Below are 70,854 nucleotides of genomic sequence, written 5' to 3'. Positions count from 1 at the left end.
CAGACCAGACAGATAGATGGAGCAGAGAGAGGAGCTGACGGGGGGCCAACAGGGAGGAGAGACACACAGGGAGACAGTGCGACAAGAGAGAGAGAGAGGGATGAAGAGAGTGACAAAGATGTTTCATCATGGTCGTTTCCACTGGTGTAAGGTGGAAGCTTCAGCTGGGCAGGACAGGGAGCGGTGGTGGGGGAGAGGGGGTGGCATGCACCACCTTCAAACAAAGCCATGTACCTCACACACACACACACGCGCACACACACAAGTCCAGGCTTCCGCAGCCCTCATTTTAAACACTCCTTTAGCCATAATCATTTTCATATAATTCACTTTCATACAATTCCTTCTCCTAATCATTATCAGGCCCACTAACGTCTTAATGACTTCATAAATTTAAGCTATAAAAAGTAATGGAGAAAGACAAATGAGATAATTAGGAATAAATCTTAGTGGAAAGCCATTTATCAAAACATGGAGAGGCCCTGAATATTCCCCACCATTAGGCTCTACTGTAATTAACACGGGCTCTCAGTTATGAAGGAAACCTGGTAGCAGAGATATTAAGATCCAAAAGCCTCACTGTTATTAAATTGACCGATGAATCTGCGACGTATAATATGATGTGGATTATTAGGATCCTTTTTAATTAAAAAGAGCGTTAAGATTTTTTTTTATATATTTAAATTTTTAACGCTTTAATGGTGGCTTGAACTCATCTCTCTGTGGTTATGGGGCAATGAGACGAAGAGAGCGAGAGTAAAAGAGAATGAAGCAGAGGGAGAAAGAAAGTGAGTGAATAAGTGTGTGTGTGTGTGTGTGTGTGTGCGCGCGCATGTGTCTGTGTGTGTGAAAGAGAGAGCAGCAGAGAGAAAAGCAATCTCTCACACTCGTACTTTCATACTCTCCTTTGGTGAAGACTGTGTAAGTACATGAGAGAAAATGGTATTCTAATTTAACAAACTCCTAACTAATGCATATGCGGACTAATGCGTATACAGACAAGACACTATTAATTCTTATTATCTTTAAAAGTGTAAAATGTAATGTAATGGTTTGCTCTGATTAGTGAGAGTAAGAATCACATTCAGCGTTTTTTTTAAATTAAAAACTATATTTCTACACTCTCCTCACTCACTCACGGTCCCTCTTTCTCTCACACACACACACACACACATACACATAGCATACAGTATCTTCTCCTTTGTCCTCTAAGAACAGTCAGCCTCCGCACTTTCAAAAGGACGTCATGAAAAAGTCGGGGATTTTCCATTTTATTCCTTGACCTTCAATCTGGTTCTGGTTCTTGAACAATGGCCCCCTTTAAGATTCATCAGATCTCCATTGATTTTCATTTCCTTCCATTCAAAATGTACTTATTCTTTCTGTGGCTTATTTTAAATGGTAATATGAATGTATTGTATTTGACAGAGGAGCTATGCATATTCAAATTTGTCCAAATTCAAAGGATTATAATGCCTCTTAAAATTGCAGATGTTTTCATTTGGATAAAAATATTTTTTGACTCTAACTTTATTACATTGGATTGCTGTCAGGTATATGGCCTTGAAGCCTTAAATGAATGAATGATAAATTGACTGAATTTATTACATTTTTAATAGTGGATGAAAAAGAATGCACATTCTCAAAGGAGGCTCTGTCTTGCTGCACTGAAACATAAAGCTGCAGCTACTCAGAAGCAGACTGTCTCACTTGGAGACGATGAAGAAGGGGAAGAAGCCCTAGTTAGTGTAGGCTTCACCATATAGAATCTGTAAAATGCTTTTGAGGGGAAAGTACTCTGCTGCCTTATGCAAATTATCTTCATATAAATGACATGCCAACCTCCAATCACTGACCAATTAATGACCTTCGGGGGCATCTTGTGACACATCAACGGCGCTAATTTATACTCGACAGGTCCCCTGGTGCGTGCCGGCAAAGTTCGTGTGTGTGTGTGTGTGTGTGTGTGTGTGTGTGTGTGTGTGTGTGTGTGTGAGGTCCCCTTCTGCACCAGTTGAGCTCATTACCATGGAAACCCAGTTTGCAGATGTGTGGGTTGGTGTTGCCAAAGCAAGTATTCTCATCAAAACATACTGCGTGTGTGTTTTTAAATTAACACCCCCCCCCCCCAACACACACACACACACACACACACACACATACATCTTGCATTTGGGTGTGTGTTTGTGTCCATCTCAGTCCACTTTTTTTCAAGTTGATCTGTGCTCCATCTACACTGTATCAACTCCATCTGCTTCTGTTATGTCACATCAATCATTGTAGTTAGTACATCTCTCTCTGTCTGTCTCTACTGTGTGTGTGTGTGTGTGTGTGTGTGTGTGTGTGTGTGTGTGTGTCTGTGTCTGTGTATCTGTCTGTGTGTGTGTGTGTGTCTCTCTCATTCACTCCCTAACTGCCTTATCAGACTTCTGCACCACCAGCTCTCATTAGAACATTAATTGAAAAAGTGTAATTAATCCTGAGAGGTGGCGAGACTGGACTGTGGCCAGAGAGAGAGAGTGAGAGAGAGAGAAAGAGAGAGAGAGAGAGAGAGAGAGAGAGAGGGAGGTGGACAGAGAGCTGGGTGTTTAAAATGACCCAACACTGCCCCCTGTTGTTGCTGCGCTGTGTCTGTGCACCTCTCTGCCGGCTGGACGATGCTGCTGCTGCCGCTTCCCCTCCTCATCCAACTACATCTACAGTACAGTTTGTCTGAACTGACAGTCTTAAATTGTTTTTTTTAACATTTTCAGTAATTTTATGTTTAAAAATTATATCACAATGAAGGAGATACTTTATTTCAAAGATTTTACCTGTTTTAATTTTGAATTTTTATTATAAAACACACAAAAATGCATTTTTTTTTGGCCTTTAGGATGATGTGTATGTATTTTAGAATGACTTTATGCAACATGATAACAATGGAGATAGAAAAAAACCCAATCTGCATAGCCAGAGCTCTTCCAAATTTATATGATATGGAAGGTTAAAATTAGAATAAAATCAGAATGACAAGAAATAATAAAAACATTTTGGAAATTAAAAAAACATTACAAATTCCATTCTTAAAAAAAAAAATTATATACTTCGGAGAGGTTCTATCCTAAGAAATTGTTATTTGTGACCACTGCCTTTAATAGTCTGTCTTTAACCCTAACCCTGATGTTGACAGTCAGTTACAAACAGACACACAGAAGCTCACAAAGACTATATTGTAAAGTGAGGATGAGGAAACTGAATAAAACCAGAAATAAATAAAGAGAAGTCGCCTCGTTCGGTTTCCTCTGTGCCCCCTGTGGAGAGGAGGAGGAGGATGGAGAACCGAGGGAGAAGGAGAAGGAGGAGCAGAAGGCCTGCTCTATTATTCTAATCCTTGGTTGTGTCTGGGTGACCTTTGGAGGGATGATTGTTTCTCATTTAGGAGTGTGAGGTGTGATCTTCCCACCCGTTTGATCCCACTCACCTGACCTTTGTAAATTGGCTGTTAAGCATATCGCAACTCGACCCTCATGCCTCACACATGGCCTGTTAATACACACAAGCTGAGCAAACTGTGCCCTCCTGAGTATTTAGGCACTAAGACACACACATATACAGTAGATACACATACACATGTTTTTAGATAGGTGCCTATGGACCCTTTGTTGTTCTTTATTCCATTTAATTCTCATAAAAGCATTGATGTGCAAATTTCTTGGCATGAAAATAGGGAGAAAATGCAAGTCTGATTTCTACATATGTGATATTTTTTCTTGCCTTTTTCTTTTTTACGGCACACATACAGTATGCACACATTTTGGTTACAGAATGATTTATATGCATATGCTTGCCATCAAAAAAAAAAAAAAAAGACAAGAAAAAAACATAATAAAATTGTCCATTGTGCCGATCACCTTTTCTTGGCATGGTTAATGAGTGGCAGAGCTGAATGGCGGTGAGGTGATTTTTCCATCAGACTGATGAGAGGAGAATTAAAGCCCACAGCTTGGGGTCTGCAGCACCATTACAGAAGGAAGAAGGTCTGAATTCATTTGGCCTGGCCACGATTCTAATTAACAACTCAATCCCACACAGCCACAGAGAGAGAGAGTCAGACAGACAGACAGAAAGACAGAAGAGAGAGGGAGGGAGAGAGAGCTCCTGTATTGTGAGGAACCATCTCTCTTTTCTTGAGAAATGTTAAAAAGATAGGTTCATCTTTAATCAAACACTGTAGATACTCTATAATTTTGCAACCTCCGGCTCTGTGCCTTCTTTTCAGACACTCCATTCTTCTGCTTTATGTTTGTCTCTGATTTTTTTTTTTTAAATATATCCAAACATCTTTCATATAGAGGTCTGTGTTTCTCCTTCCAGTGCCTCTGCCTGAACTTATCCTGGGCTGTGTTGTCCGCTGTGCAGAGCGCCGTGCGTCCCGTGGTTCTCTAAAGCTGTAGGCTTATGGGGGACATTTCCCTGGATTAAAAGGATGATTTCATTAGCCTCCACGGGTGTCAGGTTTCATTCTAGGGATTAAATCCTGCAGATTAGAGGCCAAGGCTATTCTCCAGCATCTCATTAATATCTAATAGCACAGGAAATGTAATTTGGAAAGCCTGTCTTTCTGATTACTAAGCAAATGTATGCTTTGCTCTTTAAGACCATAAATTGGGCTTTGAACACTGTCTCTGTCCGGGGTTTAGCCCTCATCCCCAGGCAGGGTCACACAGGCAGTCTCCCTCACAGCCAGCCGCATGACGCACAACTCAGGAAGGTCAAAGTATGTGCAGCAACTTTTGTCTTGCTGCAAGCAATGTTGACTGATTTTCACTACTTAAATGTTTTGAAATTCTGTAATCACAAAGCTTCACTGAAGCCTAAAAGCAGCCGCACGAGGTCACAGCCTGTCTCAGTCTCTCCAGGTCTCGAGGGAGAACAGCAAGGATGCCTTCTTCTTCTTCTTCTTCTTCTTCTTCTTCTTCTTCTTCTTCTTCTTCTTCTTCTTCTTCTTCTTCTTCTTCTTCTTTTTTTCCCCTCACAGAACATGAGAGCGCCATCCCGTCAGCCTGTACTGGCCTGGCCTGGTCCCCACAGAGGCCTGCTCCAAGTGCTGTGTGCCTCCTGTCAGTCAGAATGCCCCTCAGCAGCCTCCCTCACTGATGAAGTATGGACAATGGAGAACAAGGTGGGCGCAAGGGGAGCCAGCCGACTTAATGAGTCAATTTCTCAGATAATAAGATTGGTGGATATGCTAATATTTCTACCTTAAGGAGATAATTATGATGTAGAAGATAGAATATTTTATCTTAAAGCGACAGTGCACTGGTCCCAAACCTATCTGTGATTTTTTTTTTTTCTTATGGAGGGTATGGGGAGGAGAGGGGAGGAGAGGAGGGGTTGGTGTTGGTGGTGGTGGGGGGTGATGTTCAGTTTTCTGTGTTTGAGCTGTGGGACAGTGGAAAAACAATGCCAACAGAGCCTTGATGCTTTCACTGTGTCGTGTGTTTTTGGGCTGAGCCTTTGATCATGCTGAGCATTTGACACAAGGAGGAGAGGCAGGGGACTTTCAGCCTTCATAAATATTTATCTCATTACTCCGGGCTAAAAATCACAGAAGAAAGGATAAGGAGATATCAATTGATCTTTATTGTTAATTGACCCAAAAGTATACTCTTAAAAACTGAACAACAAAAACATTGTTCACCGCCTTCTCTCGCTGTCCCCTCCTCCCCTCCCTCTTGTGTCTTAGTTTCTGATACAAACTTAGTCAACTTTTTTTTTTTTCCATCCTCAGGCTCTTGTAATAACATGCTGGTATAATTTTGTTTTTGTGTTTAACTTTCTTATCGACATAAATCCCACCCCCCACAACCCCCCTCAATTCCCTAAATGGAACATGCGCTGCCACCTTGATGGGAATAACTAGAGGTTAAATGATAAAATGTGTTATTGAAATGTAGGCCTGGTGATTATGGCTGCAGTTCGTGGCCCATTCCAAATAGCCGGGGGCAGACACGGGGAGAGATAGGGACCCTCTGGGTTAACAGTTTAATAAGGGGGAGGGAGAGAGAGGGATTGAGTGTTGCTGCTCGAACTCTCTCTCCCTCACTTTCTTCTATCCCTGCTCTTTCACTCATTCACTCCCTCTCTCTCTCTCTTTGCCCTGTGTTTTACCATTTTAATTAGGCCATAACAAGCTCAATCATGTAATTAAGAGCTCAGCTGGACCAGAAAACAAGTCAGCCATTAGCCCCGACCAGCCCAGATTACCCACAGCAGCTGCTTAACTGAAGTAGATGTAACACACAGATGCCCACATATGGAACTGTCACAGATTGGAGAAATCACTCCTGTTCTACTTCTTCTGAAAACTTCAACTTTTTTGAAAATCTTAAGACTCCACTGGTGCTGTAGCAGCCTGCACAAATATTGTGACATAAAAGTTTTCATATCAACCAAGGTTTCAACCAGCCCTAGGTTAAACCTACATACACACACACACACACACTTGACAGCATGCATGTACACACGCACACATCTGTTTTTGTACTAAGAAGAATCTCTGCAGTGACAGGTATCCCCCAGGTGTTTTGTTTCACAGAAACACTTTATTTTCTTTGTTCCCAGAAAAGTGCAAAGTGAGAGTGACAGCACGATGGCCTTTTTTTTTTTTTACAGAACACACACACACACACACACACACACACACACACACAAACACACACACAGAGACTCACGCATACAAATCTCTTTATCAGACTGATAGATGTGAGCAGCTCCCTCACCTCCTCTCAGTGAGCGCTGCTGCCTTTTGTGCCTCCCTCCAGTGCCAGTGATGCCTAATAGAATTCATGTATATGTAAAGATTCTTGCATCCTATTATGTACAATAAACTGTGTGCTTTATCCGTGGCAGCCCCTGGTGAGTGGCACAATCTGCCAAACACACCCTTTCCAAATCAAATTTATTTAGTTAGACCACCATTCAAACCCACTCATGTAAGCTATCATGTTACACTCTGATCTGAATAACTACAGGCAGGAATCTAATTCATTTCATATTCACAGCACCGCCGCACCCAGCCCTCTTACAGGCCTGTATCAGTAAATTGTCAATTGTAGATGCTCTGCCACGCGGCATTACAATGCAAACAAGGTTAGTTTTCAAACACCTGATTTGAATAAGCTCAACAAGGAAACATATCAGGCGGCGCTGCTTCAATGGGCTTTGTATTGCTTCCAGGAAAGGTGAGGGAGGGGAGTAACGGAAAGGAGCAAGCGGAGGAGGTGCAGGGACACTTTTGCAGGCAGGGTGATGCTGGGCCGATAGCACCGGAGGAATGGCAGTTAATTTGAATATGGCACCTCAAGCCACAATGATTATTATCATCACCAAATCAAGGAAATAAATGAGAAGAGGGGCTCCAAAAATAGCGTTCAGAGCCTTTTGTGCATAGCAGGTAGGCCCAGTGGGGGGGAAGGGAGAGTGTTCACTAGCTCATTATCCAGGGCTGGGCTGAGGGAACGGAGGGATCGAGAGAGAAATTGCATTAATGTGACCACGGACACTCTTTTCATAAGCATCCCCTCTCACTCTCTCTCTCTCTCTCTCTCTCTCTGTCTCTCTCTCTCTCTGTCTCTCTCTCTCTCTGTCTCTGTCCATTTCTTTCTCTTTCTGTCTCTCACTCTCGCTATATGCCCTGTTTAATTTGAGTGCCAGCGGGAGGTAATTTAGCCATGCTGCTGTCACCTGCAATGAGGCCAGAGATAGGGGTGGGAATGGTGAGAACAGATTGAAACTAGTGATGCTTGAGACCTTTCCTTCCACCATCCTCACCCACCCCCTCCCTCCATCCCCATCATCTTGTCACTTCTATCTCTCTATATTTCTTCATAAGCGCTAATAGCTCTCTTTCAATCTCCCTTTCTTTTTCAGACAGCACATATCCTGCATCTCTCTGTCATCCGTTTCTCGTCCTGTATCCCTGCAAGATCTCTTTTACGCGTCCCCATCATCTGTCGCCTCTCAGCCAACCGTCCATTCTTTTCTCCAGGCCTCCCTCTGTCCATCCCTCGTCTCCGTCTGAGGCTAGAGGAGAAGATGGTGTTGGTGAGTCATCCTGGCAGTCGTTTGATTCATGCTGCTCCAGGCTCTCATCTCCCCCGAGAAATTACCAGTCATTTTAATCGGACCCACGTCTCTAATTCATTACACAACCCCATCCTGACACATGCACGCACACGCACACACACGCTGAAAAACCTCTCAGTCAGATAGCTACCTTCACATAGTCACCTCCGCCTTGGTGTCAAACGGCACTTAACATCCCTGTCAGTCACACATATTCAGAGGAGAGCTGAAGGAGAGAATAAGAGAGGGAAATGGGGTGGGGGGGGCGGAGGGGGTATTTAGCCTGCAACTCATTCCTCATCACTTTCCCACACCATCTATTAGTTCTCCACTTAGTCCTCTCTTCCATACCATCTGTTCTTATCTGTCTGCCTTCCTAAATGGGTTCCCCACTTCTTCCTCTCAAGCCCCATCATGCCATTTCCTCTTTCTTTACTTCCAAGGTTCACTGTGAACTAGATGTAGTCCTGTCGGCACCTGAAAGTTGAAGGTGAGAGGTTTTGCATTCAAAAATCAATAGTGTAATAATTTGGAGGCAGGTACACTAGCAGCACACTAGCGCAATGGACCTCATGGTGGACATTTTGACCTGTTAAGCACAGGTGTAATTAATAACCTTAATAACCTGCATTCCACTAGTAGTCCCAGTTTCAAGGCCTTTGTACTTGGCTTACTGGCATGACTTAACAGGACTCTATCTGCAGCAAGAAATAATCATAATAAAAATAATAATAAATCTTTTTTCCCCTTTTATCAGTTGGAATGTTATGTGAGGAGATGTAGATTTTTAAAGCCTAAAGAAATTCTCCACTGTAAGAAAAATGAGGTGAATTTGCCGAAGTTCAGAGTTATTTTAAAGTAGCATATAATATAGTACATTTTCATAAACTCATGTTGAAGATGGACAACTTTTCCTTTTAGTTGTGGCATGCAGATATTGTACACATTTTATAGAGCTCTCTTGCTAATCTCTCCCAAAATGTAGAGATATTTCTCACCTCGTGTGTGTCGATGGATTTCTGGGCATACTGTATGATGCTGGTTTAGTGTTGCTCTCTCTGTTGTACTGTAGGTTAGTATAATCAGCGCTTTCTGTAAGGATGTGAAGTCTGTCTCAACGGGGTGCAGATTACCTTCAGAGCCTGTCTTCTGTTGGTTTCCAGGTTTGCCTTTGTCCATATGTTACAATGGCCCGGCTGTGATCAGTGTTTGCATTGCCAAGGTTTTCTTAAGCCTATTGTCTACTAGCGGTGAGATATGGTGCTATTGTGTCAGTTAGATTTTGGACCAAATAACAATTAAAATAGATTGTGCTGCAGCGATTTCTGCCTAATAAGGTGTATAACTTTTTTGTTGCGTAAAATTTTCTTCTGTTGGGTTTCTTTTTTCCTTCTTTTGCGCTAATTCAATGCTGCCCCGATGATACTGTTGTTTATAATGGAGGGTGCTAAGTCACTGACTGAGAAGACTCCTTTCTGTGTGTCAAAATCCATGTTGTTTGAATAGTTTCAGGATGATTTCAACTGAAATCTGCAGTTGTAATGATCTTTTTAGAAAGTAAAACAAAAACTTTCATTGCCAAATTAGATGATTCTGATTTCCCAGATATGTGTTGTTGTTGTCTGTTTGCCCAGTAACTGAAAATGTATATATATTTCTCTGGTATTGGGCCTTTTATGGAAGGCAATCACTTTGGCTTTATTGATATTTACAGTACAGATATTTACAGTACAGTCGATATTGTTATTACATGTTATTGGCAATAGATTTGGGTTTTAAAGTGATTAAAATTGAGCATTTAGGTGGTAATTTAGTGAAAATAATTTAATTTTCACTAACCTAACCTAATGATGTAACAATAAGATGTAACAATAATTTAAACAAGAAAATGCACTTTAGTTTAATACTCTTCCCCCCCTCACCCTTCCCATGGAGATTATAGCTCCATGCTATTTCCCTAAAAATAAAACACACATTACTTTCTCAGTGTGGTGAAGCAAGGAAGCCTATACTGTACTAAGGGCAGAGAGATCTGCATGAAGAGACAGTGACAAGATCACACTGCAGCTTCACCGACATAAACCAATTAAAACACACACACACGTACACATTCTCTTGGAGCTGAACAGCAGGGTTAAATCCAGGGTGAAAATACTCAGCTTTGTGCTTGACACTGTTTCACTAATTACAGGGTCTTGGTGAATAAAAAGTAAACTTTAGCAGCCACTTGCAGGTCACCATCACTCCTACACACACACACACAAACACATCAGTTTGTGTATGTTATGTAATGCTTGTTTACTGGGGGCCAGAGGTAAGCAGCCATGACAGCATGAAGAGCAGACAGTCAGTTTGCTGATGGGAGGTGAGTGAAGGGGAGGGTGAAGGGAGAAGGGGCCACCTTGTTGGAGCTGGCTGGGACAACAGGAGAGGCTTTCTCCTGGCTTTAATTGGCCCTTTACATGGAGGAGAGGTTCACGGTGTGTCAGCCGTCCTCTCCTCTCCTCTCCTCTCTCCTCACCTCTTCCTTTTTCTCTTCCTCCTTTCCCTTTCAGAGGGAGAGCTGTGATGGGTCACTGATCAGGATTAATAGCTATGTCTTTTTGATTCTTTCTCTCATCCAACCTTTATAGTATTACCTTTTCCTCTCATCCTTACTCTGGAAGAAAATGAAAGATGCTGTGGTGTTAATTGCAGAATTGATCTATCATTTTAATCATTGCATTTGAACACACAGATAATTAGAACAAATGAAACAAACGCCTCTTTTAAGTTCCATGCAGGATGCAGCACCCTCCTATCCAAAAATCCCCCCTCTGTTCCTCCTCCTGCACCACTAACTCCTCCAAACCCCCCACCCCCCACCCCCCCGTCAACCTCCCTTTTTAAAGATTCCTGAAAGCAAGCCAAGGTGTACAGTTGACAGCAGGCTCTAGTGATTAAGTCTTTTCATTGGTTAATTAGCCCCTACAGCAGTTGCACACAGGCGAGGCAAACAAGGACCGACTCACCAAACGATCAAAGACACAGCCTGTCAGGAGGCTCAAACACTCTCTGCACCTGTGGGACAGTCACACAGAGACACACACACACAGTCGTACCTGTGGGACGGTCTCTCTCTCTGTGTCTCACGCACACACAAGCACACACACTCTCATCACGTATCGTACCTGTGGGAGATTCCCCTGTGCCTCTTATTCCTGAGTTGAAGTGCTGCACATACACACACGGGGACACATTTTTAGATGAAGAAGCACTCTAAGATATTGGCATGTATGGGTGCACACACACACATACACACAAACACACTTTTACTAAACACTTAATCAGCACTGAAAAGAGGGCAACAGAAACAGAATAAGGAGGAAGACCTATTTGTTATCCTCGTTTCTCCCCAAGAGAATATAGATTTTTTTTTAAAGTATATAAAACTGCTGTGGCTACAGAGGTGATTTCAATCAGATTGGGTTCAAAAGGCAGACTTATGCTCTGATTTTGATCAGAGAAATGACCAACTGGCCGCTCAACTGGAATTGATGCACAGTCACGACAAATGCTGTACACACACTTGGCATGAGAAGCGACATGTAAAGCGAGTTGTTTTACTTGTAGGGAAATAACTATGGGTAAAGGTCAGTCAGGAAAGACTAAACCAAAATTATGTACATTTAGGGTGATAAGATTTTGTTATATTCTTTAAAATTTATCAAAGGTCCTTATGGGTCCAGTTGAGATCTCATATTTTACCAAACAATGTTGAAGTAATGTGGATTTTGTTAGACAGTGAGTTCATACTTGGAACCACAAAATACTTTAAGTAGGATAAAAGCAGAAATAGATTTAAACATGGAAGATCCACAAAGACTACTGAGGCTACTCACATGCAAAACATTTAAAGGAATAGTTAGAGAAAAACACTTGTTTATTTTCTTGCTGAGAGTTAGCTGAGAGGATCAATATCGTTCTCATGTGATGGTAAATAAGAAGCTCCAGCCATCTAAAACTGAGACAACAGGTGGAGCTGCTAGCTAATGTGAAAATGAGCTTAAGAGGTGCTGGTAGGCAGATTTTGTTGTCTTTGAACACAAAAGGCTAGCTGTTAGCCCCTATTTCCAGTCTTTGTGCTAAGCTAAGCTAACTGGCTGCTGGCTGTATCCATACACTGGACGGAAATGAAAGTGATATCAGTCCTCTCACTTAACTCATTTAAAGGTAAGAAAACAGATCATCAGAATCATATTTCGCAAAATATTTCCTCAAACTCTGTCTTTACATCTATACAACAAAGATGACCTGTTTTTGATTTTTTTTTTTTGTTCTGTAAATATTCTGTGTTTTTTATCCTGTTTGTCCTGTAGTTATCAAGGAAGAAACTGACTATCAGATCACAACTAATTTTTCATAAGGCACTCATTATATGGTGGTGGGAACAGCAATTGGCATTTTTCAGTAGGCCATCGTGGCATTAGTTCCTTAAGTGCATTCTGTTTTTGAAATAATTAAGGGCAGTTAACCCACTTTGTATAAGTCTGCATAAGATGCTGGTCAATTGCTTCAACATCATTTGTGACAAACTAATGGTTTAAAATTCTGATTTTGAATGCTGTTGATGGACACCACAAAGGAAGGAGCACACTGAGCATAGCGGCCTCGGTGCTAGTGGCTGGCCCACAGCACTAAAGAACAGTAATGGTTATAATTCCAATAAAGAGAAAATCCAAGGTCACACTGTGAACTTCCTCCCCATCAGAAGACCACAAAGACTGGCTGGGAGAGTGCATAATATCCTCACAGCTATTTTTACCCTCAAATTAAAATCTATGACATGTTGAAATGACTGCAGTGTGCAAGAGGGGTATTCAAAGCAGACACTAATGACGCTTATTAATGGCGTGAATGAAGTCTTGACAGGTCGTGTGTCATTCTGCAGGCAATGCTCCACTGGCATAATGGCTAATGTAAGTGGGGATAATTATATATATTATACCCTGTCTTATGGTATTTTGGCAGGAGTATGAGGAGCCAGGCAGTTAGAGAGGAGAGTGAAAGCGCTTGCTCTTTTTGAGACAGAAATGTCCGTGTGTGTTTTTCTGTGTGTGTGTGTGTGTGTGTGTGTGTGTATGTGTGTGTGTGAGTGTGTGTACACGCATGTATGTGTTCACCCCAATGTTCAGCAGCGGTCCAGGGGATGAGTAATAGTAAGACAACAGCACCAAACAGTGGCTGAATAAGATGCCTGCATAAAGAGACAGGCATCAGATAAGCAACATTCACAACAAAATCTGCTTTTAAACATTTTGTTCCAGGCAACAACAATGTGATGTTCATACAATAGTCACTGAACACTGTGTGTTTGAGGGTATTGAATGAATTAAACAAAAAAAACACACACATATTAAGGGGAGAGAGAGATAAATGGCTTCCTTTGACAGAACAAATGTAGTGCTTATTGGGAAGTGATTAAGTATGTACGTGTGTATGATGTATTGTGGTTTGCTTGCTTTGTCTAAGGCAGAGAGACAAGCAATGACCATTAAATCCATGTTAGAGGCCCTGGGCTGTGAGGAAGAGCCTCATAGATCAGAGAAGAAAATTAGGAAAGAAGAGAGAGGGAAAAAAAGCAATTGGAAACAATTGAAACATTATAAAGCAAAAATCTTAAAACTACAGTAAACTACAAGAAAATAAATAAACAATTATTATTATTATTATTATTATTATTATTATTATTATTATTATTATTATTATTATTATTATTATTATTATTATTATTATCATTATTATCATTATTATTATTATTATGAAGATTCCACATGTACTTCTATTTAAAGATCCAGTATGTAGAATTTAGTAGCGTCTCGCAGAACATATTTGGCAGAAATGGAATATAATATTCATAAGTATGTTTTAATTAGTGTATAATCACCTGAACATAAGAATCATTTTGTTTTAGTTGCCTTAGAAAGAGCCCTTTATATCTACATAGCGCAGGTCCTCTTCCACCAAGCCCGCCATGTCGCAATACCATGTTTCTACATTAGCCCAGAACGGACAAACCAAACACTGGCTCTAAAGAGGGACTTTCGCGTTTTTCGCGAGTTTCGCAGCCACCATAGGTTCTCCTACACGCTTGGAAGTGGAGGGTGAGGGGGAAAAGTATTCAGTTGGTTACAATCTGCAACCTCACCACTAGATGCCACTAAATCCTACACACTAGTCCTTTAAGAAAAAGATGAAGAATTTGTATTTTTTTTCTACATTTCAAGAAGCTTTTAAGCTAAAGATAAAAAGTACGGTTAAGGAGAGAGAGTAAAAGAAGAAGAAAGGGAAATATTGTGAAATATTGTGAAAATTGCAATCATAAATAAAAATCTGTCATTTGCATGCTGGCTTTATTAAAATACAATAATTAAGGGTTGTCTTCTTGGTCTTTACTACACTCAACAACATTTTTCTTGTTCTTGTTCTTATGCTGATGATAATCATCATAATAATATAATAATATCATATTGTCCTTCTTGCTTGTTGATTCAATTCAATTAAATACAATTTTATTTACCCTTATAAGGGCAATTTGTATGCGGCAGATCAGCAAGTACACACACAACAGTAGAAAAGACACTGTTAATCACGCAGCTAAAAAAAAAAAAATCAAAAGGCTATGAGCTTTATATGAAATTGTAATGAATACATTATTAAATGAACTGCCCAGATGTGGCTACTGATTCACAGTCAGTATTGTTGGTGGTTGAGGGTTCAGTGCAGTGGAAGTCTGTGGAGGCTGAGGAGAGCTGGGGACAGCTGTGAGTGGCTGGTGGGGAGGTGGTGGCGGTGGTGGGAGAGGGGCTGGGCTGGGCTGGTGGATCTTAGTGGATCTCTTCTCTCTGTGATGTTGGTGGGAGAGAGATGGCTAATTGGAGGCCCGGCGGTAAAAGCTGTTCATTAATGCCTCTGCCTCTTGGTCCCCCTGCTCAAATACCTTGCCTCATTTATCTCTGTATTTACCCACTCCACCCAATCCCAACACAGGACCTCAGAGCACACCAAAGGTTCAACATGGAGGGAGGAAGGGGGGAGGAAGGGAGAAGGAGAGAGAGGTGGGGAGGGGGGAGAGAAAGAGAGAGAGAGAGAGAGAGAAAGAGAGAGAAAGGGTAACTTATGCTCAGTGGGAATTAACAAAGCACTTAGTAATTAAATCTAAATTGACATTCTGGTAATTAGCCTCTTGATTAGGAGCAATAACACAATTAGCCAACCAGTCTTTGCTAATTGTTAATTAGTATAAGCAAAGTTATTGTGTGTGTGGGAGAGGGAGGCATGTAAAAGAACAAATGTTAATCTGTCTCTCTTTCAACAGCCGCGTCCCCTTTCTTTTTTCTTGCTGCCTCTCTATTGAGCTAGCAGGCAGGTTCATTGCCTTTCTCTTCACTGAAGCTGCATTCAGAGGCAGCAGTCAGTAATTAGCTAAAAGTCTTATCGAGGATATCATCAGAGAGCAGGCTGAGCCGTGCTGGCACATCTCCATGTCTCTCCACCTTCGCCGAGCATTCCTCTTCCCCCGCCTGCGCTCGGCGAGGTGTCATACGGGGGTATTTGTTCTGAATAAAGATGTGATGTGGATTAAATACAATCATAAAGGGGGAAAAGAAGCCACAGTGCTGGAGATGAATCTTAAGGAGATGTAATTCATCTAAAAGGTTTTAGTTTATGAGGGAGAGGAACAGAGCACCTCATTAAAGCCGGGGAGAAGAGAGAGGACACAGGGAAATAGATGAACGGACAATAAAGATGTTCCAGGAAGTGGCCACAGGTGAAACATGGCTTATTTTCAATTAAGATGGACTTAGCAGAACAATAAATTTCATTTACACAGTACTCTTACAAAAACCCGAAGTAAGTGGGGGCTAACTCAGCCCATTTTTGACAGGGACTGAGAATCTCTTCCTTTCAATAACTTCATCCTTCCATCTCTGCACCCGTGCATCTGTAAACACAGCAGTTGCACTTCAGCAGTAAACATGGCTGCACCGTTAATCTTCTCTAAATTGGCCAAATGGTCAAGAGGCTAGAAGATACACACCGGTATCAACAGTTCCACATTCATTCACATACACAAATACACGTATGTGCACATTCAAACCTCCCAGCACACAAATCACAATTGCTCACTGATAACCCCTGTGTGTGCGTACATGCACATTTTGGATAGGAGGATGTACCCAGCTCCAGATTAGCTGGTCTCCCAACACAAATATTTGGCAGCAGGATGAGCTGTCTCAGGACCCATCGGAACATGAAATTAACCAGGAAAGGTGGAGGTGCCAGCAGAGCTAAAACTGCCCCGCTGAGAGAGGGAGAGGTGCACTGGGAGAAAAGGATGGAGGGCACATGAGTATCCGAGCTGTGTGCCCCTCTCTCTTCTCTCCCCCTCTCCCCCTATTTTCTCTTCCTGTCCTCTCTTGTCTCTCAGGCATCTTTTTCTGGACCAGCACCCATTCTGCAACTGCTCTGCTTCCCTGGCTGTCAGTGTCATTTCCTGAGGTCTTGGATCTGGTTCCCCATCCTGCAGGAGTTCAGCCTCACCTTATGTCTCTCTCTCTCTGAATGATGTCTTTATCGTTCTCTCTCTCCTCTGTGAATAATGTCTTTTCTTGTCTCTTCTCGCGTGTATGTGAATGGCGTGATGTGTGTCTCCCTTGTGTGCGTATGTAGTCTGTCCTCCTGCCAGGTCTCCATGTTGATGGAGGTCACGTGGCTCAGGTCATATTCTGTTCTGGTGGCACCTGGAAGCTGCTTGGCATCCTCTTCATAACATTCTTCATATTTATTATAAGTCCATTATAATTTTGTTATCCTGTTCAATGCTGTATTAGGTAATTTGTGTTCTATTCTGTACACACAACATCTATTGGACGTCTGTCTGTCCTGGGAGAAGGATCCCTCCTCTGTTGCTCTTCCTGAGGTTTTTTCCATTTATTTCCCTGTTTAGGGTTTTTTTAGGGAGTTTCCCTTATTCTAATCGAGGGTCTAAGGACAGAGGATGTTGTATTGCTGTACAGACTGTAAAGCCCTGTGATGCAAATTTGTGATTTGTGATATTGGGTTATACAAATAAAACTGACTTGTCTAGACTTGAGGGGTAGCCACCTAAAACTGCACTGCAGGGCCAGAGAGAAGGTTAGCTCTGCTTGGAGTAAATTTGTCCATTTTTACTCTCAATTTCCTGTAATGAAATTTTGAGATAGATACATTTTGAGATAAAAAAAAAATACAAAAAGTGAGGGTATGCATATGCCTGCACTTTTGTTACCTCATTGGGACCTTTTCCAGTATAAACACCGACTTTGTCAGAACCAGTAGTCCTCATGGGGACCAAAGCCCAGTCCTAATAAGGCAAAACATCATTTCTGGGGTCTTAGTTAAGATGAGGGTTAGGCATGAATTGGTTATGGTTAAGGTTAGGGTTAGGATTTGGGTTAGGCTGTCCACAGTGAATGGAAGTCAATGTCATGTCCTAACAAGGATAGCTGTGCAAACTAGTGTGTGTGTGTGTGTGTGTGTGTGTGTGTGTGTGTGTGTGTGTGTGTGTGTAGGTGTTACAGGGTCTGTCTTGCAGTGGCTCCTGCTGTGTCCCACCCACTGTGGCTCTAATTGGATCCTTATTACAAGGCCAGCCTCCATCCTAGGAATGATGGATTCATACCATGCAGAATTCCATTAATCATTCCTTATTCACAGTCCACTCTGAGAAGAGGGCAAATTCATTTCTTGGCGTGCCGAGCGGCCGGCATAATGAATATTCATGAAAGGAAATTTGGGGTCAGGCCTAATAAGGGAGGTAATTTGTAATTTGCGCTGTTCCCGCTCGGGTCTTGTTCAGCAGGTTAACCTATAGAACAGGCAGACACATGCGAACAGGCACCGGCACAGACACAGTGGAACCCACACTTAAACATACTGTATTTTTATTCCGAACCTGCCGGGTGCCAGCAGGAGTCATGTACATATTCAGTCTCAGTTTTGGAACATTAGCCTAATATTAGCAAAATAATGAGGATGTCACCCCCAAAAAGTATGTTGAAGAGTGTGCCTTTTGTGGCTTTTAACCATAGCTGTATTTGTTCTTCCACAACTTCAGATACATGAGCTAAAAATGCTGACAAGATCTATTCTTATTCCAAAAAATATGTAGTTTGACCCCTTAAGGATTGAGGCCACACTAACCACATAAAAGATTTTCAATCCACTAGAAAAAAAATCTGATTTGATGAAGACTATTACTACTACTGGGGCCCTACAGCTGGAATAAAACAAAGAATGAAAAATGGCCTTAATTTTTGCAAAATGGCGGATCCTTTTTGCCTGACCAAATAAGCCCTGTAGACTGTTGAACACTTGTGTGAAATCCCTTTTGAATAAAACAGCTGCTTTAAGAGAAAAATAACAAGCTCCTCCGCTCTGCTTTCACATCACAGTACATGACCCCCAAAAGCATTTTACTACTCTTTCTGAAATTATGCCCACCTGGCATCACTTAAAGTCACTTAATTAATAATTTATCAATATATTTGAAGTGATTAAAATTCATGACCAGAAAGTGTTTTTAAAATAGTGCCCTTGTACCCTCGGGGTGTCCAATCAGTGCACTGCGTTCGTTAGATCAGGAAGGAATAATTAATTGTACCTGAATGTTTAGTGCGGTCAGGCAGTGGGGGCAGGACGCCTACGGTTATGTGTGTGTGTGTGTGTGTGTGTGTGTGTGTGTGTGTGTGTGTGTATGTGTGTGTACTGAGGAGGGAGGGTGTTAGTCACAAGCATGCGTTGGCTTTGCACCACAACACCTTTGTACATGGGTGGATGCAGTATGCAGACAGCCTGTCACTTTATTCTATTTGGTCTGTTTATACCCCACACACACACACTTATATGCATACACCCCGTTAGCAGCATCCTATCATTTTCTTAGCCACCCTGTCATCACCTTCTTGTCATCACTGCCCTTCCTCCTTATCTCCATTATCAACCTCTCTCAGAGAAGAGAAGAGCCATTTAGTAACCATGATTTAGACGTGATGTCAGAGACCTGTCATTCATACACACACGGTCGACATGATTGACAGCTGAGAGGCTCTTCGCTGGGTCATCACAGGGGTTAGCACATGTTCAGGGAGACACACGCTGCACATGCACACACGTACATAAACATACATATATACACAAGTGAAGAGCGACTACTGTAGGTAAATTTACTCAAATTTTGAGGAGTATTTACATGCAACATTATGCTTTTACTTCTTTTTTATGAGAGGCAAATAATATTCTACTTTTTACTATTTATCTTAAAGCTGTTGTTACAATATGATTTTTTTTTGTTTCAACTTAATATAAGATGCATTCAATTAAATCAATCTTTATTTGTGGCACTTTTTATGCAGCTAAGTTCAATTGAAAGTGCTTTAGAGATGACTATCAAACTATTAAGACTAATAAAAGTTAAACAGTAAAACAATGGGGCACCAGATGCACCCCAAAAATAAACATACAAGATTTTTTTAAAATATACCCAGTACCCATTTAAGCTTAGCACCACCTGGATGACCTGAAACATTAAAATGCTGCTTACAGGTTACTCCATCAATAATGTAACACTCTGAAAGGGACCATTCTGCATAATAAGTACTTAGATTTTTTCGCTGATATTTTCATGTTTCCAAGAAATATTATTTGCCATTCTGCTGCTTTGTCTTAGATAATGGATCTGAAAACTTTTTTTCCACATACTGTACAAACAAAATTATGTACACACAAATGCAAAATTGCAGACAATGTACAAGGCTTAAGACTTAACCCATGCTGAGCAGAACACTGAAGGGACCTGAGGAGGGCAGAGGAGCAATAGAGAGGTGCTTCTGCAAAGAAAGACAAGTGCTATTAAAGGTCTAAATAAGGAACATGGTGTGTCTTGCCATGGAGGTGAGCAGACTGGTCTGTGTTTCTCCGTCCTCTCATGTATAATACATCTCTCTCTGTTTCACCCCAAGGTTCAGAAGCCCAGGGCCCCAGAGACCAACACAGTCTTTTAAAGATATGTGCTCACTTAATCACTGAAGAAAAGGGCCCCTAGAGCTAGCCTAATATTATAATTAATTAATTCAACCAAAAAGGGGTATTAAATTTCCTCCCTCTTAGGATACCAGCTGAATACATTGACCTTTGTGGAAATCGCCCTCTAATTCGAATCAGGTTTTCAAGCCGTTTACAGACTAAACTTGTTTCTTTTTCTCCTCCCGTCTTTTGGTTCTCTGTGTCCGTACGAGTTTGTGCAAAGGAGTCAGAAAGCTGTAGCTTGTGTGTGCGTGTGTGCGACTGTGAGTGCAAGTTTGTCTCTATACAATTTCTCCATTTTGTGCCTTCCTAGATTTGTGTATCTCTCTGAATCTATGTGTATTTGTGCTTTGCTGTGTGCATTTTCCAAGATTATGTGCCTGAGCGTGTTTCTGAGAACATATATATGTGTGTGTATGTGTGTGTGTGTGTGTGTGTGTGTCTGTGTGTGAGTATCTGTGTAAGCACAAAAGTGCATGTGAGTGTGAGTGATCCCTAGTTTTATCTCCCTGCTGTAACACAGAAAAGAACAGAAACTTTTCTTATTACCAGAGAGAGTGGTGGAATAGCAGGCAGCTAAGTCTCTGTCTATCTCTGTCTCTCTCTCAGCGGTGTAGCCGACTCCCCAGTGTACTCCGGGTCTTCAGTAACTCTGACTGAAGTTCAGAGGGGTTAGGTAGTATACTCAGGAGGAAGGGGGGGAGACAAGAGGAGGAGGCGGAGGGGGGGGTGGGTTAAGTAGGATTGGAACAGTGGCAGTTTTAAAACAGAACTTTAAATCTCCACCTACGAGAGAGAGGGAGGACAATGGCGTCATGTGGCGTGCCGTTATCTTCAGGTCTCTGAAAGGCGGGAGATGAGAGGATGAGAATAAAAAGAAGCTTGAAGAAGGGCATAAATGTGATAACAGCTGTAGGCTGTATAATCTATGCTGCTTTTCAGGGAGGTATGTAAAAAAAAAAAAAAAAAAAGTCAAATCTTTGCGACCTTCAGATTGTAAGTTCACCGAAACAAGCCTCGCTCACAATCTCACTCACAACAACACCAATCAAATGGAAGAGGATTTGCAAGATGGATGGATGAATGGATGAGTGGATGGCTGGATGGATGGATTGGCAGATAGAGAAACAAACACAGCAAAAGAACAAATAGATCACAGAAGCTTAGGCTAGGATGAATCCTGTGTGTTAGACCATTAGTTAGTCAGTAATCTTCATGGTTTTCTGCTCGTCAAGGACGATGACATTGGCCATCATCTGAGGTCCCGCTTATTGTCCCGAAGATAAATTCCCAGTCTGAAAAAAACCTGCAATGAGGATATGATGCAGTATCCATCACTCTCATAGTCACTCCATCAGCTACCGGGGAAAAGGATGGAGTGGTTAACCTTCAAAATGTGACAAATTCTGTGTCAGATGCATTATTTATCTTAATAATGATAAGCTTAATTTAGCAAACTCTCCAACCAACCCGCAAAACTAAAAAGATGTTGCAGTATTTGTGTTCCATCTTTGATCATTCAAACAGCCAAACAACACTTTGCCTATTATGTTCCTGAGCAGCCTGCCAGTGGAATTTAGAGATGACACCATGTCTTAATTTTCCAGAGGTTGCACTAGATGCTCTTTCTGTCAGTGGATGACAATCACTTCAATTCTAAACATATTCATTTTCAGTCAGGCCTTGTTTGTCTTCTGACTCAATGGTGTTGGACTGTGTTGTGGACCACTAACTCCCCCTACTGGCCTTAAAGGAAGAGGGGAAAACACTCTTTTATAGCAACTGGGGAGATTTTTTATGATGCATGGACTTAATTTTGGTACAAAATTAAATTTCATCAATAAAGAAGCAACCCTGATCTGATGTCTAATTTATTTTTCATGATGTTAGTGGAAAAATCTTATTCACAGCTTTCACAAAATGTTCTTTTTTTTTTACGCCTGTTTCAAAAGAACCAAAAGTCAGACTTCTCTGTTTGATCATAGATGAGCTTTGATATTTTAAATACCAGCTACTGAACAGTAGACTGCAACTCAACTTACGTGCATGCATGCATACGCACAAACCACTACTATAGCACACATTTTTCTCTCTCAACTATCTTCCCCTCTGCAGGCTACATAATCTTCATACAAGTCACTCCTCCTCTCTTTTCTGCCTCTTTCTCTTCCGTCTGGGCAAAGTTGGAAAGAACGATAAAGACCTCCCCGTCCTCACCTCTCTGCAGCTCATCTCTTCACCTCCGCACACATGAAAAGACTGGTCCTTCCATGCCACAGTTAATGGCGGGGACATTATTCATCTCTCCAGCCAATTTGAGCTCCTTTTCTTTCAGGACTAGAGGCATGAGGGGTTGAGAGGAGTCAGCGAAGAGTATTAAATATGTAAAGGAAGATGGACAAAGGAACAGCGGAATAAAGAGGGGCAGCAGAGGTGGGAATTACCATGTGTGACTGCCTTTATTCAGTCCTTTCCAACACTGAACTGAGATGCAGTATAGATCAAATGTGAATGGGTCAAAACTGGAACCCCATGTAAATACACAATCTGCCAAAATCTTGTAAAAAAGAAAGTAACTTTGGAGAAAAACTGAAGAATACGTAGACATCAGTGTTTCAGAGAGGGCCCAAAAACTTTAGGACAACTTTAGTCTGCAGTGCTGATGAATTATAGATCTAAAGTCAATGTTGTGTCATGGTGCCATCTTCATTAGAGGGTTTTTAATTGTGGGTCATCGGGTTCTACAGGAGTATGCATGCCTGCAAAAGCTATAAAAAAGTGTCTCCAATCTTCATGCATGTGGTAAAAGCCAACCTTTTTGGTGTGAGTTCCAGTCTGCCTGTCAGGGAGGATGTACAGTGAGCAGCCTGGGTAGAAGAGATCATAAAGCAGACCATGATTGACGGCATCTTAATGGAGGAGGACGGATCAATAAGTAATATCAGCAGGTTTTAATTCAAGGCAACACACATAAACCTTTACCAACTTCACAATGTCACTCAGTGTTCATAAAAGTTTTCTCCACATCCCCTCCAACAAAAAGAGATAAATCCATCAAAAAGTCTTCTCAGTTTTATAGCCCTTCCTCCCCCTCTCTTCTTTCCCTCCTTTCATCCCCCCCCCCTCATCTCCATTTTGATGTCTGTCTATTAGCAGAGGGTGAGGCCTTTCCTGCTCTCACATCCAGGGGCTAAATTAGCTCAATCAGCCCCCTTTCACCTCTTCTTCCGTGGGCTTCAAGCTGAGTGACACACTGTTCCCCTGGGAGAAAGAGAGGGAGGGACGAAGGACTCATACTTGGGAGCCCAGCGGCCAGAAGAAGACTATGTGGGGGGCGGGGGGGAGATGAGCAGGTAGAGGGAGAGGTTGTGGTAAGGAGGAAAAAGGATGAAAAAAGGAGGATTGGTTGGGGGAGAGAATGAAGCTTCATTTTGTGCTGCTCCAATATCAGCTCTGAAAGGACCTCCTTGTTCCCTGCTTGTTGGACATGAATAAAAAAAAAAAAAAACATTTTTCTTTTCCCTCTACGTCCTACATGTTCCCCTCCTTTTCACCCCTTCTGTAGGGCATGGTGCTGCTCAAGGTGCCGTGCCAAACCCACTTCAAGAGGCCCAGCCATCAAAAAAAGAGGTGATGAGAGTCTCTCAGTGTGTCTCCTCTCACTGCATCCCCAAGTGCACTATTCCAGGGCCGAACACCGCATTTCCGTGCCAACATCTCCTAAATTGCACCTTCATGTTTGATTTGTCTCAACCCTTTCCCCTCTCTCCTTCTTACTAAACAGCCACCCAAGTATCTGTGGAAGTGCAAGGCAGGCACTTCTGCTGCGGTAATAGCGGTGCGTGTGTGTGTGCTGGGGGGGGGGAGATGGGCGAAAAGGTGGTGATCGGAGTGAGCCATAAGATCTACTCTTTGCAGCTCTACAGGGATTTATTAGACTGGGGAGTACATTAGCATCATAAAGACCCGGGAGAATGGGCCTGTGGATGGGCTGCAGACACCACCACTACATTTTAACTCTGCAGCATCAGTCAGTGTGTGTGTGTGTGTGTGTGTATATGTGTGTGGATAAGGAATAAGATTACCCCTATTTAACTTAAGAAAGGCTGTTAAACGGTTTATGGATCATCCTGAAGCAGCTCTAGACTAATACATCAGAGGAAGATGGAAAGAGCTGCAAAAGAGGCCAACAAAAGAAAGAGGCAGGTGAAATGTGAAGGCCGCCACCTCTGAGAAAAGAGTGATTTGACCAAATTGGCACCAATAAATTGCGTTTGTCAAAATCTTTATATTTTCCACTTGACGATGTGTTCTGGGAAAGCTGTCCCGCTGTGCTTGGATTTTATGAAAAGATTTCATTTTACTAAAAAAAAATAAGCTTCCCAGACAGTTGCTCCTTATTTTTGTGTGCATCACCCAACTCTGCTTGCTATTTGTGAACAAGCAAAATAAATAAGATCGGGTTCTTACAGTAAGTAGTATTTGAAACGGGTTAATTTCACTGCAGCTTGCTCTTGTCTGTAATAGTGATATCACAATGTCAAGGGAGATGCCGGAGTCATCAGCCTACAGTAGATCTCTGGTGCTCCCTGGTGGACATAGCCTTTAATGTAAGAACATTTAGTGGGTTTGGCTCACCGGTCGTCTGCCCCCATACACAAAAATAACAGTGAGATACAAACACTAACCTCTACATTATATGCACAGACAACACTTATAGTCATTGTATATATATATATAGTCATTTATCTTTCACTAGTGGCAAGCACGTAACTATCCTTCAGCTACACTCCAACCTTTGAATTACACCTGAGAATAGCCACATTTCCAAGTGAGGTTAGTTTTACCTTTAAATCTATCTTTGGATTTATTTCTAAAGGCAGAACTGGCGCATATTATTTAAATGGATGCACATTCATTTTTCACCAAATTCAACTGTAAAGTTTGTACTCATCACATACCACATCACAAAAGTACACCACCTCTACCTCTTATCTCGCTCTCTCTCTCACACACACACACACAAACTAGTTGTTTCTCTGAGGAGGACATCACTTTGGCTTGCATTCACTCTCTAGACTTACAGTACACGTACTATAATCCTTTCAAATCTCCTCCTTTAACCCCACTGATTCCTTTACAGGTAGATAAGTTTTTCTTCTACTTTGAAGAATAAAAGAGCCATCAGATCTCTTTCTTCAACAAGATGTTTCTTCAATGAAAGAGTATTTGGATATCAACACATAAATATTTAATCACAAATATGGTAAGAGAAGTTACATATAAGATTATTCATAAATGTTATCCAGTTAAGCATTACACAGATTTAAACCTTTAAACTGTTCATTTTGTAAAGCTCAGTCTGAAAACTCACATCTTGGATTTGTTCTCACACCTGATTATTTTGCCTTTTATTATTGCTAATTCATGTTATAATTTTGTTTATATTACCATAACATGTTTTGTTGGTTTTCACAATTTCCACAGATCCAAAGAAAAACATTTTTTTCTTTTAAATTTATTGATATCATTGCCAAATACCATATTCATAGATGTACATTTTCTGTTTTCTTAAAAGGAATTTAAACTTCATGTCAAAACTATTGAATCATCTCAAACTGGCTTTAAAAAGTTTATCTGTCTGCAGTCATTCTGGTGATTGGTTCTCTAATTTGATTTAACTACCATACCATAATGTTAACCTCACCCTTACCAACAAAGTTTCACATGAAAGGAAAGCCCCTTTCAACATGACTGATTTGTCTCCACATAATTAATACAAGTGCACGCACACACACGCACACACAAACACTTGTTTCTCAAGTCATATTAATAAAAAACACTTGAAGCCATTGAATGGATTCTGGTAAAACATTTTATATCTTCAGTAAAATCAGAACCACTTTTCCCTGTGTAGTTTGCTCTGCAGAGCGCCCTCTAGTGGAAGAGTAGAGGAGGCCTGAGCAGGTCTTTGGAGTGTTGGCTGGGTGACAACAACAGTCAAACTGTGGTTGAAAAGGGAAAAGGCACAACTCTGGTAGACAGACAGAGACAAATGCAGAGTCAGTGATATGACACCATGGCAACCACAACTCCTCGGCTCAGAGTTTATGTGAAGTCAGTCGTCTTCCAGTCTCCATGGAAACCAAAGTCGGGAAGAAAAAAGGCATGGCAAAAAACACCGACCTGCTTCAGCCTGACCGGAACCACTGGTAAACCTTACATTCATAAAATGAGCAATTTGAATAGAATCAAATCAAATAATCACCTTTCATCTATGTCTGGCTCCAAATTTCACAACAGAGAGAAAAATAAAACCCCAATCATATAAAAATGGCATCGTAAATGTACATAATCTCTTCATCTCTCTAAAGTCAGTTGAAATCTGGAAGTTCATAAATGGCTCCCCGCTCCTCCCCCAGTAACACATTGGTGGCTTAAGTGCCTTTACAGTGTACTTACTGAAATTGGCTCTGAGAAGAAAGGGTAGTTTTGGAATAAAACTGAAAAAGAACTAAAACAACAAATACAAACAAAATACATTTAAGTGGCTTAGTGGCATAAAACATCTAAATAAATCTTATTCCATAATTCTTCCATGTACAAAGTCAAAACAATAACATAGTTTCCAGTGCTTTGGGAGTTAAAATAAACAACAAACTATAATAACGAAAACAAACACTTCTTTTAATCAAAAAAAATCACCATCAAAGTTTTTTTTTTTTTCCTACCTTCATCAGTACTGATCATAAGCTATATCAAATCAAAGCCAAGCCCCAGGTCTACCACAGCAGAGATACAACTCAGGTCCACATCAGCCTGCTCCAACCATGAATATGATGACAAATGGATGTCAGTTAGCCAATAGGATAACAGATTCCCTTTAGGTGGCAGTTTGAACAGCAGACCTGAGCTTCACCTCTGTAGCTTGCAGCTTCACTCGACTCAACAGGGTAAAGACTGAAGTACAGGAGACTCGATAACATGATGATTTGAAAACAGCCTCAAGGCACACTGCAATGTATGTATGTGTGTGAGTGTGATCATGCATACAGTATGTGAGCATCTGCGTGTTTAATGGATGCCTGTATGTGAACCGAAAAGTGAGTGTGAATGCATGCAAGTGTGAGCTAATGCTGTGTTTTACAGTGAAGACTACACTACTACTGCTGTCAGCTGATGCAAACTATCTTTTTCTCTTTCCAGTCACTCTATCTTTTCTTCACCTGGGCCTCTAGTACAAGCCGTGCTCTACAAAGTCACTTAGTGAGATAAAAATGAAACTCTCCTGCACTAACAAAGGTATAATTACTACAGAAGCATTTACAGGCATAATTGAAGTTTATTTTAACTCTAAACCCTGGTCATGACCTCTAACCTTTAATAACCTTTGAAGAGCAGCAGCTGCAAAAATCAAAAGGCACGTTGAAAGGGGTTATGAGCCTGGGTTAACTTCTGCTTCTACTTCCTGTTACAGTACCTGAGTATTTTGACACCTCACAAATTTGGATGACACACTGTTTTTTTGGAGACTTTCAAATGGCTTTTTTTACTCTCTCCAGAGTCGACACAGTAACACTAACTGTGTCTTCTTTGGGTAAAGGTCCTCACAGTGTCAAAAGTGTTAAAAGGTGTAGAAACTGGGGCACAGCAGTATGAGTGAGAGGGTGTACATGTTTATGAGAAGACAACAATTACAGATGCAGAAGGGCTGGATTATCTGATTCCTACATTGTCCGCCCACTCTTTAAATGTTTTCTAAGATGTGGACACTTGAGCTTAGCAGACTAACGCAGATCTTTGTCAAACACCAAACAGCTTGTGCTTGAGGTGAAGGCAAACTGTGGAATAGCAGATTGAGGAACAGACCATTTAGACTGGACTGCATCCCCTTAAGCTAAATTATGTATGCAGGACCATAAAGCTATTTCCATTTTATTCACTATCGTTCATTCAATCGTTTATGGTTACTAAAAGAGGTTGATGTAAGGGGAAAATAACTTGTCCTCTATCAAGTAAGACAATGCGCTTGGTTGTCCTTGTATCTGATAACTTCAATCTAATTAACTGCTGGTTTTGTCCTCCTCAATTATAATTCAGAGCCACCTTTATGGAAACGAGGCCAAGTGTGCTATATAACTCCTGACCTGGCAGTGTTGGTTCACCCCTTGTAAATGCTCAGTGTGTTGGGCAACGTTTCAAGCTTCTCAGTTTATCTCACATCCACTTGTGTGTGTGCCTGTGTGTATGTGTGTGTATGTGTGCGCGTACGCATGCGCTTGTACCTGCTACCTACTTTGCTTGTACCTTGCTCTTGCCATTAAGGAGGGGTAATTATACAAAAAATGAGTGCCATCAATGTATGATCAATTTGTGTGATGTATTCAGTATGCGCTGCATGTTATGGGCGTGTGTCATGTCTTATTCATTTGTGTTGTACATGCTGTAAATGTGTTGGAGTTTGTGATGATGTACCTCCACGCTGACACCTCTCTGAAATCTCTACTTGTGCTTGTGTTGGTTTGTGGGAGTGCGTGTATGTATGCATGTGTCTAGAGTAGGTCTACATCCTCTATGCTGAAGCTGGATCTGCGGCTAGAGTCGACAGAAGCTTCAGGGGACATCGCAGAGAGCAGCGGGTCTCCACCCACAGGGGACAAAGGCTCGTCCATCATCAGGAAGCCCAGCTCGCCTCTCCTCCCCTGGACGTCCAGTCCGGCCAAGTCGCCCAGCCCCGACATGCCATCTGAGAAACCTGGCATCCCATCGCACAAGTCCAGCGACTGGGCAAAGTCAAAGGGCTGGGAGCTGCCTACAGCTGGGAACTGGATGGGTGGCTGGGGCTGGAGGTGCTGGGGGAGCGGTGGCAGGTGCCTGTGCTGAGGCTGAACCTGGCCCTGTTGGTGGAGGTGGGTCTGTGGAAGGAAGTGGTGCTGCTGAGCCTGTTGCTGAGCCTGGTTCTGGGGTAGGTGCTGGGGCTGGTGGTGGGTTTGTGCCTGGGGGTGAGAAAGGTTCTCCTCTGGGCTGGTCTCTTGTTTTATATAAGGAGCCATTATGTCAGTCGTGTTCAGGCCAGAGGGAGAGGTGCTGGGTAGGCCATGCAGATGAGCCTGCATCTCCAACTCCTGTAGTCAGTGGGTGAACGGCAACATTGTAAGTATGAATGTATTTGCTGTGGTTGTGTGTCTCTAAACATGTGTGCTGGTGTGTTACCTGGATACGTAGCATCAACTGTTTGTTGGCCATTTCCATCCTTTTAAAGTTATTTTCCACCTCTCTGGTCCTCTGTACATCCTTCTGCATGCGTTTGATGTACTCTACAGATGCTCTCAGTATAGTACCTTTGTTCCAGCGCACATCACTAAGCGCACAGTAAGTAAACACAGACAAATTCATACATAAGTAACTGGCAGTAACTGATATTTCATTAAACAATTTTATCTACACTGAAAACACAGAGTAAGTTACTCACAGGTCATTGGTTTTGGGGATCATGGTGCCAAGTTCTTTAATACGATCATTGATGTTGAATCTCCTCCGTCTTTCAACTGTTGAGGAGAAGATGAAGGGAAGACAAAGGGGAGTTAAAACAGAAAAAGACATGATGAAGACAATAATAGAGTAGAATCAAAGGCATGAAAGGATATATACAGAGGGCAGAAAGGGACAAACACACACACACACACACACACACACACACACACACGGTCACAGGCAATTACACTTAAGTGCCAAAACAGCAGAAATTTGCAGGTTAACCATCCACCCACTAGTTGCACTATGTCAGCTAAATCAGTGCAAGGCTGTATAAAACTGTTTTTGCAAGAGACAAATTATGGTGTGTGTGTGTGCGTGTGTGCATAGTGCATGTGTGCATGTCCTGTGCATACATATGAACTGAGGGCATGAACACTATGATAGAAGAAAATTGAAAAAAGGAGTAGATCATTTAGAGAAATAGCTTGCTGAGAGAAGGACTTACTCAGATTGTGGTTATCTTTCTTTTGTCTCTCCTTGGCCAGCGCACGGGCTTCTGTGTCTTTGCAAAAACAAAAAGTGATTAACTAATGGCTGAAACTGTGCCACATCTCTACAGAAGCAGTGTTTCAGTATTGTCAACAAATGAAAAAAGATTTAAAGACATAAATAACATACTGGTGTACAATGTTTTATAATCAATAACATACTAAATGACAGGAACACAAGGACCTCAGTCTTCTGTATAACTTAACTTCTTAAAAGCTTTGAATCGGTAAGTTAAATAATTTGCAACAACAGTACACAAAAATCTTCACTTTCGCACCTGACAGTTCTCGTTTGATGGTCAAGTTGGCAGGACAGGAGTTACTGGTCATAGCAATAGCTGGCCCCTTCATCCCAGGACCTGTATACACATCCAGGTGACTGCTGGACAGAGGGAGCTGGGGAGGACACACACACACACACAAACATGCACAAAACATGTAAACACAGTTAGAAAACCAGCTATCTACAAATGAAATTTAGGAGCACTTCCTTTGTTTGCTGTGTAATGACAGTCCTCTCATCTGAGGATGCCATAGGAATACTTTGTGCTCCATGAACAGATTGAAAGGTTTAACCAGGGACGGTTAAACGCAAGTTTGATTTTGAGTAACCAAAAGTACACAAATGATTAATAAGTTATTCTACTACTTGTACACAACACAGTGAAAACCATGCAAGAATATAATCAACACAATGGCACCAATGCCTCCTCCAAAGTCCTAAATTTAACATCATGTCACATGACATACAATAAGTTTTATTTGTAATTCAACTATAATATGAGAAGGCTAGGGGTGTTCAAATCAAATTGAAAAAGTAATAAAAATTGAAAGTAACACTAAATCTAACTGAGGTCAAACCGTTGTAAATCCAGATTATTTCTCTAACGACTCTTCCTTAACGACTCATTTACAGCTTCATACCCCTTGGTAAGTACTTTTATAAAGTCAGTGTTCATGTTTAGTGTGCTGTAAAGAGCAGATAGCAGGAGATAATGCAATAATATCACACCTGAGAACAGCCTGCCAAACACACAGTAATGATTGACTATCATCCTATCTACAGTATCTTATCTCTTTTTATGGCTTGATTCTCTCCTCTGACTTCTCCAGCTCCTAAACACTTGTGGAGTGGTCTTCTAACTCTTGCACTTTAGACATTGTGTAACAGCTGTGATTTAGTTTTGTATGGGCTCCTAAAAAGACCCGATTTCCTTTTAATTGTATATTTTAATGAGTCCGATGGACTTTTGATGCCTTGTTACCAGTTGTGTCTTACTCCCTGAAGCGAGGGTAAATGTGACACTGCTAATGAGGCCTGAAAGATAAAGAATTCAAACAGAAAGATACCTTATCTGCTGGCTACTGTGTGTGAGCTGTGAGATCAAACACATTCACACACATATATATATACACACACACACACACACACACACACAGACCTCCACAGGTTCACTTCTGTATGTAAATTATATGCTCTGTTAATAATCTGACAAAAGATCTAACAGCATTGAGATAAAGTATAAGTCTTCACCAGTAAGAAGGAAATTATTTTGTTATGGTTTGGAAAAATGAATGACGAGTTGATGTTTTTCTGATATTTATAAACTTTCTTGTATGTAAAACTGCATATTAATTGTGTGTTTAGTTGTTTAAGCAAGAAAAATCTTAAATGTTCTGGTTGATTGTCATCACAGTGGACTTTATGGTAATAGAAACTGTGATTTTCAGCTGACATTCTCTATTATATCTGACTTACTAGCCACTCTCTAATGTTAATTTTGAAAGCAAAACTGTGCATCAATATTAATGACAGAATCCCACGATGTGATACAACATCACAGCCCATTATGGTTGTTTCAGGTTTGCTCCTGATTATAAAAAACTCAAAAACACACACATTCATATGCCTCCTCCATGCTTCTGCTCTGACTACGCATGTTCTGGCCGGGTGGCCCACCTCCATGCCCCATTCGAACTAACTTAAATGAAAAAGCGTGCGTGACTGGTACTCAATATGGCTCAGTGTAACCATCCATACACACACACAGTCACACACACACACACACACACACACTCAAGAGTCGATCTGTTCACTTGTGCCTGGTATTCAGTGGTGTTCCCGGCTCTTACTAAACTTTGAGATTCCAAGAATTCCATGGAGTTTGCCACTTTAATCCCCATAAGGATTAGCAGGTGAGTTTTACTCACTGGTCTGTCTGTTAGGAATAAGGCTGAGATTTTTGTTTCCAGTGTATTTTAATATAAAACACTTCAGTTTCTTCCATGACAAACTTCACACAGCATCAGTAATGTTCTGAAAAAGCAGCTCTATTGTCAAATTGAGCTGTTGAGTTTCTCTCTCGCTCTCAGTTCAGTTCTCATACTAGCTTCACATTCACTGATCATCTGCAGGGTTGATCGATCACATAATCAGTGAGATGTTGAATTACATGTACACACATATATGTAGACAAACTCATCCTGACAGAGGACATATTATCAGATGAAGCTACAAGAGGCTGTTTGGGTTTCTCTCTCTCTCATATACACACACACACACACACACACACACACACACACACACACACACACACACACACACACACACACACACACAGCTTGTCAGACAGATGACCACACAATGTGTCTGAGCCACCAATAATCATAATAATAATCTAATTGCATGGTAGACCCCAACATGATGGTCAACATCAACTCAAATGTACAACAATCCTGATTCCAGTCCTACATTCAACCCATCCACACACTCAAAAAGACACAACATCCTCCCCCACCCACCATCCTGTGGCTCATCGTATAATCAGAGACCCGAGGCTGGGAGTTAGAGATGCCGCTGCATCGGTCCAAATTGTGGTTAACCCTAAGAACTGAGAGTGCCAACAGACTCCCACAACACCAACAAAAGCTGACATTAAACAATCTTAAAAATAGCAATTTATCAGTTTCTTACCAGCTGAATCTGTTCTCCTTCAATAACTTCCACAATGGCATACGTCTTACTCATCTCCTTCATCCTCTACTCCTTTCCTAACAAGGCCGGAGCTCTTTCCTCCTCACTCTCAGGCACAAGCAACATACGCAGCTCTCACTGGCAATGCCGCCACTGTCCTGGTAGACTGACCTGAGCAGCACTAATTCTGTCTTTCTTCTACCTCTGCTCTCCACCAAACAAGAGTGAACTTTCCCCTAACTGGACTTTAAGCCTGTTTTCCCCTTGCACAAATTGCCTTCATCCCCCTTCCCTCCTCCCATCTTTTACTATTCCCCCCTCCCTTCTCCACCTCCCTCTCCTGAATGTCTTGTAAACAAGTTGAACTCTAACTGCTGGCAGTTTAATTGTTAATTTTCTGAGTTTGTTCGCTCAAACACAAAGCACTGTACAGTCCTCATCTGACATGTCTTCCCTTCAGTTTCTAACTATGTCCAACATGGTTTGGGGATGGAATGTTTAGTGTTTAAGTCATTTATACACTTTTGCATGTGTGTATGTGGGTTTGTGTCTTTGTGTTTGCGTGCCAAAGGACATAACAGATTACTTCCTAATTTGTCAACGCAAGGGCAGACAGAAAACTGAAAAAGCAGGTTGAGTGCTGAAGAACGCATGTTGTCCTTGAACACTAACCATTCGCTAAATTCATTGTTAGCAAGACTAAAAACTGCCTGAACACCATCACCATCTTTAATATAGTAGTAAGAAAAACAGTGGGGACATTGAACATAAATGAGGAGAGTGACAATGAGTATACACATGCAGGAGCAATGATTATAGGAACTTCTGAAAAGCCAAAGCACTGATGAGTCGGCAAAACCAACCCTTTGACTCATTTAGGGCAGACCAAAAATAAGCCCTCAACTAGATCAGGAACACAGATAACTAAATATTCAGTGAATGCAACATTTGGGAATTCTAGTGTTGTAATTTAAATGTTAAAGGCATGATAAGGTCTGTGACCCATGTGTACCTATAAAAAGCCTGCATATACTATACTGCACTGCGATTTGTGAAAATAATGTATTACTAAATCACTTCTATTATCATGAGTCATTTTGTCCGTTGCTGAGTCTTAAAAATATTATTTTCTTTAAAACAAGTACAAATAGTTGCTAATGGGTCAGCTGATTCCAGTTTACCAATCTGAAGAATTTTCTTTAAAAAATCTTAACATAACTCCCATAACTCAACCAACTGTACAATAAAATCCTCTCACGTCATTACAATATTATTTCATAAAAGACTGTAGGTATTTGCATGTTTTTAGAAGAATACTATGTGTTGCTTTTGGTCTAAGGAAAAAATAAAGCTTGTCACAAAGCTCCACCAATGTAGCATGCGGCTACATTGCATGTAGCTGAAACATGTAGCAAATTTCTGGTAACAATGTAACTAAAACATACGATATAACAACAGAACATATAAAAGGAGTCAACTGGATGCAAAGTACATTAGTCTTATAAAATATTACAAATGAAGGGTTCCTGAAATCACACCTTGGTAGCTCTACTTACTGTGTTTGGCATCTGGATAGGGTCTATGTATGCCTGAATATCATCATAATTGGACTGCATGCTGATGATGTCATCAATGACCTCATCCATCTGAAAGACGCAGGGAAACACTGTTACTTATATGATCATATTATATGATAATGACCTATAATGTCTAACTTTAAGATAAAGTTAAACTAAACTAAACTACACCTCAATACACTACACTGAAAACAGTCACTACTTGTGCATTTATCAAGGAACCTGAAACCTGATGACATGCAGGCCTCCAGGTGAACTCGCCTGCAGGTGCACGTCTCACTCAAGAGAAGACTTAAGAGATGACTTCTATGTCATGAAGGCTAACTGGTAAGACTATTTTCTCTCAGGAAGACTGAAGGAAGAGAGGTCGAGAGTTTGAGGAGGAGGAGGAAGAGAGTTGGTCAAAGTCTGCCAGGTTCAAAGGGCTTTGCATTCTGCTGTTACCCTGTCACTTGTTAAGCTGTAATTACTGCTGCAAAGCCATAATGGAGCATTTAAACTCCAATCATAGCCAGTCTCAGTTATTGCCGGTTAGTCAACACATTTATCCATGCACCTAGTGTATGCACGACACACTGAAACAAATGCACTCACAAATGCTGCCCCAGCTTACTAAACACCAATTAAATCATTATGATGCTTTCATAAAATGTGGAGATAATGTCACTTTGGGGGTAATGTTCAATCCTCATAATTTTTAAGTGTGTAATTAAATCATATTTTAGGGATATTTGTTCAATCTGGTTCTTGTAAAGTTTACTATGCAACATGACCAGGAATAAATGTTTGTGGGTTTATGTTTATGCTACTTTCTGCCCACACTTTCAGACATCTACCTCGTTTTCGTGACTGGAGCCGATGTTGAGCATGGCCATGGGGCTGTTGGGGGCGCTGTTGCCAGACATGAGCTGCTCTGTGCGCATGCGTGGAGAGTGGAGGGGAGGGGGTGCAGACGCTGAGCCCCCTGTGGGTCCCATTGTTGTGGGAGGAGAGGGTGGTATCGGTCCGGCTACTGCATGGACCGTCTAGGGACAGAGAGAGGAAGAGATGATGAACAATGTCTACCGGACACCCTGCGATGCTATTAATGACTGAGTAATGACATAAATAAATATACTGCAATAGTACTGTATGTGGATGGTTGAAGACATAAACATAAAGATATCCAGCATTAGTTAAAGCAGACAGACAGATACCTGTTTCGTGGCACAGGTGGTGGATAAGTATTCTTTTACTTGTTGCCTCCGAGACTGACGGATGTGGTAGTCTGTAGGATTCTCAAGGTGGGTCTGTACCTGTATTAGATAGATATTGAAAGGGTGTTATCTATACTTATTCCATTATTGATTGTGATAATTCATCAAATGTAAACAAAAACATAACCCCACCACCAAACGACTGGATGCAGCTGAATCTCCCAACTAGATTGACAGCTCTTTTAACAGGGATATATACTAGACAACAGATAAAGTTATTGATGTTTTCTGGAGCTGAAAAAAGGTTTATTTGTATACAAGTAATGTTTGTCCTCACAGCAGCAAAACAGGCCCATAATTTTTCATTTATATTCAGTCGACAAACAAATAAAATCCTGATTTTTCATCTATAAATCAAACTTGACTGTGAAAATAACAATAATTTATATGGCCACAATGGGCAGAATGGGCTTTTGATTGGTGTGAAAAAAAAACAAATCTTATTGAAAATAGCATACATTACAACTTTAATGTGTCACAAAAACTTAAATAACATAAGAACCAAAACCAAAAAACTTGACAATAAATGACTTAAAAAGGACGGATTTACAATGATTCAAGTCTGTCTTAAAACAGCAGTCAGGTGCGCATATGAACACAGAAAGAGGAATGTAATCATTCCTCCTGTTCATACTGGCTGTTAAAAGATCTTAAAATGTGGTTTTGACATCACTTACATTGTAAGTGCATTATGAAGGGATCTTCTAATGACCAGTATGAATAGGAGGAACGATTATGGCAAGAAAAACCTATTTCAATGTTCATATGGGTACCTGACTATTGTTTTGAGACAGACTTGAAAAATGATATATTATTACATATTCACTTGCGCTAACTTGAAGGGAGGCGTCTCTTGTGTGTATACAATCAAAGACACTAATGTTCCACATCATCAACTCCCATCCCTAAACACAGGAAGTTATCATTAGAATTACATTTTAAGTAATACATACATGTTTAGTTTGTTGTATTAGCTCCTTAGCTCAGCATATTTTAACACTGACATTTGAACATAACCCACAGCACGTGGAGTATGTGCTTTAAATGTACACCTCATTATTCCTGTCCCATAACACAGTGATGGCACTAGGACATAGTAGCATTACTCAGTAGTAATGCTTACAGGAGTAAAGCCACACTAAATCCTCTGGTGTGGCTACAAAGAGCAATGGGCTGGCCTCATTCCTTCACATCAAAGACTAAAGCTCAGTACAGAGCAAGCCTGCTCTCTGTTACTACAGAGAAAGAGTCATCTCCTCAGCCCTGCAACCCCCTCTGTTTTATAACCAGCAACAGGATTATATCAAATGAACCAGAAACCTTTCAGTAAATAGATGTTTCTACTTCCTCATGTTTTTTTTATGAACATGATATGTTTTTACAGCAGGTCTTGACAGTTGGAATAAATACAAATAATTGGTTGTCAGCTTTCAATGTGTCTGGGTATCATGAGCCACAGCCACCATTCAGTCCAAAGAAACACAGTGCAGGAGGTATGACAGGTTCCGTGGGCCTGATGGACAGACGACTCACCTTATCTTCAACATGAAAGCAAAAAGAAAACACTGACAACTCTGAGATTTCATAAACACCATTCCACACACCCACACACACACATTCATTCACACTGAGTAAACAATACAATACGGCAAATTGCCCCATACAGTTACCAGTGCTTACACACTGTACAGATTTACAGTTCGCAATACCATAAAATACAAGCGTGCACAGACACACATGTACACACACGCACAAGTGCATAATGGAATATTGTACAAACCCATATACACACAAACACACGCCATTAAAGATAAGGACACACACAGGCATCTTTGGAATCGGGCAAAATGTCACTTCAGCTTTATCTGTCCCTGTCTGACTCAGACTATCTACATTGCTCCTGTCTGTCCTATCGCCAAACATGTCAAACTTCTCTTATCTGCCCGACATCCTCCCCCTTCAGTCTCCCTACCTGCTTGCTGCTCCACCGCATTTTTCTCTCTCTGCCTTTTTCAAATCTGTCTCTGATTTTTACTTGAGAGGCAGCGCTGAGAGAGAGACCACAATGCTAACCTAACCAGCTCCACTGCTCCCTTCTGTCCTGTCTCCTTCCCGGCAACATGTGAGTGGATTAACGGAAGTGCCACAGCCCCATGTCCTTTTGAACCCCCACAACAATTTCCTTCTCTTCCCTCAGTCCACTCAATGAGATCAGTTTAGTGCATATAGTGCTTTTGCATTGTGATCAGAAGTTAGTCATTGACAATTTACTACACATAATTTTGGTTCCAAGTCTAGAAAACGAGAGTGTGTGGAGATAGAGGGGAATCTGTGATCAGTACAACAATGGACCAAAACACAAATCTCTGTTTAAGCTTATTTTTATTCTGCCCAAATACTTCCATCTTTCAATCAATGATTGCAGTATCAATCATGATCAAAATCATAGAATGCATTCATACACATGCTATGCTGGTTCCAACTTCTCAAAAGTGAGACATTACTTGATTTTGTTTTATATAATTGTAAATTTAATATTTAGGGGTTTAGGGCTGTAGTTTGGACAAGACATGCAATCTACAGACATCATTTGGCTCTGAGACATTGTGATTACCATTTTTCACTACTTTTTAGATGACATAGATGAATTAATTTATGTGGAAAGAAGACTTATAGTCAACAGCCATACCAGTGGCTTTGTGAGGCTATACTTAGGCATAGCTGTGCTTTGAGCTAAATGCTAATGCTAGCGTGCTAAAATGCTTATGTGAATCAGGTATAATGTTGACTATGTTCACCATCTTAAGTTAGTGTTAGCATGCTAACATTTGCTAATTAGCGCTTGCTGATGGGTATGTCAAGTAAGTATAAAAGTAAAAGTATTGGACCAATTAAAATATTGACCTATTGGTGGCGCTACATGGAAAGTTATGGGATCACCAAAATTATTACAATTCATCCTGAGGAGGACATGAATGTCTGTACCAAATATCATGGCAATCTATCCAACAGAGGAAAAATCAGGGTATAACCAATGTCCGGATACATCCTCTGGGAACCATGAATGTCTGAAAAAAATGTGTGCCAATCCATCAAGTAGATGTTGAGATAAAAAATAAAAACAACCCTTGGTTCCTTTTTAGCACTTTGGCCAGGCTGACAAAGAGTCATAACTCTACTGATCCATGTATTCCTATAGCTCTCAGTAGTAACAACTTCATGAGCTTCTTTGATGATTAAATTCTAACTAGTAGAGACAAAATTCATCACCTCCTGTCCTCAACAGGCACCGATTTATCCCTGAACGCAAGAACCTTAGAAACAGCTGTAAAACCTGATAAAGTCCTCTGACAAAACTGAAGTTATCGTGCTTGGTCCTAAACACCTTAGAAACACATTATCTAATGACATAGCTACTCTAGATGGCATTACCCTGGCCTCCAGCACCATCTCTTCTTGGAATCTTGGAGTTTCCTTACAGTAAGGCGGGCCTACGCCCGCTATCATTATTATTATTATTGTTAGTCATATTTCTATGATTATTGTTGTTGCTATTGTTATTATTGTTGTTATTGTGCTTCTCTGTGTCTCTCTCTCTCCACTGCCCCCCTCCCTCCCTCTTTCTCTCCCAATCCAACCATTCAAGGCAGATGGCCGCCCACCTAGAGCTTGAAGTTTCTTCCCCTTAAGGGGGAGTTTTTCCAAGTGCTTGCTCATGGGGAATGTTGGGTCTCTGTAAATTAAAGAGCGCGGTCAAGACCTGCTCTATGTGATAAGTGCCCTGAGATTGAATAGATATTTCACAGGATAAAGTGACAACTTTGCTGGTGGTGCTAGCTGAAAAGTCATGTGAGCGAAAGGTCGTGGCAATCCATCTAATATATAGGACATATTCCAGTCTGGACCAACATGGTGGACCTAACAACAAATAGACTGACTTACAGACTGTATTGCCATCCATAATACAATAATCAACAGATTAATCAATGGAAAGAATCATTTCTTGAAGTGCTACTGACCTTAAGAACCTCCACGGGGACCTGCATGCTTTGGTAATGCTGCGGCGTGCTAATGGCTGGGGTGGGCGCAGGTGGCCCAGCCATGCGTTGCTGCATATATTGCAGGGCCGCATTCTGCTGCTGCTGCCGCTCGCGCTGCTCCTCCTGCTGCAGCTGGTCTCGCATCAGCTGGGTAGACAAACACACACACACACACACATATCACAGGAATTCTCATTAAAATATTCAGACCTATAAAGTGACTTTAATGGGTTATGCCCTTGTCATTTTTGGCTTCTTTTTGCACCTCTTCTCTTTAAGAGTGGACCATGAGAGCTGGCTGTTTGTTAGCAGAGCACAACTAGTCACTTGCACATCTATTACACCCTGTATGAAAAGTGCGTAAAATAAATATATCAAAATACCAAAGGCCCAAATAGCATGGCCAAATTTATCAGTGGAAAAACTGGTTTCTGAATGTAGATTCCGTCAAATAAATGACACTGATCCACCGATTAAACAACACGACAAACAGACTGGACTATGATGTCCTTACCTAATGAAAGCCTTGAATGCACTATTTACAGGCTTGTGGAGGATATTTGTATTACCTGCATCCGCAGGCCAATGCGTGAGGCCATTGCTGGGGGGCGAGGGGGCAGGGGAGGGCGAGCCGACGTCAATGCACCGCAGTCCAGCCCGAGAGGTCGAGGAAACTGTGGAGAAGAAATGCAGGGAGGAAAAAAGTTAGAGGTGGGCAAGAGAAAGGGTGGAATGAAAGGAAAAAAACATGCAAAACACAAAAGGATGGTGACAATTAACAGAGTGCACGGTTAAGTTTGATCTGATTGCTGTGAAAAGTTAACTTCTCTATCAGAGGTCTGCAGTTGAAGTGATTCCTAAAAAGGAAGAGTAGCTATCAAGCTGGATGCAGTGTAAAGCCTCAGAAGCCACAGAAGCCTAATTTATAATTGTTCATGTGTGCTTTATTGATAAGAAAAGAGTGGTAAGAGGGGAAGGAGAAGTGTGCAATGTTGTGATACACTTTATTTTTATATGTTGACTGAGCTCTGTTCTCATGGTGAAGTGCTCATTACATTATACTTGTCTTATTCATCATCTTTGTGTTTATTAGTGAAAAAGAATCTCAACTGAGGTTCACTAATTAAAAAAGTACAAAAGCAATAATTAAATTTATTATTATGACCTGATGGTGGCACTAGATGTAAATTTAAGGGGTTGCCAAAGTCAATACAATTCATCCTGAGGAGGACATAATTGTTTGTACTAAATATTATAGCCATCCATCCAATAGAGGGAAAGTCAGGGGAATCTGTAAGAAAAATTTCAAGCCCAATACTTTTGAGATGTTGTGTTGGTGAAATACTACACCAACCTGTTGTTGGTCAAGAGGCAACTCCCAATGTTGAGCAACTATAACTGCTCCTACAACTATAATGTCTAATTTTCTATTTATATGTGTTAAATACACAAGACACTGTACAATGTACAGTATAAATAAAATAGCTTTAAAGTTGTTGAGCCTTTGCTGGACCTAGTTTTCCCCTTCTTCCAGTCTTTGAGCTAAATTAGGCTAAATACATCCCACACCTATCATTGCACATTCAGAGATGAAGCTGATTTCCATATAACAACAACATATATGCTTATTTTAAAAAGTAGCCTTTTTCCAAAAACTTTATAACAGCTACGTGTCAACCCAAGGACTCCTGTCTTCCACTCACATGCGCTCTGTGTTGTTTTCCCACTGAACCAAAGGCATCCAGTGCACATTTCACAAGTTGTTCAACAACAGATTGTCAGACTCCTTATGCTATTTATCAAGTGTATATGCCTTAGAGCATTCACTGCCACAGTGTCTCTCTCTGTTTGCATGGGGCCTCAAATAACTGCCTCTTTAATAAATCAATCAGGCTGTTTCAAAGATGTGCAGTGTGCTCATGTGATGTCCTTCTTGTACATAAATATTTGATAAAACAGATCATAAGGCCAGTGCCTTAGCCTCAGTATAGATTTGAACAACATTTTTTGACACATTATTCTACAAAAAGCCAAACTTCTCAGATGTATAAACACACATATTCAAGAACTTAACTTATATTGGGTAATATCTGATGAAAGAAAGTTTGACTAAGCATTCTGTCTATCTTTTTTGAACAAAGTAAATTGTTCAGTCGGTTTGGTTAATTGGTCATGAATAAATTAAAATGAGATAACACAGATACAACAGGATCCTGGGTCCTGTTGCACAGACAAATACCGCAAAGCAAAACAGAAACCATCATAAGGCATCAACATTTGCACACTGTATCAGTCTGACTACATCCATTACGTAGTGTCATGTCAAATCTTGTGGTTGAGAGTGGGAAATGGGATGAAAGAAGTTAGCAGTGATACTCTCTGGCTCCCCAACACTGTCCCTCCAGAAAAGGGTGAATTTTGAGGTACTTCCACTTACTCAGAGGTCATGTGGGAGTCATGTGGTCTTGTTGTTCTTGAGTGATCATATGAGGAGAAGAATGATGGGGAACACCCTCACCCCTTTACAACCTCACCCTAACAAACATACACACACACTCGGTGGGGAGTCCCAGTACTGATAGTTTCCCCTTCTGCAATTCATCCCCAGAATGACTAAGCATGTTTGCACTTGAAAAAGGTGTAGGAACCTACTGAGGGCTAGGTTTCTATCTGCCTTTGCTGATTGTGATGTGTGATGTACACAGAAAAGCAGCGACATCAGAGTCTAAACAACCAATCAGAATCGGATTCTTGCAAACTCTCATCAGAAACACTGTCTGTATATGGTCATAAAGAGAGAAAGACAGAGAGAAAAAGACAGAGAGAGAGAGAGAGAAAAGCTCATTGTGCGTGAGGTACAATAAGAAGGGCAGCTCCTATTGAGAAGGACTGAAGCCGCCTGTTGTCCAAAGTGTACATTTCAGCACCCGAGGGGGCACACACTGCCCGCTTTGTGCCCATTGGATGGCCCACATGAAAAACACAAACCCATGCAGAAATACACATTGAACACACACACACACATTCCAACACAAACATGTACCAGATCTTGGACTCTAGGAAAGGCTCCACACAAGCAGCTCCAAAGAAGCAAAATCACTCAGACCTACACAGAACACAAACACTCAGAACTATTATATTGATGGAGCAATTTACATACCGACTGCCAGTGGTGCAATGTAACTAAGTACATTTACTCAAATACTGTACTTAAGTATAATTTTGAAATAATTGTACTTTATTTGAGTATTTCCTAAACCTCCACTCCACTATATTTCAGAGGGAAACACTGCACTTTTTACTCCACTACATTTATTTGACAGCTTTAGTTACTTTTCACATGAATATTTCACACAATGGATAATATAACAAGCTTTTAAAGCCTCTGGAGCTTTGGCTTAAAATAGTAAAAATACATATATGATATCAAAGTTGAATGTCTCTTCAAAAAACAGCTCATTTTGATGTTTAGACCATTTCTCAAGACTGTGTAGGCATGGCAAATCACATATTGATTGGCACCTGCACCAGCTACTGGGGGCTGGCTAACTACAGGAGCTAATGACTGGGTTTCCATGGTGTGTTTATTCACTGAGCCTCACCTCAAACACGGTGAATGTATTACATTTATTACATGCACCATTATCAAGAAAGGAGGCAGGCGAACATAAGAGACACTGAGCGAGAGAGAGCAGGAGAGTGAGAGGGAGAGAGGGAAGCCATTGCTAACTGCTACGCTAAAGTAACTAGCATATTTGAAAACAATTGTGTGACTTGCAAGAAAGTAACTAAAAGAAGGAGAGAGCTAAGAGTGCTTGAGCAGAGTATACGTTTAAATGTATAGCGGGTAATTAGCCACAGTAATGAAGAATATAGCTAAATTAGCTGGGTTGAGATGCTGAAATGCTACCAATGACACAGAAACTCCAGCAACTGGAAATGAGACAATCCGCTTACCGCAGCACGTCACGTCATTTATGATTAGTTCACGGAATTTATTCCGTAATTTTCGTAATAAATGTCCAAGCATAACTGCGCCCAATTCAACCCAATATCAAGAAAGTTTATAAGAACTTAAATGACATTATTTCGAATTTGGATTGAAACTAATTTCTGATACTTTTTACTATTATGTACACAAGACCCTAAATTACATAGTTAGAAGCTATTGTGGATTTGGGTTTCTGGTGGCTTTAAAATACAACTCATTGATGAAGATGAAACCAGTGGTTTCCAACCTTTTTGGCTTTTGACGTCTTACAAAAAGCAGTTTGTAGTCGGGGTCACAATTCAGATGTCTATGAGTTGTTAACAGCTCAGTAGTGATTTTTCCCTCTAAACTTCTCACATGTTTTAATTTCAATAAATGTTAAAAAAAATCAAAGACTAGAGAAAAGGTCCAAAAACTAAAAACAGATTTATGTATCAGAACTTTGTTTTTTCTTCTTCTCTCTCCCATTAATCATCTCATGACCCCTCAGTTTCATCTGGTGACCCTTTGGAGGGGCCCGACACCTAGGTTGGCAAGCACTGGACGAAACTAGCTAACTGTATATAAAGTAGTTCAAACTAGCTCCACCTCCAGCAGCTACAACAGTAACATGCTGCTTACCCACTGATGCTTCAGTATTAATAATCGAATGATGTCATATATAATAATATATCAGTCAGAGGGACCAAAGCACTACTTTTACTTTAACAATTTAACTACATTTTGCTGCTAATAATTATGTACTTTTACTTAAGTAGGGTTTTTCATGCAGGACTTTTACTTGTAATGGAGTATTTTTACATTGTTGTATTGGTACTTTGACATAAGTAAAGGATCTGAATACTTCCTCCACCACTGCCAACTGCTAACATCAGGAGCTTTAGAGGCAGGTCCTCCTGAAGTAGTAATCGCAATTGTTGTCTCTTTCAAGATGCTTACTTACACAGACAAACAAACAAGTGTGTGCACACACATACACACAGTGGTGGAATGCTGCACAGTGTATTTATAGTCTGACAAATGGGGTGATTACATCTCCAAACTCAATCGGCAAGGTAGGAATGCCAGCCAGAGAAGGACATGTGCTCTATGCTTTCACCGAATAGAGCATAGCTTACCATACAGCATGTTCCACTGTACAGGGCCACACAATCAGTTCCTGTAGCTTTTCATGCTAAATCCAAAGCCACTAACTGTCTCTATTTAACTTTTTTGTACTACATCATCCCAGTTTAACACAGACTTCTCCAACTTCCATCCATGGCTCCTTCTCCAACATAAGCACAAAACTCAGGACAATATTTGATTGGTTAACTGACAAACCAAGTCTAAGATAGGAACACTGTGCAAATAACATATAAAACAATGCTATAGTGTTCCCTTATATATTTGTAGAGATGTTCCACATTTACCCATTTGGGTTAAGAAATCATACATATAATGATTACAGGCAATTTATTGTCCAATATTAATTTTAACTGCTTTTTTAATCCCCAAACTCTGCAAAGTAAAACTGCTTATGACAACCAATATAGTGGTGAGGATTACATAACACCATATCATATAGCCTCCAATTGTGACTAAGCCATGATACATAATGTATATATACTTTAAAACATGCACACACACACTGGGTGGATATCACTTCCTGATCTAATATGGTGACACACTGCTACCAGGCAGCATGATCTCCCACATGGGCCTTCCCATTGCCTGGCATCCACTGGGGTAAGCAGGCATCTGTGACGCAGTGCGAGCACAGCGTTACCATTGTGTGTCCAGCGCTGTGATGTCACAGCCCCTTCACTTCAAACACTGACAGCCAGTGGGAGGATACAGAGCGGAGGAAGTCAGGGTTAGAGGTCAACTCTGGATTGTGCCACAGATTAGTCACAATCATACATGTCAACAATAAGCACATAGTGCACAGAGATGCGCAAAACATGGAATACATTAAACAAATGGCAAATTGTGATGATATATATATATATTTATTTATATATACACATTCAAAGTGTACAACAAATACAATACACATTAAAAGACACATACACACAAGTACACACACACACACACACACACACTTGGGGCAGTGTGGGGCCATGGCACCTGTGCTCAGAGACATGGTGTTAATTTTTGGGGTGTGTATTTTTAGAAGTTACTGTGCAATGCCAAGGAAGGCCTTTTTAACAGCCAACACTGAGCAGTTAAATGTGGGGTGAGTGCATACACACATACACAGAGGTGCCCTCTCACAACAAAGCATTTGTGCATCATATGTATGCGGCCACAGCTGCATAATAAAATTCAAAGACAATTTACAGCCATTTTAAAAAAAGGCTGTGGGACAAGTGTAAAGTCAAAAAGAAATTGTATTCCTGTATTAAGATCAAGCAGTTCCGCATAGGGAGTGAGAACAGACAGAAATCCCCTCAAGGTCACAAAAAAGCCTGAATATCTTTTCACATGTCTGAGAAAACAGCACAAACACAAACAGCAAAGTGGCTCTGCTCTGAGACTCAAGCATATTAGAAGCGTGTAGCTGTTTATATGCATTTGATTTTTAAATCATTTTGATGCCTTGGTATTAGTAAAAATTTCAGGTTATTAAAATCTTAGTCCAACTTTCTGTTAATAACACAAAGGTTGCAAATGTGACACTACACTCTGCACTTCACCAGCCTCTAACACATGCGCAAGCACACACACACCCTTTCCGCATTAAGCTATCTGTCTGCCTGCTCTAATGACTAAAATAACCCCCTCTGCTCTCTGTTCTCCTTTTCAGGAACACCCTGTTCCCCTGAGCCACGGTGTGTTTTTTTGTTTTGTTTATGTGCATGTGTGTGTGTATCTGCGTGGATGTGTGTGCGTGTTTGTAGGTAGGGTGGGGGGTTAGGGCGAGGGCATGCACATAAACGGTAAGTGTGCATGTGAATAACTGTTCTACAGCGTCTGTCGGCTTTTGAGTAGACTCTTTCAGAACATGTAAACAGACCTCCGGTATCAATAAACCACCGCACACACTCATCGAGGAAGGTTGGTAGGATCATGTGACAAGGCTGGCATGGCAAGTATGGGGTCCTTACCCCTTCCTCTCTGGTCTCACACACACACAAACAGCTGTATCCCCTAGCGACAAGAACACACCGAACCAGCATGGACATGCCGACAGACAGACTGGCAGACAGTCAGATAATTTTCAAACATTCAGTTCTGGTATTCTGTTGGGTCAACTAATGCTGCTTTAGCTATAAAAACCTTCCTGTTACCACCTCACATCTGGACTAATTACAACTGATACTGGGGATTTAGTTAGAGCATTACAGGGGTTATGTAGGATGTACACCAGAGTCAATGAGGTCACTTCAGGATCCTAGTAAGTAATTTAAGTCAGGATGGCCTGCTGTGTTAAAGGAGGGTAGACATCATATCAGTGGAAGGGTGGATTTCTACTGTAGCATACAAACAAAAGCACATAAGTGCACAGAGACAGACACATATAGACACATGTACAATTACCTGTTTGAGAAGAAAAAGAGTTCACAAACAGGAATGCGCTCTGCTTATGCTGCTGACTACATGTCTGGACGCTGAGGAGAGTGGATGGCAATCTGCAGGGAGGAGATCATGGGGCAGGGAGGGATGAAGGAAGGTTATGAAGGGGTGGAACAGGGAGAAAAATGAAACAAAGAGAGAAAGACAAAAACAAAGAAAGAAACAAAGAAAGGAAAGATGCTTGGTTATAAATTGTAAAATGAATGTAAAAATAGACAGATGAAGTGAATAGCTGTAACACACAATATGTGACTGGTAGTTTTGGAGGAGCAACAGAGGAGGCAGTGGAGTATTCAATAGGGGAAAGCAGCAGGTGTGCAACACACACTGAAGAACTTAAAAAAGAGAAGACTTTCCACAGCGGAAGCAGGGAAAGCAACAGACCATGGTTAGACCCAAGTATCTGCACTCACTGAAGGGTGTAAAGAGAGGATATTCTCGACTGAAATTCTGTTGCATGAGAGACATTTAATTCAATTCAGCTGTTTAATTGTGTTTCATAAATCGCTGCAGCTGATTGGCAGCTGGTTCTTGCCATGAAGACTTTTCTACTCATGTGTGGCTTCTAGATCTGTTTATCAAATGAATGAAAGCATGTCTGTGGAGAGAGGTTTTACAATAACAACGACTGGGTTGAGCATAAAAGTAACAAATTCAAAACACTGCCCTCTTTCTGTTATACATTTTAGCATGGCTGTAGTTAACAGTTGGATGTATGACAACTGCTGTAAAAGGGTCAGTGTCCTCAGCTGGTTAGTAAACTTGAGGTGAATAGAATCTTCAGCATAACTTACAGGCAACAACTGCCCACTTTGTCTCTAAAAAGCTTTTGACATGAATTACCACCTACAAGCTTAGCATTTCTGTTCAGTAACTAACTTCCTGAAGGTCATCTGGATGAATCACTATAACTCATCAACATTGTGTGTGAATCACAATGTCCGTCACCTTCTAAACACAGTCTATATATAGTCGACCAAGAGAGACCCTTGCCCAGAGGGAATCTCAGTCCTGCTTTCCTCAGTTAACTCTGCTTTGCTTCCACTACACAGACCATAGATAAGAGGGTCATGTGCAACTAGCGAAGAAATCGCAACACAGACACACTTTCAGACATGTCTAATCAAAGTACAACACAATAAGACACAGGAAAGACAACAGACCAGCATCATCAATAATAACCACAACGCATCACTTCTCCTTTTCTTCCATCAGTTTTCACAACTCCTAGTTTTGTCAGTGGTGAAGCAACTTCCTCTGCAGGCACCCCAGGGAAAGAACAAAAACTGTTTCACACCACATTTCTTATGACTGAGGAGTGCATGAAATTCTAAAATGTCTAAAATAAAGTGAATGTTGTCTAATCTAAACCAAAATGGTTAGCCTGTGTGGTACATGCACAAATCATATAGAGAATATGCACATACAGGTATTCACAATCAGATCATGAGATATATACATTTAGTCAACCTGTTGTAGTGCAGGTATAATGCTAGTAACTTATCAACTAGTATAGCACCACTACAGACACAAATGATCTCTAAAAACTCTGTTTAACGCAATGCATTTTGGCATAAAAGCAAACATTGGAGAACTGTTGTATTTCATGTAGTAACCTTCATTGTCTCCTAACCAAACTGCCACACATTAGCACCACAACTCTGACATTTTACCTCCACTTAAGTGCACATAACCAATCATTACATTGCTAAATTATGCAGTGATGACTCTAGATCCTATTTCTATTTTTGAAAGGTCAAGCTGCAAAATGTAATAAGTATCAGTTTACTGTCAACAGCAATTTCACCAACGCTGCTGCTGCTGCTGCATCTGCTGAATTTTAAAAAAGGACCTGTATGTCACTAAAAACACTTCACAAAATCTGTTCAAATATCCTCAATTTCAGTTTTGATTCAACAGCAAATCAGCATGACTGCAGCTCAAATTGACAGCATCATATCCAAATGCCAGGAAGTAACAAACACTGACATACTGAATGATTAGAATGATTGAACTTCTTACCAACAACTCTCCAGCTATCCCAAAGACAACATAGTGTATCCAAGTGAAATCTGCTCCTCCACGTGTTGATACACACACTCACTGGCAGAGACAGACAGTTTGCTGACTGAGCCCACGTTTGCTGACTGAGCCCACCGAACTAGAGCATACATATGCCGGTTCACTGGTTGTGACGCCACTCCTCCCTCCGCTGGCCGTTACAGTATGCTGAGTGACAGTCACTATTAGTCACCTACCTCTCTCTCTCTAACCACCAGCTCAGCTTCCTATTCCTCCTCCTCCTCCTCCCACTCTCCTCCTCTTCCCCTAAATTAGCCTGAAAGCCGTAGTCTGGGGCAACAACAAGGAGAGCCCTGTGTCCAGTAAACTCATCTCTCTTCCTCTCTCTCTTTTCTCTCTAATAAGGAACTCCTCTTCCAGTCCAGCCTCCTTCTTAGAGCAGTGCACAGCATATGCACAACACCTCCACATGTGCGTGCATACAGACACACAGACCCTGAAGGCAATTCCCTTTTTTATCTGCTAGGTCATTATGCATGTGTTTTTTTCTGAAATATGAGGCAGTGAATCAGCATATTTACTTCTCTAATTGAATTCCCACACACTGCCATTCAGCCACATACACCCGAATGCACACACAAACCCATGTGCTCAGAGGGCAATAAGACTTTATGATAACAAGCCTATACACGATCAGAGGACAGGAAGTAATAGCATATTTATTGTTATAGATAATCCACTCAGTATGAGTAATCGTTCGTTGCTGCCTTATATAAAATGGAACATTCGTTGTGATAAATTTTGCCATCATTTACTGAAAGTCCTGGTCAGTGCATTTTCAAAAGATGAATTAGGGGTGTAGGAAATATACAAAAACCTCAAACAGGATGCATTTTGAAAAATGTGAACAGGTGAAACTCCCACAGATCACCGAATCACAGCAGATATGTAATGACAGTTGTAAATGGATCAAAATGAACATCACTCAGGCATCACTGATTAGTTGTGACACTGTGTTTCTTATGTAATCACCTGCACAATTTCATGAATTTAAAAAAAAACATGCTTTAAGTACATTTTAGATGCTACAGTGTAGTGTATGACACATTTTTGTTGGGTACACTATGAAAATAATGTAGAGGACCCTTACAATTCTGTAAGCACATTACTAGATGAAATGTTATGGAATGCAAATCTTACATGCTAAGCTTGTCTATGGATACTATACAGTAGAGCAAAAGCACATCTTGTATAAAAACGTGTATATACCCACACACACACACAACTGTATGCAGGTTATTACCTAATGTATAGTGTGTTTATTTCCCAACAAGCCCTGTGATAGGCTATTGAGTTCCAGTTAAAATAGAAATTCCCCTGAAGAAGTGCACTGTAAGATTTGTTAACAGTAGTAAAAGTCACATCGTTAATCATGCCTCCTCCTCTTCTCAATGACAGACACAATCAAAAATACACTATACACTGAAGCATATCCCTCCTACAACAGTGCACCAGAGATAAGGATGACAACTACTTGCTGATAGGACCATTAAAGGAGCCTCCTAGTGGTGTGGTGCTCCTAGTGAGTTCATGCACAATGGCGTAACATATTATAGGACATACAGAACAAAAATGATTCAAGTTTCAGCGACCAAAACTTGCAAAAAATAAACTCAGTTCAGCTCAGTCACTTAGAATACTGAATGATGAGCTTTAAAATCAATCAGCAAATCAATCTGCATCTGCCTCAGGGTATCCACACATAAACACACGCATACTGTAAATAGGTAATGCCACATGCTGAGTATGTCCATTATATGCAACACAGACACATAGACAAAGCGAACAAGCTCCTCAGAGATCGTCTGTGCATTGTGTGTGTTATGTTTTGGCAAGAGGTGCGCTGCCATAAAACTTTATCTCAGGCCGTCTTTCTTTCATCCCTGTACAGTACGTAACCCAACTATTTGTATCCCTCCATCCACACTCCCCCCATCCTGTATCCCTCAATGCAGAAACACAAACATTGGTATCAAAGTGCCACTCAGCTAGTTGTGCCTATCACAACAGAAGAGAACACTGGCCAGCATGGTTCAGCAGTACCCGGCTGACAAGCATCCCTTGTTTGTACACAAAGCATTCAACAGTGGGCCAGCTCCAGTTCTCATAGTGCCCGCAGTGTATTTACTGGGTTATTTTGGTCCAGGGGCAGGACCCCTCCAGGCCCTCAGCTTATTGGTTGGGAAAGCTGCGTTCCTGTCAAGTCTGGCCAATCATAAGACCTATGTGTAGGCGGAGAAATCATTGACCAAGACAGCCTTGTACTCTTTTGACAATGGCCTATGGAGGAGGCAGGACCCCAACACACACACGTATACACACATACATCTACACACAAGCAAACACACACACACCACCCAAGACCCTCTCTACTTGTCCAATGGGCAAGTTACCCGACATTTACTCCCTCAATCACCATGGTTGCAAAGAGACTGCAAACAAATACTACACATATAGACCATCATTGTAGCTCTATTGAAAGTGTTGAACGATTGTGTTGATTTGTCTGAGTGAAGTCTGATCCAGCTATGCTAACCTATCTCTCTGTTAAGTAGGACAAACACTGCTGTCAGTATAGTTGTAGCTAGGGCCACAGACAACAAGTCTGCAATTTAACTCTTCAAACTTGTGGTTTGCATATGTCATTTCATCTATATCACACATTTTGTCTGTGTGGGACATCTCTCAGTAGCCCGAAAAAAATTTTATCTTTGAAAACAATAAAATCTAAAATAGATTATCAAACAAAGTTCTGAGAGTTTAAACAAGACTTTGCAAATATGGATCCACCTGTGGGTCTAGCACAGGTTAGAATATGCTGATATTTTGAATATCCACCTGTCTGTGACTTGTTTTCTACTAAAATAATGCATGCTTATGAAAACAGCAACACTTCCTCATACTATAGGCGTTATGTCATATGACCTGAGGTGAACTCGAGTTGTGTGCATAAGTATTACTGCATCTGTGAGACTGCTTTTGTGGTTTGATGATACATATCATCAGCTATGTCTCATGACATTATCCAAAATTATGTGTATGTATTTTAATTCCATGGATCTTTGTATTTTACCCCCATGATTTGGCCACCTTTGCAATTTACAAACAGAAAAATACATTCAGATCTCCACTTGATGCATAATATAGGCTGCTATGGGTGGATGTCCAAATCATGATGTACTAAGCCACTAGATTTTCAGAGCACCCCTATTCAATTTGGAGCATATAAATTATCCGTTATTAATACTGAGTACACAAAAGTGGGGAACTATGGGTGTGTTTGTGTGAGACAGAGAGTACATGCAATAACCTGCCAACCAGCCGCACAGCATTTCTTTTTGCATGGGTGAGAGTCACCATGTACGGTGAAATGGAATGGAAAGCATTTGAGAGATGAGTTGGGAGATAAGGTACACACAAACACACACACACACACACACACACACACACACATTAATTTCACTACACCTGTCACACACCAAAACCTGATCCTTTACTAAACTTTCCCCTCCCCATCACTCTAACCATCTGTCTTCAATCTATCAATCAATCAAGTTTTTCACATGTAATCACATAGTGAAATGTAATCCCACCAGTTCCTTCAATTTGTGCGATAAAAAGAGTTTTAATAGAATTGGAATAGTGATAAATATATGTATATGATGGGGGTGGGGTGGTGGAGGGCAGTTTTAGGCAGTGACCTTATTCAGGATCCTAGTGGCCTGAGGGTAGAAGCTCTTCCTGAGCCTCTCAGTGCTGGCCTGGTGCATCTGATACCTTCTTCCCAACGGCAGCAGGGAGAAAAGGTCATTATCTGGGTGGTTAGGATCCTTAATGATTCTCCTAGCCTTATTCTTGCAGCACCTGGTGTAAATATCCTTTAGGCAGGGTAGAGCACTGCCTATTGTATGTTCAGCTGAACAAACCACTCTTTGCAGGGCCTTGTGGTCCTGTTCTGTGCTGTTTCAGTACCAAGCAGTGATGTTCCCGTCAGGAGGCTCTTGATGGTACAGGAGTAGAAATTCCTCAGTATTGGAGGGGATACTCAGAATTTTCTCAAGTGTCTTAGGTGAACCAGTCTCTGCCTTGCCTTTCACACCACTGAGTCCGTATGCAGTGCCCCGGGCAGGCCCTCAGTGATGTGGACACCAATGCCGTGTTTCCGCTACATGGTACCAGCTTGACTCGACCCTACTTTTCTGGATTTCATTTTCCACTGCAGATAGTAACCCCTCAAAGGGGGCAGGGTTTGCAAGGATGACCGTCACTGATTGGTCAAACAAACACACACTTTGTGTGTCTGTGTACTGCTTCATTCATAAAACAAGGAAGAACTCTAGTATTGATTTAGGACCAGTTTAGGACAAGGGGAGGACATTTCTCTTTGTTTGATAAGGTTAAAGTAAAGTTAGACTTTGTTGTTGGCTTCCCGTCTCATTTTTAAAAAGACGAAAGAAAAAGAGCGATAGTGCAGGCGAGCTGAGATTATGATTGAGCAAGAGAGAGAAACAGCATGGCAGTGGTCAAGTGAGGAGAGGGAGTGGCGGTAGAGAGAACAAAGCCGGTGAATTAGAGAAATAAAACGTTATTTTCTGTTTATTTCATGGCAGTTACGTTCTAAAGCACAAATAAATAACCATAAAACACTCAACAGATGATTTACTGTGGAAACAGATATTATTATAGTTTCTGTCATAGTTCTTGGACCTCACCACATGCTTCTGGGATTGCTCTCCTGGAACTGCAGTTCCACTTTCTTCACGTACACCCGGTTTGCCCCATTTACTGCTCTTCTGACATTGTAGGCTGCTGCTTTATAATTGCCATTGTTTACAAACTGCAGCCCTAAGTTGTAGGCTGCAGTGCATGTGATTATGGCATCCCGGATGGTTCTAGTAATACATAGTTTCTGGTTGTGGAAAGATTTAACTGTTTTGGGTACAATTGCTTCTGCTGTTTCACAAATTAAATCCACCACAGACTCAGTGAATCCATTGATGTCGTCGGTGACGTCGACGGTGGTGTCCTGGAACGTGCTCCAGACTGCATCATGTAGTGCAGACTGTAGGGCGGCCTCTGATTGGCCTGACCATTTTCTGACCTCTTGTGTCACTGGGGGCATGTGTCGTAGTTTGTTTACATAATTTGACCTCAGCAATATGGCTGTATGGTCTCTCTTCCCAAACGCAGGTAGCAGTTCCACTCTGTAGCCATTTTGAATGGCGTGTAGCAGTGATCCAGAGTGTTGATTCCCTTTGTGGCTCAGTCAATATGTTGATGGAAGTCTTAAGACTGCAAACAGGCTAACCTTAAGAAGTTTATGCCTGACTTCCATCAACATATTGACTGTGCCAAAAGGGGATTTAACCTCTGGATCACTGCTACACACCATTCAAAATGGCTACAGAGTGGAACTGCTACCTGCATTCGGGAGAAGAGACCATGCGGCCATCTTGCCAAGAGGGTGATAATCAATAAATAAGCTTACAAGAGAACATTGTGTGTGCGTGTGTGTGTGTGTGTGTGTGTGTGTGTGTGTGTGTCAGATCAGCATCCTTTTCATGTCCTCTGACCAAATATGGGGACAGTTTTTGATTAAATAGTGCACACAAAGGAATGCTCTGTCTCCATACACAGACACACACACACAACCTTAAACAGTATATCACTGAGTTTTCACTACAGTTGTTTCTGTCACAGACTATGACTGACACTAACAAAGCAGAGGAAGAGATAATCCCCAAAAAATATCAATAAACTCAGGCAAAAAACAGTTGTTACCGACATTTGCTGTAGTTTTCAGAATTACTAATCCTAAACTGTGAAAGGAGAGAAGAGCACCTGCTGGAAAGTGAGAATAAAATCTTAATTTTAGTTGATTTTAATTGTAGTTTTAGTTTAATTTTAGTGAAAATAGCCACTAATATGATGTACTTAAGATATAACAATGTTTGAATCTTGTATCTATGATAAATGTCTGCAAAAGTAACCATCCATCTCAGAAAATGTGTAAAACATTTACAGAACATAAAAATGCTTATTGTGAAACTGCAAAAGGTTAAATTTCCTCTTCTATTTCTTCTTTTATTTAATTAAAGGCAATTGCCGCACAAGTGTTTCTGGAATAAATAACAACAAATAATTGGAACAAAATAACATAAAATAGTGATTTGATTAAGAGTCATAAATGCAACTTGTTAACAAAGGCTAATTTCTGGGATGGAAAATTATGGATAAATACGGATAAAAAACTAAAACAGGAACAAAATATGGTATTTTCAATGAAGATGGTCTCAAAGATAGAGATATGTACAGAGGCTAGATTCAAGAGTGTCAATAGTGAAGGCAGACCCGATGTTAAGGCAAGGTTATTCCACAGTCTCTGAATCACAGCAAGATTATGATCCTTATTACCCTTCACCAGAGGAACAGCATGCAGCCTTAGATCAAATTACCTGGAGTGATCTGAAGAACACGGAGTAGTAAAACATCAGAGATATATGAAGGGGCCAAGCATTTCAGGATCTTATAAACAAACATTAGGTAATGAGAACCTAAAGTAGAGTCTTGTGTGTTCCTAGCTCTGCATATCTAGCTCTGCATATCTAGCTCTGCATATCTAGCTCCTAGATATACAAGGCTAAGAGTCAACAGCCATGCTAGCTGCTCTGTGAGGCTATACTTAGACACAGCAGTGCTTTGAACTAGCTGATCATTTTAGCAAAGACAAACTACAGATGGGAATGTCATTAGCTACACAGGTATTTGCTCATAAACCAAATTATTCAACACATTAAAATTTTGACCTGATGATAGCACAAGATCAAAAGTCGGAGGATCACCAAAGTGATTATAATTCACCTTGAGAGGAGCATGAATGTCTGTCCCTCATTTTGGCAATCCACCCAATAGCTGTCAAGACGTTTTACTCAAAACTACAAACCTCATGGTGATGCTAAATGGAAAAATCACCAACATCAGTAAGATTCATCCTCTGGGGACCATGAATGCCTGTACAAAATGCCTCCTCAATCAGTCCAGTTGATGATGAGATATTTCAGTCTAGACCAAAGTGGTAGACCAAAAGACCGACATCCCTAGACCCACACTGGTATTGTGGCTAAAAACTTCACATGTTAACTAAAAAGGTGCAGTTTACATCATTGAAGGTAAAAAACAGTAGAAGGGCTGTAGCACTGATACTAGCTATATGCTGAAGACAGTCAGTAAGTCATGGTCTACCTAAACAAAGCCAGACATGATATTCAAGATGAGTATGATCGCACAGTCGTGTAATAAGTCATCAGTAGGAAATTTAACTTCCTCATAAGATCTGATTCTGTTGTATGCAAAGCCCTAAAACCAGACAGGAATGGATAGAAAATGTTGTGGAGAGAAAAACCTTTCAGTTTCAATTTCTATTGCAATTAGTCTAAAAACTACTAGCAATGGAAAGAATACTAGGAATGTCATTGTGCAAAACCTGTTTAAGGAGCCTAGAGGGCATAATATTAAGGGAACAGGCAGCAGAGTTCATATGAGAAACAGTTTCTTGTGAATAAGAAAGTGTGATCAGCTGAAGTTGATCAAGGGCAGTTCTGACCAGTAAAACAGAAAGATCTTGAAAATGGGGTTAAATATAAGCAGACAAAACCTTTATCTTAACATCTTAGCCTTGAAGTTTAATTTTCTTTAAAATTAGACCTAAACTAAGATTTGGTCATTTGTTACAGTTAACATCTGTTTTACCAAACAGTCATGACCTCACCATTTGAGGTGGTGTTTATAGGTGGTGCTAAAAATCTTTGTAAGGAGATAAAAATATAACTCTGACATCCTTTGAGAAAGCTAAACTTGCAGAGAGCTACAACCGCAAACTACAGCCGACTCCTGCAGTTCATACTAACAAGCAAATTGTCCAAATATACACAACAGGGCAATATGTGTTTCACAGATGCAGCTGAGGCACCATTCTTACAGAAAACAGAGGCAACTTAAGACTGTCACTACTGTTTATCAGTCAAAAGAGGATATGAGACAGTGGAATGAAGCTAAGATGAGGAAGTGGAGTCACACATTCAGCACATGCCCCAAAACATCCCACCCACACTCACCTCTGATAGATCATGGGTCATGTTGTCATATATCACATGTCAGACTGTCATTCCAGTGGTTTTCAAGAAAAAGTCCGACCTTTGGTGACAAAACTTTACCGCACTTTGGCCTTTCTGTCTTTCTTTCTGTTTTGTTTCTAAGGGAAATTCATTTTATCATTGAGAGAGTTTCTCATACAACACCTTTTCCTTGTCCAGTCACAAAGCTGTCCAGGTCAGGGGAGATCTGTCCATATGGCAAACGGATGAAGCTGTGTTTACACACACCTGATGCTCTTTCACACTAGAGTACATCCATTCAACCTGGCCAGTGTGCATATGTGTGTGTGTGTATGTGTGTGTGTGTGTGTGTGTCTGTGTGTACGGGTGCTTCTGTTTACCTGAAGAAAATTAACCCCATCACCAACACTTACAAGCGGACATGAGTCCAATGAGGCTGAAAATATGACCACAAACACACTTTTCCATATACATAGCACACATGCTTGCGCTAATTTGTGCACTATGACGAGGTGATCAGTTTGTATGTGTCACACATTCATACACATACATACACCCACAAACACAAGCCAAGCAAGAGGAATGCTCCAGTATAGTTATAGTAATTTAATTAGAACAGTTAGTCAAAATGGCCACCTCTCCTGAGATTTACAATTTACAATTTCATTTAGCGTCTGCTAAATGAAATTGTAAATGTTTCACTGCTTGATACTTGACTCTTTTCCATTGATGGCCATCTGAGCAGGCTGCAGCTGTGCTATTGGAGAGAGTGCGATTAGTCTGTCAGGCACCACCGCTGCTCCACATACTGGCCAGTGACCTGTCACCTTGCTGACAATGACCTCACAGATCAGTGTGTTTACTGACCCCTGACCCTTCATACTGCATGTACTCCATAACCCCACTGACTCCTCTATGTGCCTCTGTCTCATTTTCAACACACCATTGTAAACACACTTGTTTTAAAAATTAGAGATGGAGTGAGTTAAGTACAGATAAAGGTCTACAGCAACTACACAGATAACTTCAGTGTTTCCCTATATTTCCCTATATGTTTCCCTGGCAGCCCGCCAGGCCAACAAGGACCCCCGCCAGGCCAAAAAAACATTTTTTTAATGCCAAAAATAATGCCAAATATCCATTAATTTGGAAATCAATAATGTTTGGGGCATCTCTGTGCAGCGCTGTTCCGAAACGAGAGTCAAACTTTGTGTTGTTGCCTGGGAAACTCGTGGTAGTTGCCATAAGGAATAAGGCAGTACGTAATGTGTGTGCGTAGCAAGTGAGTGGTTAAGTGTGTGCGAGCAAGCTGAGCAGAAGAAAAGGTTAGCAGTAACTTGTCAGTCTGGCAGTAAATCTACAGTATAGACCACAGTGTTTCAGTTAATTAAATGCTGCAGCTTCTCAAGACCAAGAAAAGTTAGGTCTGTTGTTTCCCCAACTGCTGGAAAAGTGAAGGGGGTTAGCTCCAAAGTTGCAACGAGTTAGCCTTACCCGACGACACTAAACAGGGAACTCAACTGTAAAATGTCTTGCTCAGTATGCATCTTTATCATAATTCCTTTAAAAAAAATAAAATTAACAATAAGGGATCCGTATCAAGATTGTTTGTTTATGTTATAACATATTACAATCAGCCAATAAATTGTTATCAGAATTTTAAAACTCACAAATATCTATATCAGTAACGGCCTCAAAAGTCCAGTATTGATCAGGCTATAAGTGTTACGGTTACAGCTAAACTATGTGCCAGTGTTGCAGTACAGTAGATCTATCTTTCTGATCAGGTTACGCAATGGAAATTTTTTCATGAATGGATTCACAGAAACGAGGGAGAGGCAGATGAAGACGATGAAAAAGAGAAACAGATAGTGGAGGAGAGTTTTTGTGTCTTTCCAGGAGAATGGTAATTCAGGTTTAACAGTGTGATGACATAACTGTACCATGTACACTGAACTCACATGCTTCAATTCTATATCAATGTAGTGTGAAAAATACTCAAAGTACGACCCAAACGCACATCCACAACAACAACAACAACAACAACACATCCACTGAGTGTCTGCAAGTGTGTTACATATGAAATGAGTGAATATTCTACATATGAATGTGCCCAGCCGGCCTCACAAATGAATCTGATGCATTAAAACACAGTTTTCCTCAGACCTGCAGCTGAACCCTCTCCCATGCATGTGCACGCCCATCTGTCTGCGCTGCTGTGTGTCTCCATAACAGTGAACAACAGTGGAGCTACAAAGACATGGTAGTTCTCGTGTCCTTCCGTATCACATTTCTGTCTGTATGGTGTATCAAACCAATATAGAAACATACCAGTGTCACCAAAATACAAAAAACGTCCATGTGGTTGACTGAACTCAGTGATCCTGTGCAATTTTTTCTAATATTTCTTCCCTTTTATATTGTTCATAAATTAAAATCTACCTTCCAAAATCTATTTCATAATCATACTTATGCCTAGTTTAGTGGGACAGTTGAACTCTTGATTTCCTATTTCTACCAACTGACATCATAAGCAGTCATTGTAATGTTTCATAACAAACCATGGTCACCAAAAGACAACGACAACGTCTAGGGGACATTTCTGGGAAATGCACTAAGAATGAAAGTAGACAAGTCATGTCCGTAAGCACAAGCTTGAGGAAAAGGTTTTCACATCAGTTAAAAGCTATCAGACCAGTTGAGACCTTTCTGTTCTGACCTTTGAACCTTATTGTGTCCTCTGGAGAATGGTACAGATAATCACAGAGACCAGGCAGAGAGGTCAAGGGCCAGGGACCAGAGTTTAATGTCAAACACATTATTGGTGTATTGTTAGGAGGTAAGGAGACATGTAGGGCAGCCTACAAGCCTCAGAGTTAGACCTTCACTGAAGGTAAACTTAAGAAGACAAAAGCAGTCTGGTCTGTCCTTAAAGCACTTTTTTTTCATTCACTCTCATATAAGTGTAAATCTTCAAATATAAACTGACCATGGTTAATAATTTGGTATGGCAAAAATGATGATAACCATGCTTAATATAGTTAAATGCAGATGGATTAATGTACAAATACCACACGTTTTACTGCAACTTGCACTGCAAGATGTTGAATATGGTCAAATAGTTTGACCATATTCAACAGTAAAACAAAACACATAGTTCCCATTAAAATCACAGCTAAATGCAACAGATCTGTCATATGTCATTTCTGGAATAATATGTTGACATTGCATCACTGTGATAGCAGACATAACCAGTTGTAGCCTCCATTCTACCCGCGCGCACACTAATAATAAACACATGGTATGTAAATTAAGCCCACTGCAGAGAGGGGACAAAGAGGACATAAATGGTCGGTGGTGCCTTCATTATTTTAGTGTTGGCACTGCGCAGGACTTTCAGCCAAAGTACTTGAATAAGCAGCAGAGTATTACAGTCGGTACAGTTTAGAAAGTCACAGCTTATACATAGCAGCATACCCCGAGGCTGAGGTGTTGTTACTGATACTGGCCTGACTACTGCTTATAAATGGCAAGAGGGGCAGCTCTCAGCAGAGACTCCCTGATGACAATGAAAAGGGGAAAGTTGTGCATTAAAGTTTAACCCATTGGTTCCCAGCAAAAAGACAAACTGCATTATTTATTTAAATTAAATTATTCTTTACTTTTATAAAACTCGAATGAAATAATTGCATCTTATGGCATGTGAAGACAATGTTTTGACTATTTTGCTCATTAGTTATAGTTAAATGCTAGTAAATGTCTTTCTCTGTGTGCACTTGCTCTACTCAGATTCATAAAAAAAATTCACATGAAACAAAATCTTGATCAAATTGCATGTAAAGTTTAAGGATGAAGCATAGCAATAAGCATGCATTGCTAGCCTACATGTCTCATGAACAATACATACATGTATATTTAGTTCTTGTGCAATGATTTTTGCAACATTTAATTGAAAACTACAAGACGTAAATCATGCGTTTATTTGCATGGACAAATTGGCTACTTTTACCTTATTCACTTAGCTCAAACAGCTCAAATTAATCACAAAACTTTGTACGTAAAAGCAAGAAATATGCACTTAAAATGTTAAGCTGGTGGTGTTTTCCAGAGGTGGTGGTGTTTTTTTTAAGGAGTAACACTTCAGTGGCGGTGGTGAAATATCACTTACCCGCTGTGAAGGTCAGACAGAACGAAGTGAGGAGTCAGGTTCAGGAAAAGTGCGTGCCCACTTCTCTCTTGCGCTCTGTTAATACCAAACTTGTCAGACACTCTCAGAGGAAAAAAAGGTCGTGTTCAAGAAAAAAAAAACCTCTAAGAGTTTTAAGCGTCTCTGTATTTCCACAGACTGCTACGCTACGCACACTCGCCTGCACCTCGGAGGCTAATTTGTTGTCGTTTAGACCGTCGAGATGTTGTCACAACTCAGAACGTCTGCGGTCACCTGTGCCGCCGCCAATGGCAACGCGCTAATGGGTTTATGGGAAATGAAGTTTTCTCATATTCGCAACACTCGCCGGTATTTTAAGGCGATGACGTGACGCCTGTTGACTGCAGATGAGTTTTAAGAGGCCCTCTAACTTTAGCCAAAACCAAGACCCACACGTTTAAAGAGGGGAGCTGAGCCTTTATCGTTTTTACTGTCAGCTATTGAGATGCTTATTTTCTCGCTCTGTGTTTATTGTGAAACTGCAGTTTTACATTATGATTATGTAGCTTAGTCGCTGTTAATCTATCAATGTTAGGACCCAGGGGCACACTATTCATACAAACCTACACAATACATCTAATAACACTGACTCCTAACAAGTTTTCATTTAAAGTCATAGTTTACCTAAAATGTTAAAATTCTAGTGAATACTATCTAAATCTGGTATTTTTGAGGCAATGGTTTGTGATTTTCTATATTAGATTGCAGAGGAGGTCCACATATTGTGTGCACCTCCTTTAATCACAGGGACCACGCATTGTTAGTCCATCTTTAGTTCCCAAATTAACACTTCTATTAAGGTACTGACATTGCATAGGAGGGCTAGGTGTATCCTTGTGTATTTTAAACACCACCTAATACAGTTGATAATCTTGACAGATGTATTTCAGGGATTGGTGGTCCAGGTGTCTTACATTTTTGTTTCAAGTATACAGCAAGTTCACTGGCATAAATACCATAACAGCAAAACAAGCATTCATGCTCCTGGATCCAAGACTGCTAGAAAACCAGCTTCTGTGGATAACTGGATACTGTGTTCAACACACAGTACCAAATATTACCACAAGAGGGAAGCAAAATACAAGTAATGTTCTATGACAGATGACTGGAGGCTTTCAGATGGGCAGTTTCTGTCTTTATTTCAGTGCAGTAAATTCTTATCTGACAAAAATGACCACCCACTAGAAAAAAATCAACTGCTGCTAACCAGAACATCCAAGTGTCTTCTGCTATGGGGTACTGCCATCAACTAGCTTTTTGTTTCTACAAGTCTACACTGTGTGTGGTTAATCAAATGAACAGAAATGTCACATTATATCTATATCTGCAAGCAAATCCAGGTTAAATGATTCTGACTATGTCCGATGGAAAAAAAAAAGGAAATCAATGTCAATGGTAGCTCTCTCTCTCTCCATAGCACTTCATGATCAAGCATGAGATTGGTATGATTCTACTCACATTCAATATGTAAAAGACAGACCACTTTTAACACTAATATTTCACAGGTGGCAGTTGAGGACATGGCTAACACAATCAAAAAGGAGACAATCAAAGTGTTTTTAGCCAAGAAACACTTGAAAGAAAAGAAACGCTGCCCAAATCAGCAGATGAGTGGATGACATCTGAGGTAAATCATCTCTTTGGCCCCTTCAATGCAGAGCAGTGTCATTAATATTCACATAATACTAAGTGAGGCTGCCTGAAATTAAATACATTGAAGAAAAAACAAAACATGGTTTTAAAAAGATATTACAACTCTGTTGATGCAACATTGTCAAAATTCAAACCAACGCAAATCAAAAATATTTTAGATTAACTTTTTCAAGTGAGCATAAAACAACCAGGGGACAACAGTACAAATGTTCAACCCTGTTAATCCAAGTTTCAAAAACTCTTCTAGAAAATGTGTCACACATGTCTGTGTAGGAGAAATAACAAACTTTTAAATCTTTTTATGCAACTGGTAGCTCCAAATACACATGATCCTCTCTGCCATGTATGTAGGGCTGGGCAATATATAAACATTTATCAACTATCACTGTAATCACATCGCAGTATTTTATATATTGTGAAATATATATTACTAAATCATTGTGGGGGAAAATTTGACTTTGAATTGTTTTTTGCAAACAATGTTTAAGTGAGATTTCTCCCAGAAGGATTTCTGGAATGCTTGGGAATGCCATCTGAAACTGACTTTCCACTATTATGCAGTCCAGTGTACTAAACATTTACTACACAAATGTCAATGTCTGTTTCAGATAATGGTTTTCTTTGTTATCATGCCATTTTTTTTGTTTTTCATATTACAAAGCCCTCTGCATGTTTTCAATAAGGAACTGCTGAAGATGAGGAGAGATTCCAGGGGCCACATGTATAAATGATGTGAACACACAAAAGCCATGCATATGCCATTTCCCACTTATGTAAGGAAAATGTGCAGTGTGCACCTTACAAATACTTCAGACCAAGCATATGAACAGTTTTTTGAAACATATAAGACCAAATTCATTGTAATTCTTTTTGCAGTCTTTTTGTGATCTGTAAAATATAAATAAAAGGTGCATTTATAAACTTGATTTTAAATCATTTCATGAATTTCATTCTTTATATTTACACATTCCCTGTGTTAACGAGGTTTTCATTTTTATCCTTAATTGTGAAGCACTTTGTAAAGTCTGATCGCTATAAATCAATCATAGATCATTTCTCTGATTTTTAACTACAATGACTGAGATTTCCCAGTACATGCAATGATTTGGGCGATATAAATAGCCACAGGCGTGCATAAGTCTTTCCTAATGAGAGCTGTTCTGGCTTTGTTGCAACACAATCTGTAAAATTGCACTTCTTTCTTTGCCCGGCCTTTTCAATGACAAGTCTAATAAGTGTTGAAACAGACCAAATTACTTATATGCCAGACAGCTAAGGGTGTGTCACCATCCATTTATGACTAACTGTGAGAGTGGAAATGGGCTTGGGCACATGCGACCACTTCCACAGTGACTGAGCCTTATGAAATAGAGCAATGCATTCACATGGCTTTATAGAAATCGGACCAAAACGATGTGTATGCATATTTCTGTCTTTGTGCATACACAAAGTTTGAGCTCTATGCATCTGGCCCCAGGTATCTCTAGGGGCTAGGAGGTACTATGTGGACACGGATTTGTATTAATGACCAGCTATAGGAATAATGTTCATATTGGACGATTCTGCAGTACACAATTTACATCCAGTACCAATGCAGGAAGAACTGTGATGTTTAAATAACGCAGCAGGAAACAGTGTCGGGGACAGACATGCATTGTGATTGATTTTGACACTGAAAGGTGAGGTTTGTGTCCCATCTTAGGCCAATAATAAATATTGGCTTTCTGCATTATCCAACAATGAATCCCCAATTTCAAGTTCAAGTGTTTTCGTTTTCCTAACTTTAACTATTTTAACTATCACAGACGAATGTTCAAAAATGTGAATGTGCAGAAACACTGTCAGTGAATGTAATCAAGGGTTCTGCAGGATCATCCAATATCATATTTCTGTTGGGCGAGTGGGATGAAATGACGGCAGGGTTCTTGGTGAGATGTTCTGCTGTAGTAAGATCCGAGAGGGCAAGACGCTTATGTTTAAGTCGAGAAGGGGTACTGTGGATGCCACCAGTCCATGAGCTTCACACTGTGTACGGGATCCAACACCACCTGAATCCCACCCTGATCCCCTCTTTTCTTCCCCCGTGGGATCGGTGAGTCCTGGAACACCAGACGAACGCGGTGGTGGCGCATGTCTGTGCTGACGTTGATTGTGAACTATGACAAAGACAGAGACAGAGTAGCGCAGGTTAGAAGAGGCAATAAGGAGCTATTGCTGTTTATTTTTTTCATCAGTCCATGGTCAGATCAAAAGATTATTATTGCAGAAGACAACATAGGCCAAGCAGACTATTGGCAAAAGTCATCAAAATACAGTCATTTGTGTGTCTAGCAAACATGTGAGTAGGGAGAGTCTGGGTGTTTTGTAACTTGATTCAACTAAGACTGGCCTTAACTTTCCTAATAGAGGGCTTTTATGTGGCCGAGACCTCAGACTTCTTTTTGTAGAATGTAGCTTCAACGTCCAGCTCACTGGGTATCCCCCTGACCAGACTTCTTAAAAGATTTTATTGCTAAGGCTTGCTCCAGTGTTCTTGCCATTTAACTCTTTACTAATCTCTGGCCTTGTTCCATCACATTTTAAGCCCTTCTCCAAAAACCTGGCTTATCAATCCTAGCAACTTTTAGAGATAAAAAATCCTAGAAGGAGACATTTATGAACAGCTAACAGACTAAATGATTAGATAAGAGATCTCTGAAAAATCACAGTAGATTAAAACAGAGCAGACACAGCTTTGCTGGTCTGTCCTTGTCCTCTTAGATCTTAATGCTGACTTTGATAAAGCTGATTCAAACAACACCAACTTAATATCTCAAGGATTTTGTCAAGACTTACAGCTTTTACTGTATCTAGTTCGTAATTTATCACACAGACAGTTTTCTACAAACATAAAAAGCTCTATCTCATCTTTGGCATCACTTGAATGTGGCATTGCCAGGGATTGATGGCAGAGTTGCAGAATGTGTCATTTAATAAAACCAAAAGACACCAGTGGCTGGTTGTGTAGTCAGAACTTTTGGTCATTTAGGCACAACATACTTATTTCCACTCAGTAAAAAACATCCTCAAATGGCACATTTCAACATTAATTCCCACAAATATTAAAATGTTCCTTTTTTTTTTTTTAGATTATCTATTTTCATCAACACAGGTATTTTTTAAAATGCTTTAAGATCTCCACCAATAAAGTAGTGCCAACCAAAAAACCCAGAGTTATTGTACTAACCAGGGTGAGCGTCATGCCCATAACCACAGGGGTGAAAATGAAGTTGAGTGTGGTGACTTGAAGCACGTAGCAGCCAGAGTCTGGGTTTGTGTGGACATCTTTGTATTGAATGGGCATGTGCAAGGACTTGGCACAACCATTCTTACTGTGTCCCTGCTGGGATGGAGATGACCAGAGAAATATAAAAAACCACAGTCACAATAAGCCAATATCAATTTTGGTTAACATATTGGGATGCAGTTGGTTTTGAAGAAAGCTGTTACCTCCTGTATAAACTTGAAGTTGAACTCCCACAATGCCTCTGGCCGAGTCCCTGACACCTTCTTGACCCAGAACAATAAACACTGCAAAAGGAAAAATTAAGAATTATGTCCACTTCTACACAAAAATGTGAAATACATCTCTCCTATTTTAACCTGGAGGGATTAAACAAGTGCCATGGAGGGTCAAGTCTACAAGTTTTCAGCCCAACCAAACTCTACACTATGTTCCTGTGACATGAAGAGAGTTGATCTTAGTCCGGCCCTCTTCGAGCTACCTGGCTTCACTAAGCCAAACACTGGAAATCCTAAATAGCTGACATTACTATTCTGGTTATCTACAGGCTTGGTTAACACTGAGTTTTTCTATGCAACCATGAGTAAGTTCACATGAAAAAAGCTGAGCTCTTAAATATGAGCCAATTACGTACCATTCAGATATCAAATTAGTAGCAGAAATGAAATAAAAACAAAACTTCAATAGCTCTAACATTACAGGTGACTGAGTACACATGTTCATTTACCTTGGAGTTGAGCAGGGTTGTGGGCGTGGATTCTGGCAGGGCAGGAATTTTGGAGACACGTAAGCTGAACGGCTCATACAAATGGAAAAGGGAGCGAATCACACGGGCCCTTAGACAGTGCATCCTGTCAATAGATTCAGGCAGTAGACGAACTGGCAGATCAACATCGATCTTGTAGTGCCTTTGAAAGGGAGAGACAGAAAGTGAGAGGGAAAGAAGACATAAATTATACACTATGTCAGTTTACTCTTACTTCTGAACCACATTCATGACATTTTGTCCTAACAAACATTGATCATCCTCATTTTAACAGAAAATTATCATACTTTATACAGTATTTCACATCCTGAAAGTGTAAAATTATGTCTACATTGTTTAAAAAAAAAAGTAAAATGAGTTCATGGATGCTAGGGCTGGGCGATATGACCAAAATCTCATATCCCAATAACGATACCTATCTCAATATAGCACATTTTAATTACATTTTTTGCTTGAAAAATGATTGAAACAATGAATTGATTATGAAAATAACTGCTACTTTTCTGTCAATCAACTAAATGTGTTAGCTCCAAATCAACTGAAACTCAAGTGAAGTACATAATCATCACTACTATTAATTCATTGTTTCTAAATTGGGCCTTGAAGTCTTACAGGTATTCCTGTTTAACTTCATTGTAACTTCCTGCTTGTGCAAAAAAGAGAAGTGCTAGGCTGATCTGTACCAATATGTTCACCACTGACAGCACAGAAATGATCAATAAAGCCATCTCACCTTCTGTAGAGCCTGGTCCAAAAAACTGCAGTGCAGGTGACCGTCCAGGCACTCCTACAGATTAGTGCAAACGTGCACACATCCTCAGGCCGAATATAAGAGGAGAGCACTAACCAAATGTCCACTGGATACTCTGCCCCGTCACTGCTCTCACTGCTCGCTGTGAAAACATACAAACATCACAGTAAATGTTCATGTAAGTCCTGTGCAAGTCCTCCGTGTTTGACTCATTTTTCTCCATTTGCATGCTCCAAAATAGGTTACAAATAATACCCTTTCGTCTCTTGTTTTTCTTCTTGTGAGCCACTTTAGTTTCACTTTCTTCCTCTTCTTCGGGGTCTAGGTCATCACTGCTGTCCAAAGCGTCTGCTATGACACTCATTGCAGACGAGAGGACCTCTTCTACAGCACCCTGAGATGCTTCCAGGCCACAGAGTAATTTTACTGAAACACACAATGTTAATATGAGCCTAATGACACCGTAATCTCAGTTCATTAATATTACATATATTATGTTAACGCTATATAACTGTCAGACTATACTTCATCAAAGTTTACCTTCTTTTTCAACTGCATTTGCAACAGCTTTTTTCATCCTCCCCGACTTCACAACGGCTGGATCGGCATCAGCATAATCAGCAACGGTCACTAGGAATAAAACAATCAGGTTCTTTAAGGTTTGGTGGTGAATTTCTTTAAAACATATCAGCAATCATTACATTTCTCACATGACTTAGCGTTCAATTCAACTGGATCTTTTGGCTCTTAATTTCTAACATTAGAAAAGACTCAAAATAAGTGACCATAGCTCCACACTTTTAATGTAATGTAGTACACCAGTTTAGTCAAATGATTCATATTCGACGTTGTAAACTTTGGGTAAAAACGTTTATAACCCCACTGTTGAGCGCTAACAGTGGGCGGGTTAGCTTGTAGGCTAATGTAAACGTTAATGTAAACCTAACGTTACCTGATTCCGAACAAATGCCTCCGGCCCTAAATTTCAGCCGTTTTCGGTTCCCTTTCTTGGGCATGTCGACACTAACGATTTGTGGACGCTTAACGGGGTTGTGAGTCCTGCCATGTCTCTATGGCAAGCTGAGGTAGCGAGAAAGAAAGAAAAATGACAGAGAAATTGAAAAATGTTCCGCCAGGATCTTCAGCCATCATGGAATGACGTGTTAGTGCAAGTAACGCGAGATTATCGTTGTAGAGGTTGTTTTTTTTCATCAGCTGCTTTATACTGCCATCTGCTGGTCAGTGCGAGCGATTCAACTGTTTCTGATCACTTTTTAATTCAACTTTTTGTAATTTTCGACAAATTACATATGCATAACATGAAATGGACCAATTTAAAACCCAACTTTGATCTGCTTCTAAATGACATTCAGCTCTATTACAGCTCTTTAGTTAAACTGCAAAATAATTAAGCCACAAAGAGCCAAACAATTTTTAAAACCTATACCCTACATTTTTGACCGAAATCACTTGGATGTAAATCTGTACCCCTTCATTTATTTATTTACGTATTTCATTTATTTATCTTGTCCCCCTTCTTTATATTATTTTAGGGTTAGGGTGTTGTTTTATGCTATATGTTCATTCTCTGGCACTTTGTTTCCTCTGTTTGCTCTTATTTTTGTTTATATGTTATTGTGCTTTGAATGTGATTGTTCTTGTCGATTATTAATTTCAATTCAAGTCCCTAACATACCATGAAGGAACCAGGCCACTTTCCAGAATGCTTTTTATATACCTAGTATGTGAAAGTATTTTATTTCTTGGTTCATTGTTAATATTTTGTATTACAAAAGTTAGTTAGTGCTTAATTGATTTATATTATTGTTTATGCCACATTAAAAAATAAAATCTAGGAATTTGGTCTTTGCTGCAAATCCTAGGGTATCCGTTTCACATGACAGTGTGGGACTTTTTTCTACAGTTTCTGAGTGTTGCCAATTGGACTTGATTTCTCATCAACTTATTTCTTGAGTAACATTAAATTATTGTTAAGTACTGCTCATTAATTTTTGGCTTTGACTTTGAATTGAGTAATTAATTTTCAAAGTTTCACTGATTTTGCATACAAATCCAGGAGAAGACACATAAGAGCTCAGATAAACAGTTGGAAGAGATGGGGCACAAGGTCAACTTTGTCATTTATCAAATCATACAATATCATATGAGTAGCTGTCTGTAACTATGGACTCCAGTCACGCATCTATTTCTCCTCTTTTTTAATTTGAACATGTATTTATATTGATTTATTTTGTCACTCAGGCTGAGGGGTCATCTGGCAAAACTACTCACAGTGACTGGCTGAGATCCTGCCGCCCGTTTGAGTTTAAAGTTGGCCTTCATTCAATAAAGAATTCAGTGAC

At 40.5% G+C, this 70,854-nt stretch overlaps 2 protein-coding genes across 9 annotated transcripts; both read right to left on the bottom strand.

The window, feature by feature from the left end:
• Positions 1-26,071: 26,071 nt before the first annotated feature.
• On the bottom strand, positions 26,072-62,262 carry tfeb (transcription factor EB). Of its 7 annotated transcripts, none has more exons than XM_042405894.1 (12): positions 62,000-62,262; positions 47,600-47,691; positions 40,656-40,760; positions 40,066-40,233; positions 35,987-36,085; positions 35,627-35,815; positions 34,770-34,859; positions 30,518-30,635; positions 30,197-30,253; positions 29,687-29,762; positions 29,428-29,584; positions 26,072-29,339 (listed from the first exon to the last, which is right to left on the bottom strand). In XM_042405894.1, the coding sequence occupies exons 3-12, from the start codon at positions 40,683-40,685 to the stop codon at positions 28,767-28,769; spliced, it is 1,557 nt and encodes a 518-aa protein (XP_042261828.1). In that variant the 5' UTR covers positions 40,686-40,760; positions 47,600-47,691; positions 62,000-62,262; the 3' UTR covers positions 26,072-28,766. The 7 variants fall into 7 exon arrangements, with proteins under 7 accessions (XP_042261828.1, XP_042261829.1, XP_042261827.1 ...); XM_042405895.1 differs by lacking the exon at positions 62,000-62,262 and adding an exon at positions 49,658-49,818; XM_042405893.1 differs by lacking the exon at positions 47,600-47,691.
• An 894-nt stretch (positions 62,263-63,156) lies between these two features.
• tmem183a (transmembrane protein 183A) lies at positions 63,157-69,657 on the bottom strand. Of its 2 annotated transcripts, none has more exons than XM_042405900.1 (8): positions 69,444-69,657; positions 69,032-69,121; positions 68,747-68,917; positions 68,474-68,633; positions 67,702-67,882; positions 67,181-67,261; positions 66,918-67,073; positions 63,157-65,847 (listed from the first exon to the last, which is right to left on the bottom strand). In XM_042405900.1, exons 1-8 carry the CDS (start codon positions 69,505-69,507, stop codon positions 65,668-65,670), a joined length of 1,083 nt encoding a protein of 360 aa, XP_042261834.1. In that variant the 5' UTR covers positions 69,508-69,657; the 3' UTR covers positions 63,157-65,667. The 2 variants fall into 2 exon arrangements, with proteins under 2 accessions (XP_042261834.1, XP_042261835.1); XM_042405901.1 differs by having other exon boundaries at positions 66,918-67,070.
• Positions 69,658-70,854: the final 1,197 nt, after the last annotated feature.

The sequence above is a fragment of the Thunnus maccoyii genome, chromosome 3, assembly GCF_910596095.1.
Source record: "Thunnus maccoyii chromosome 3, fThuMac1.1, whole genome shotgun sequence".
Taxonomy (NCBI): domain Eukaryota; kingdom Metazoa; phylum Chordata; class Actinopteri; order Scombriformes; family Scombridae; genus Thunnus; species Thunnus maccoyii.
This window is presented reverse-complemented; position numbering and strand designations above follow the sequence as displayed.

Excerpts from the sequence above, each read along its gene's own strand:
- tfeb (XM_042405894.1), bottom strand. The coding sequence starts at position 40,685 with ATGGCCTCACGCATTGGCCTGCGGATGCAG. Across the intron at positions 36,086-40,065 it reads TCCCCGTGGAGGTTCTTAAG|GTACAGACCCACCTTGAGAA; the intron begins GTCAGTAGCACT and ends TATCTAATACAG. Across the intron at positions 30,254-30,517 it reads CATCAAACGAGAACTGTCAG|ACACAGAAGCCCGTGCGCTG; the intron begins GTGCGAAAGTGA and ends GTTTTTGCAAAG.
- tmem183a (XM_042405900.1), bottom strand. The coding sequence starts at position 69,507 with ATGCCCAAGAAAGGGAACCGAAAACGGCTGAAATTTAGGGCCGGAGGC. Across the intron at positions 68,918-69,031 it reads AAATGCAGTTGAAAAAGAAG|TAAAATTACTCTGTGGCCTG; the intron begins GTAAACTTTGAT and ends TGTGTGTTTCAG. Across the intron at positions 65,848-66,917 it reads TGGGCATGACGCTCACCCTG|TTCACAATCAACGTCAGCAC; the intron begins GTTAGTACAATA and ends TCTTTGTCATAG.